Source organism: Nilaparvata lugens, chromosome 2, assembly GCF_014356525.2.
Source record: "Nilaparvata lugens isolate BPH chromosome 2, ASM1435652v1, whole genome shotgun sequence".
In the NCBI taxonomy this organism is placed as follows: domain Eukaryota; kingdom Metazoa; phylum Arthropoda; class Insecta; order Hemiptera; family Delphacidae; genus Nilaparvata; species Nilaparvata lugens.
In genome coordinates, this window is record NC_052505.1 from 75,183,368 (window position 1) to 75,255,456 (window position 72,089).

At 33.8% G+C, this 72,089-nt stretch overlaps 2 protein-coding genes across 2 annotated transcripts; both read left to right on the forward strand.

Moving 5' to 3' along the window:
* The first annotated feature begins 4,458 nt into the window (after nt 1-4,458).
* Nucleotides 4,459-6,332, forward strand: LOC120349981. The gene is made up of 2 exons (XM_039421735.1): nt 4,459-4,789; nt 5,826-6,332. The coding sequence occupies exons 1-2, from the start codon at nt 4,724-4,726 to the stop codon at nt 6,315-6,317; spliced, it is 558 nt and encodes a 185-aa protein (XP_039277669.1). The 5' UTR covers nt 4,459-4,723; the 3' UTR covers nt 6,318-6,332.
* A 12,458-nt stretch (nt 6,333-18,790) lies between these two features.
* Nucleotides 18,791-60,164, forward strand: LOC111052436 (serine protease svh-1-like). The gene is made up of 21 exons (XM_039421736.1): nt 18,791-20,402; nt 21,133-21,246; nt 22,009-22,471; nt 23,243-23,370; nt 24,506-24,723; nt 26,220-26,370; nt 29,860-30,078; nt 32,727-32,987; nt 35,152-35,261; nt 36,343-36,521; nt 37,701-37,863; nt 38,303-38,429; nt 40,685-40,926; nt 43,638-43,790; nt 48,320-48,493; nt 50,019-50,189; nt 51,652-51,831; nt 53,233-53,382; nt 54,447-54,678; nt 57,751-57,930; nt 59,693-60,164. Exons 1-21 carry the CDS (start codon nt 20,126-20,128, stop codon nt 59,824-59,826), a joined length of 4,026 nt encoding a protein of 1,341 aa, XP_039277670.1. The 5' UTR covers nt 18,791-20,125; the 3' UTR covers nt 59,827-60,164.
* The last annotated feature ends 11,925 nt before the right edge of the window (nt 60,165-72,089 follow it).

The window sequence follows — 72,089 nt, forward strand, 5'->3', positions numbered from 1 at the left end:
AGCATATTTTACTGTTTGCTTATCATAGTCATATAATAAAATGTTTCTTCGTTATTTGCTTCATTTCTGAAACTCCCACACTGATTTTAAATGTTATCAGAATACCTAAAGTGAGGTCCACGTTATAATGGCAGTGGATTAAGATAGAGGAACAGCGTTGCCTATTCTCTGTATCAATCAATTATATTTCTACATTGTCAAAAACAAATTTGGCATCGTTGCGGAGCTAGAATAGGATAGTACTACCTGCTTTGTCGAATGATAGACGAGGATAGCAACATCAAAGTTAATCAAATACTGTCATTATAACGTGGGTTTCACTATAGTATATTGCTAGCATTATATATTTAATAATCCTGTATTATTGAATCATCATGAGTCAACATAATTTATTTTATTTACCTACTTTTATTGTGAAAAATATGAGATTGTTTTCAGCTGAATTGTAATTAATTTTTGAAACCTTTCAATTTCAAATTGTTCATTTTACTCAGGTAATTATGTAGCATATTTTACTGTTTGCTTATCATAGTCATATAATAAAATGTTTCTTCATTATTTGCTTCATTTCTGAAACTCCCACTCTTACATGATTTGAAATTACACCAATGCACACCCACATAATTCTACATTCGCGTAGCCTGCTGCATGTAAGTAGGCCTATATTATTAAATTGAGATCTTTCCTTAAACAATAAATCATAAATCTTTCCTTTAACAATAACAATAAATCATATAATCCAAAAAACAATAGTATATCCTATCAAAATAAACATAAGACAGTGTTTAATAGTTTCAATTAAACACAACCCTCCTTTGGGCTGTATACGAACAAAATTCGGGATTGGAATAATAAGGACTATGAGCCTATTTTTTCATTCCCAATCATTTCATGACAGTTTATATTTGTCCTTGTTAGATAACTAAAAATAAATAAATAATACGCTTCTCTGAAATCTGGCCCACAAGTTATTCCCATGCTTGTGAAAAGTTTACAATACTAAAACTACTGCAGTCACAAATAAAAAATTCTTTTCTTTATTCATATTCAACCTATTTCATTATTTTTTCTCTCAAAAAATTAACAATGAACTGCTTAATAAAGGAAAAATAACGCTTTCATGGAATAAGACATACAATATAGAAATAAAATAGAAATTGAGACTGCAATGCATTTTCTCATAAGAGCCAATATGTTAACAAAATGACGAATCCCACAGCAATGCGGGTTGCCTATCTTTACCAGCTGCCTCACTTTCTTTGTGTTGCTAGTCCATTCCAATTAGTATAGAGTTCACTGATTGCACTAAATACGTACAGTAGGTACCATACGGTATTTGAATAAGGGATTTTTGTTTTAATTAGACCTACCAGTGTGAGTAAACTTTTGCCCACACCTCGTTTATCCAATAATCCCAATGTCGGTCTGGGATGACTAAAGCAACAGTAGCTTGAGGGACCGTCCGTTCCTTGTCTTTCTAAACGCGTTAGCTCCGGACCTATGTCAGACTCTATCTCTCTATTCGTCGTTTCTGCCGGACAGACGGAGACGAGTTCAAACCGAGTTCATGCTTAGCATGGAAAGGGACCGTGCTTTCACACTGACCCGGGGTGGAAGGAAATAGTCGAAAAGGATAGGTTCTCAAGAGAAAAAAGGGTGACTTCTAGACTGGGGGCCTCGTATTATTACCTCAACGGAGCTTTGTAAAACAATCAATTTTGTTTTCGTCACCATTCTTTGATTGATTGACAAGAAAAGTGGAAGTCAATCCTATACTTGGGACACAGTAACAGATCACGGTCCTGCACCTAATGCTCACAAAAATCGCAAAACATTTATAAACACTTTTAAGTAGAGCGTGCACTGGGTCGGTGGAGCGGCGCGGATCTCGAAAAGTCTATGGACTTGACGATGACCTGATGATGCTCAATGAAAACAAAACTCAAGAAACTATGTGCTGTTTTGAGCTGAGCCAGATCAATGCTCTCACAATAGGGTCACATTAACAATGTCTGTTTAGCTTTCCATGGCTATGATTATTTTTTAGGCTTCTGATACCTCTCCCCCTGCATTAAAAAGCATCTGCTGGATATATGCAATACTCTACTATATTCCATATGAATTATGGACTTCAGTTATGGGGAAATTCATCTGTAGCTGTAAAGATTTACTACGGTACTGTACTCTTACAATAAAAGCGCTTAAGATATTGGAATCGGCAGGCTACCTGGATCACTGTCGTCCTATCTCCATCAGGCTGAAAATCTTCACCGTGTTTTATCAATACAATATACTATTTGGTGCATGCAAAATATAATTATCACTCACTGGATAGACAAGTGGACATGTATTTCTATGACACAAAAAAAGTAAATATTAACATCCTATTTCCAGACTTACTCTCTTCTTGAGGAAGAGGAGATTGTTTCTACTTACTATTGCAATACTAGGCAAACCTGCCTGATATGGTGTACCTACGTACTTTCTTTCTACGTAAATTCTTTACCGAATAGAGTAAGGAATCTGGAAAACAGAAAGTTTAGGACTGCAGTCAAGGTCTGGTTAAAGGAAGCTTTATTCTACTCTTGCTGAATTAGATTCATGGTTTGTTCGGAAGAGCCTAAGTTTAAACTAAAAAAAAAACTAAAATAATTACTTTCAGTAGAGTGTATAAAAGTTTTGGAATAAACTTGAATAGGTACTCAGAGAAGAGTTGAAACGTCTAGTTCCACAGTATTCTTGGGATTGATGGTGGAGAGAGATTCGAAATGGAAGCTACATATTTATCATGCAACCAGTAATTTGAATAGAGGCTTGTTTGCATTGAGAGTATTGGCCTGAGTAGGGAGTCAAAAACTGTTCTTATGGTGTTTCATGCTTATTTTCTGTCAGTCATGAGATAGAAATTAAGCAAATTGCTTTGCTCTATTTTCCCTATGTAATCATATTTTAGGTGAAGACTATTGAGAATAATGGAATAGTTACACTGCAGAAGAAATTGGTAAGAATAATTTATAAAATTTATGCAAGGGGCTCTTGCAGGCCTTATTTTAAAATAGAGAAATTGCTGATGGCTCCAGCTATTTATATATTTGATGTAGCAAGCTTCGTCTTCAAGACTAGACGGGTATATGATGAGAACCAGGTGAATCATCCCAATAATACAAGGGGTTTTGTATGCCCACTTCATACGCTTTGTTTTCTGGAGAGTGGCCCGTAAAAGTAAATTCGTATGGCTTTTGTTGGTGGGGAGTCCCTTGCGGGAAGGTCCCACCGCCTGAATATATAATTTGAGCCGTCAATGAGCCTTACGACTGTCATACTTCAGCCGGGACCGACAATTTAACGTGCCCATCCGATAACACGGGAGTGATCTGGTTAAAAAAACTTTTGGTTGTGAGAGGGTTCGAACCCGAGACTCTATGCTGCTACGCAAACACTCTATCCACTATATAGACCACGGATCACTTCGTGGCCCGTTTTATATGGGATTGGAAATTTACAATACACTCAGATTCAATGCATTCCATCTCACATCAGAGAAATTGAGGGCTTGAGGGAGTTCAAAAGGGCACTTAGGGAATTCCTTATTTTATTGTGTCCATACAAATTAGCGAACTAATCCTTGATAGATGATTTTTTCTTTATGTATGTTTTGTGAAATTGGTTGTGTTTTCTTGTTTGTTGTGCTTGCTAAAAATGAAGTATATGATATTAGATTACACTTTGACGTGTTATTATACTGCAGGAGTAATGCTTCCTTGTTGCAGTTCTATATGACCAATAAGGAAAATAAAGTACAGTAGGCTACTCTATGAGGGAGAAATTTGAGGCTGATAAAAGCTATGAAATTGACCGATTCAGTCACACCCAGGGCCAACTTAATCAGAAATTTAAGATTTCATAAGAAATGAAATACAAATGTTTTTATTAGGCTAAGTCGAGACTTGAGAATTTTCCCCATCATTCAACTTGACATAATAAAATGTAGGCTACACTCCCTTGAAGATATTCAATGAATCCATACAATATCGTAGAGTAATCGGTCTCTACAGGCCTACTGATCAACTGATGATACTAGACGACAAAAACTAAAATCGGTCAGCCACTCCACTCATTGAACTGAGCATAGCATGTTCCTCTGATATAACATTCAAATAATTGAGTCAATCAATATTGCTGTTTATAGGCATTAATCAATCTAATCACATAATATTATAGAAAATGTGTTTATTAATGTAGCTCAAGGCAACTGCTGATTCTATCAAATCGGAATCTCTGGATTGAAAAAATATGAAAATGGTTTATGGTATTTGGTTTTTGTTTCGAATGAATTGACTAATTTATAGGGAATTACCAATTTTGTAGCTTATCAACGTCAAAGTTTGTTGATAAGAAATGTTTATTCCTGGTATTTGCGATTTGAGGCATCCATGGTGCATGCCTCACTTTACTCTATTAACTAATTTCATGACTGAATGTTGGAGCAGTACGTAGTGTGGAAACATATCAGTCAACTTGAACTATGATCTCTAATACTTGTTGATATTATTTCGATAGAATTCCATTATCTCGTAGTTGAGGTCATGCACTCATTACAGGAAAATTGTTATTAATTATTTGTTATTTTATTCATCAATCATTCCATTGTGACTTTATTAATATTATCCTCAATCGTGTTACAGTACAGTAAAACGAGTTATAAGTTTGTGAATAATATGAAATGAAGTGTCTAGAAGTTTATTATATAGTGTTAATTTTAATATCAATAACTCACGAGAACTATGCTGTAAGTGTAATTGCTATTAATATAAAATAACATTTTTTACCAATGTATTGCTAAACTGGTGCTAAACGTACCAGTTTCTCATGAATAATTTATTATGAACCATTATGGTAATTGGTTTTTAGACTCAGGCTCTCTCAACATATTCAATGTACTGTATAACATTCAATAATTAACACGATGTGAGACTTTGTTGATTATTTTTAATGATTCATTTATTTATTGGTTCATGATACACTGTATAATATTCAATAATTAACACGATGTGAGACTTTGTTGATTATTTTTAATGACTCATTTATTTATTGGTTCATGATACACAATTATTCATTATGATGAAATAATAATATAAATTTCTGAAAATTGTCTACATTTTGTTTGTAAATATTTAATGAAGAGACCTTATTTTTACTATTGTATAATGAAGTTTGCAGTCTACCTATATTTCGCGCATTAAATATGTTTGTAAAAGTATTTTATGAAGATTATTATTACAAGAATGAATTCGCTACAAAACTTGATGCATTCAGTATTCCTCTATATAAAGAATCAAGCTGCCTCAACTGACGGTGTGTTTTTAATTATATATTGAATTAATCAAAATATCCTCCTAAAAGTTAGAAAATGATGGAAGGAACATACGATTATATTCCTAATTGAAATTACTAACTTGTTGATTCCTAATAAAAATTCATAATAGTCATTCCATTCTACGTCTTTAGCTCGCATATACTTGTACTTTCTCTTCATCTCGATGATGTATTCAATTACCTTCAAACTCACACATGTTCATCTCCAGACACAAACCTAATTTATCTAAATTGCATTAATTGCTTTTTCAATAAATTAACCTATAAAAAGGAACATATTGTTTTATTGTCCAATGTTGAGTAAAACAATATTTTATTTCATTGTCTTCCGTAATTTATTGATGAGCAAGCTATCACTTAATTCCCATTCAAGTTGAAAGTGTATTTTTGTTCTATTTCCTCTGAGTAAATATAAATTCATGATTGTTTTACAATTCATTCTGTTTCAGGTATTCGACCCCAGCAAGATACCTAGGAAACCCTCAACAACAAAAGAGAATTTAAGCAGTAATCGATCATCAGATGCAACGGTTTCAAAAAACAAAAATGAAGGGAACGTTCGTGAACAACTTCCTTGGATTTCAAACGAGCAGCAGGTCGCAAGATCGGGAAATAACCGGCTGATATCAAATCCAGGCTATGGAGATGAAAACAGACAATACAATGGTAACAATTTCGATAGGAATCCCGCAGCGGGAAATACACAAACACCAAAGAGCAACACACCCTACATCAGCAACCCCTCACAGGTACTCTGCTTTTGCATAATTTATTTATTTATTGATTCATTGTCACATTACAACACGTTTTTGAGTTTCACTCATATGACTGGTGACATGTCAGTATTAATAAATCTAAATGTTAAAAGGGCATCAGTCATTTTTGTTTCATATTGTGACATAATCTGGTTCTTTGATATTCGACCTAATGTTTTGTGTTGAAACGGTATCATTCCATGCATTATTACAGTCACAGAAGGCATGGGAAATAACTGATTTTTGTTAAAAAGGCATCGCAGTCACTGACTGATGCCTCTATAACATTTATTGTGATATCTCACTTCACATGTAAAATCTTACTTCAAAAAAGTCAGACTCTTTTCTGAAAATTGCCCAGGCCAAAAGAGAAATTATGGCTGTAGATATCTTGGATTTCAAGAAGTGGAGGGGAAAATACTAAAAAAAACATTATCCATCGAAACAGTCAAAGAAGAAAGAAGCAAAAAAATAATTTTTGGCATAAGTGCACTGAATCATTTTTTATATGAATCTGATAAGAAAGGCTACATCTCAGCTCACCGTTTCATCAATGGACTTGATTCGAATACGGTAAATTCTTCATGAAATCTACACGAGAATGTGCTGAGCTACCACCTCCTAACCTAGCTTACCCATTAGGAAAAGTTCCGATCAAGGTGGCGAAGCTGACTGACATTGGGAAAGTGATAAAGTACTTACTTAACATATGATAATGTGCAATTTTATAACGATTTGATAACCTGGCCTTCCTCTGCTATTCAAGATGCTGATGATGATGAATGAACTGATGAACTTTGAACATAGAAAACTATGTTCTACCTAGTATAATATTGTCAATTTTCCATTTAATCTCATAAATATATAAAATAACAATAAATTGACGTAATATCAACTTGATAACTGCTGGAATTTATTCATTCCTGTCTCATGTCCATTGATAAATGCTAAATAAAAAGAGCATCATTTACAAACTTTCAAATAACCTTATAATGATAGTTATTTTATTCATAGTAGTATTCTCTATGTTAGATGATCCAGGTTTCCTGGGAGAATAACCTACAGTAGTAAAAAATGGTGACAAAAATTTACATTCCACTTTAAGTAGTTATTTGTTGTTTCCCACAAATTTACTTTGTGAGTAAGGGACTGAAGCCCTTTCAACATTTAGCGCTTATTATATAATTATTTAATCATTATATAATTACTATACACTATTGTATAGTATTACATTCAATTTTAATACCGTATTACCATAGAGAAAATATAGCATAAGTTATCCATTGTATAGGTCATTTATGTTCTAAATTTCTAGCTGATTTTCTATCGACTTGAGCCGATTACTGTCTATTTGTTGATTTGGCCGGATGAGAGTGTATGAATGGTACAGTATGTGAGATTACCAGCATCACATAGCTCCACCAAAAATAACTATCAGAACTATCGGCTTGAGTTACATTGAAAATTGGAACATAAATGCCCTATATCATAGGATATCTTCTTGTGCTATCCTTTCTCCATAGTATCACTCATATAATGTGTCACGTTATTATTTATATTTAAATAACGATTAGCCTCCTGCTTGGCATCAGTCGGTAAAGCATGAGATTTGATATAATTAGGTCGTGGTTTTCTAATAGTATTCAGTCTTAAAAAATCTTGATAGGCCTAGATATGGGCTTCTCCTATAACTCTTGTAATTCAATAAATAATAAATATATATAAAATATGATACTTATACTATAGTGTTGAGGAATAAAAAATAAATTGCACACCATGAAAGTTTCATACATATATTACATAAATAATGCAAAGATCAATCGAGGCAAAAAATATATATAGAGCGATAAAAAATATAATATAAAAATAGAACAATAATTGAAATCAATAAAAATATCACAGGCTAAACTTTATATTCTAGATTTATGGCACGAATCATTACCATGTGCCTTTATCTTAAAATCATATGCATTCTGTTGCATGTAGTTGCGATATGCGCTTGCTAATACTTGTCGACTTGGATAATTCAATCAAAAAATGTGTGCTCTAAGATCAGCTTGATAAATTAGCCACTAATAATCCAAATATATATATATATATTAAAATCTCTAGTATTTAGTAGATTTATTTGTATCGAATATATATTTTATCTCAGGGTGCAAGATTCGGCACCTGACGGAATAGGTAGAGCCATTCATCTAGTGAATTAGAACTATAATAAATTATCGCAAATTGTATTGCAAAAATTAAATATTATATGCATATGTTTTAATAGCCTAGATTTCGTACTTCTTTGATTTAATAGAATTTCTAAAATATTGATCTATATTTTTCTTTCAAATAAATACCTTTAATACTAATTTTACTTGCGCAAGTATTACTCTTATTAATTTCTCAATTTATAATAAAACCCTTTCGGCGAGCTAGCTTTGATCATCAGATTAATTCGAAGCACTAGGGCGCCCATCACTAATTCAAATTTAATCACTCACGTGTCGAAAATCTTCTTGTAAGCCGCCGATGTCGATCCAACTCCATGTGGTCCGGGAATATGGTAGCCGGAATCGTCTCCTCCAAGGGGTTATAAATTTAATTAAAAATGAAAATGACTTCTGCTTCACAATAGCATCACGAAGTCTTTTAAGAAATTTAATAATTTACTTTAACTTTAACTTTTACAAAATCATTAGTAAGGTACTTCGCTCTAAAATATTTGGGGTCCTCTTATGGTGGCATTTGGCTGGCGAGTGCTGGTTCTTCCTTCTCAAGTTTTACAGATCCTCTTTCCGACTTTCAAATTAGCATAAAATTTAAATATCTTAGTCCTCCGCCATTTAGGTTCAAATAGATCTTACAAAAAATACCAAAATATTGCTTAGATTATATGATTAATAATTTCTTTGCATTCGAGCCATATCGATAACATAGATTACACAAATTTTAACACAAAATCTAGTACATTTATATAAATATATAGAAATATTTTTGAACTGGCCTACAGTTGCCGCCTATTAACTGCCGTTTTACTATTGGTGCATGCAAATTTTATTCGGTATTCATGCGCCTGGTAACTCTTATTCCTGAATACATTAAATTATTTTTATTTGGTTTTTTATTTATGCTCTTTGCATGCTAGTTAATATTCTATACATTAATATTAATTCCATGCTACCTAATAATTAGCCACGTGGACGGGTGTTTTTTCATATTGCACACCATCTGATTGCAATAAAGCTCTGCCAAGGGGTTTTGGTCAGATTCTACGTTCCTCGGTTTGATCGATCTCTAGGTCACCGATCCGTGAATACATGTACATAACCTCAATCTTCAAATATTTTATATAATAATCTATTTATGAGCAATAAACTTCCTTCAAATCCTTTTTAGGTTCTTGTACCATTTAGCCAGAATAAGCTGATGCTATCTAATCTTAGTTATTATCTATTGGCGATATTAGCCAGTTACTTTATTTCAGACCTATTACTGTTTCTGTTAGGGCTTTTTGTCTACCCAGATTTAATATGTTACACGCGCCCCTGGGTTTGAATTCAAAATATTTGAGAATCACAATGTTTTTAATGAAAACCCACCCTTCAATACATCGATATACACTATACTTTATTTATAATTATACTCTCATACTTCTATCACAGTTCGCAGACATATTTGCTGCATCTCCTTTATACCTTTATCAAATACAATAACAAATTCTCCTCCTCAACACACATAAAATATCATAAATATAAACTTCTAAACGTACTCCTCCTGACAACACTTAACATATAGTAATTTTTAAATTCGCCGCTTGCAGGGCCGCCAACCTAACTACACACATTTCATAATTCTCACAATGATTCCTTTTAGACAATAATTTCGATTCACAAAACTTCTGGGCTTATATCTTATAGTATTTCTTAGGTCTTAATATAAATAATTTTCTATACATCAGGTACAATACTTTTCTTTTGCTAATGGCTCTTTGGTTTTGGTAGCTGGTATTCACTTTAAGTCTTTTTCAGGTAACAAACGTGGCATAATTAAAAGTAATAAATATAAAACATATAAATAAATATATCGACATTAATAAATATAATAAATAACAATAATAAATAACTTTTGGGTACAGTATTTCTTTTTATAAACATATGTTCAACAGACGTCACATATTTGATTTAGGTGGCTTTGCTCAGCTGGTCGCTGTTCTACATTTCATAGTGCTACATGTTACATCAGAATTTGCTGTCGACTTTCATAACTAACCTAACTGCTCAATTTTTTCTCTTAAAAAGGTAATTAACAAATTTTAATTTTATTATCCCCGCTTGTGTCCTTTTTTATCTGATGTATATAATTTAATTACATATTTAAAAATTGTTCTTTTCCTTATTGCAGGCTTCTAACGGCTGGAAGGAATTAAACATTGGATTGTTGCCACGAGGTCCTATACCAATATTAAATTTATTAAGGAAGGTTAGTAATCGGTTTGATAATAATGTTTTCATTGATTTCTTATCATATTTATTTCAAATTCTGTGATATGGCTTAATATTGGCTACATTTTCCCACCAAACAATGTGCGTGTTCTCACTCTCTTGTAACTGAACTGTGTTATGCTGCGATATGGCTACTATAGTGAATGGCCCTGAATAAATTAAAAAGAATTTGCGAGTTACTTTCTCCAAAGCATTTGATAACCTGTGGCTCTTTACTAAAACTTCATCTCCAATGTTATATGAAAATATTTTATATGCTCGGTCGTGGAATCTCTTTCTGCTATCTGCCTTCTGCTCTAGCTTTAACCTTACCAGATGATGGATATTAGGGTTTGTTAACTTATTCACTTCTGAGCTTGGAAAATCAATTAATTTTTCGATAAATGTATTATTCCTTTTACCGAATATGATTTCGTAAGGCGTACGACCGGTGCTTTCATTTAGGCTATTATTATAGCATTCTTCTAAAAATGGTATATACCTAACCCATTGTTGGTGTTTTTCATTACAGTACGTCCGCATAAAACGAGAGATCTCTGCCATACGTCGCTCTACCGGATTAGCGCTGGGGCTGTAAAGAGATGTCCTCGACCATTTAATATTAGCCAGGTGAAGTATTTCTTTCCACTGCTTGCTACAAAAATAGGTTGCGTTGTCTGATAGTACTCGTTTGGGCTTTCCTACTTCACTTGTCCATCTTTCCGTTATGCATCGGGCCAAAACTTCTCCGGTCAATTTGCCTATGGGAAATAGCATGGTATATTTTGAAAAAACACATGTAAGAACGAATATATATTTTTTTCCGTATTGCGCCATGGGCAATGGACCATATATATCCGCTGATATCAATTCCAATGGTGCGTTGGGGAGAATGGGATTCATTTCACCTCTGATATGGTATCGCGGGTATTTGGCTTTCTGGCATATATCGCAAGCTTTCACTATTTTGGCCACTTTTTTATGCATGCTTTTAAAATAACAGCTTTCTTTTAGTAGGTGGAGGGTCTTCGTAGTTCCAAAATGTCCAATGCGTTCGTGAGCTTCTTTTATCAAATCTGTTTCCATATTAGCGGGGATGATTAGGCGCCAGTCGTAAGTATTTTTAGCCGGTCGGTGGAACATAAATCCTTTGTAGCGGGTATACTGTCGCAGGTAGTCGGGCGGTTCGGCAGCTCCTTCTTCCATCAGTTCACGGATCCGGGACAGTCTTGGGTCTTCATATTGGGCGATACGGATTCTTTCAGGTGTTAACATGGCGGTATGAATTCGTGGTTGGATGTTGGGAGGATATGGTATGCTTTCTCCACTCTTTACGGCGAAACATCTCAGGTTGGTATCTTGACAATATGTAGCGTCTATTTCTCTGGATAGAAAGTCGGCGGTCTGATTTTTCTTTCCTGGCAGATGGGTCAATTCGATGTCGTATTCTTGAAGCGCAAGAAACCATCTAGATAAGCGGTTGTGATTCAATTTGGCTGTTTTGAAAAATGTTAAGGCTTTGTGGTCGGTATTGATAAATATCTTATTGCCGAGTAACAATGTCCGGTACTTAATACATACTTCCACAATACTCAACAACTCTTTTTCGGTCACAGAATAACGACGCTGGGCTGGATTGAGTGTCTTACTAAAAAATGCTAACACTCCTTTCTCTCCTTGCTCATCTTCTTGAAAAATCTCTGCGCCTATCGCGTAATCTGATGCATCGACATTCAAGAAAAAAGGTTTCTTTAGGTTAGGGTGTTTCAACACGACGGAATTTAGGAAGGCTTCTTTTAGTTGTTGGAATATGATCTCTTCTTTATCAGTCCAAATCCAAGGCTTGGTACTAGACAGTATATGACTGAGTTGAGCGGTGTAGTGTGACATTTGTTTATTAAAACGGCGGTAGAATTGTAAAAATCCAATAAACTTTTGCAATTGTTTACGGTTGGTTGGTGATGGAAATTGTCTGATGGCTAATAATTTGTCCGGGTCCTGTGATATGCCAGTAGGTGTAATTATGTGTCCTAGATATTTCACCTCTCTCGCAAAAAATTCACACTTAGATAATTTGAGTTTCAATCCGCAATTTATCAATCTATCAAATACTATATCTAAATGCTGGCAATGTTCACGTATATTCTGTGAGGCTATTAATCCATCGTCCACGTATAATGTACAGTAGTCACTGATATCGTCTCCTAGCGCCTGTCTCAAACATCGTATGAATATAGCCATAGCATTTCTTAATCCAAACGCTAAACGAGTGAACCTATAATTGCGTCCATTAAACAGGAAGGATAAATAATCGCGCGATTCCGGTGCTACTTGGACTTGCCAATATCCTGCGCTCAGATCTACCGTTGAATATATGGTCTTGCCATGGAAGGTTTGCATAACTTGTTCAATTTGGTCTGGTCCTTCTCGGTCATCATCCAATATGCGGTTCAAGGCGCGAGCGTCCAGACAGAGTCTCACTGTTCCATCCTTTTTGGCTACACACACAATCGGCAAACTATAGGGTGCTGTGGATTCTTCTATAATTCCTAGTTGTTCCATGCGAGATATTTCTGCTATGGCGGCGGATCGATAGGTGAACGGTATGGGGTATGATTTGCGGTAATACGTGTCGTGTGGTTTAACGTTGAGTGAACATTTGAAGTGAGTAGCTAGGCCAGGTTGTTCGGAAAAAACGTCTGCATTTTTGCGGAATACTTGAATTATTTCTTGTCTAGTGTCAGGGTGCCAATCGGTACGTTGATGAATTCTGTTTATCAGTATCTCTAACAATTCTTCGGTACTAGAGTCGGCTCTTGACGGTGCTCGGTCCTTCGTTGTTAGGCTTAATACCTCCATACACTCCATAGCATTTTCTATTCCGTGGATACCCCACTCCCTCGGCACGCCTTCCATGTAGTGAGCGAAATGTACCTCAGCGATTCCTTCAGTGCGTTTCTTCAGATCAAGGGGTACTATGACTTCGTATGCTTCGGTTTCGGTAAATGCATGAAATTTCGAGGTTTGGAAATTTAAACAGGCCTGGAAGTGTTGTAGAAAATCTGTACCTATTATTATGTGCGGACCGGAAACAGGTAATACAAGAAATGTATATGCGAATCGTTGTTGTTGAAGATTTATTTCCAGTAAACATTGAGTAGTTATATGTATTCGCCGTCCTGGACTGATACCTGATACATATACGTTGGTTAACGGTAGAGTAGCTAATTTTGTTTTTTCTTTCAGACGTTGGAATAAGTCTGTTTGTATGAGACTACATTGTGAACCACTATCTACTAATGCTTGAACCTTCATTCCATATATTTCTATATCGATATACGCTTGCATTTGTATATCCGGTAGCCTGCTTTCTTTTTCCGTTTCTTCTAACAAAGTCTCCGGTAAATCATTTCTGAATGTGGTGTATGATGTTGAGATGTCTTGTTTTTCTTGGTTTGTTTCACTTGAGCTTGTGCTTGCTGTATCGGGGGTATCATATAGTCATGGTTTATTAGCTGTAGTTTTCTGTATATCTGGTGGCGGGTCGTTGGGTGTTGGGTTCCGGGTTTTTTGTTGATTCAAACCTATTGCATGTGCTAGTGTATAATTTGTACTTACTTGTTGAGGTGGCGGTTTATAATTTCTGTTGTAACTGTTTTGTGTGTGATTATTATGTGAGTTTAATCGATCACGGCCATCATAGTGATTCCTACGATTGCTCTGCTGGGCATAGTGGTTGGTTGTACGATTTTGAAATTTTTCATTATTCCAATTACCATTTTGCCTGTGCTCATAGCGGCGTTCAAATTGAGGAGCAGATCGGTAGCGATCATATGATACCGGTTCATATTTTTGGCTGTTATGCGGATTAAATTTTGAATTATGTTGATTTGATGCGTATCTCTGGTCTGAGCGGTGGTTTGATATTGCCATTGCAGACTGTATGCCATATAAATGATTAATCAGCTGCTTGCAATCAGTAATGGGTTGTGTGGCGAGTGCCATTCTAACTTGATACGGTAGCTTCTTTAAAATAATACTTGCTAATGCCGATTCATTAATGGGCTCGCTCAATTGAGAATTTTTAAACTGTAGGGCAGTGACGAAAGTGGTACATGCACCGTCTAAGTTAGGGTTGAAATCGCATGATATGATGTCCGCTAGCACGTCCAACTGTTTACTTCTGCTCCAATACTGTTCCAGGAAGACAGCTACAAACTCATCCAATGATGTAAATTCATGGGCTCTACTCCGAAAGAACATCAGGGGTTCGCCAATCAATAAATTAGTCAAACGAAGACGCCAAAAATTCCAAGAGGTAGGTGCAAGAGTTTGTACTAATTTTATCTGATCAATGAATGGTTGAGGTTGCAAATGGCGATCAGTATTATCAAATTTTCCTAGTCCTTGTAATATACTATGTACGTTGAGGTTGTCTGTTTGAATCCCTTGAGGTCGTTGTTGAATATGATTTTCTAATGCTGTTATTTTTTCCTGTGTTATCTGCCATTGACTATTATGTGTAATTTTATTTGCGTTTACTTCTTGATTTAATTGAGTCAGAGTGGATTTTTGAATTAGTAGAGTTCCGTTTAAAGCTTTACAGGTTTCAGTATTTTGATTGATGCTACCTTGCAGTTGGTTCATTTTTGTGGACATATTAATCTGTTTATTTTGTATTTCTTTAATACTGTTAATATTTTTGTCAACTGTAGTTGTTAATGTTTGATTGGCAACGGTAATTTGTTTGTGGATTTCTTGGTGGCAATCGGCCTTAATGTTATTGGTTATATCCTGAATGGGTGTAGTGATTTGTATGGTTAGGTTATCTATCCTTTCGTTGAGCTCACATGTAACCGTATCCAACCTTTCCGATAATCCTGCCGTAACTTTATCCTGACTTTCTTTCTGTAGATTTATCATTGCTTTTAATTCTTCCCTATGATTCTCTACTTTAGCCTCAATAGTATCCAACCGTCGTTCTACTGATTTTATAGCGCCCGCTGTCTCTTTCATGCCCTGTTCCATTGTTTGCTTATTTGCCTCTTTCATTTCCACATTCTCTTTTTTAATCTCCTGCATCATTTTGTCCATTGTGTTTTGTAGCATAATATTGAACATACTGCTAGTTTGTTCCATCATTACCTTTTGAAAAGGATCTAGCTCTGTGACTGAAAATAGACTTTGTTTGCTCAGATGTGACTCGGCCTCTGGAGATGCGGGTTCGGCAGGCTGCTCCTCGCCCCCTTCAAAGTTGATCTCTACTATCCGTTGATTCAATGGTGTGTCAGCGGCGTCGATTCGAGTGGATGATAGAGGTTGCAGACCTGGTGGATCGAAGACTATCGACCCGACGCTTCCTGGTTCCCTTTCTCGTGGCGTATTGGCATCTACCGTGGTGGGGTTTGATGTGCTTGGAGTCGACAAAGTGGGATCTGTGCAACCGCCGTACATATATGAAACTTCAGAGTTTGCGGGAGTGTGATTCATTATGTCAAATATGATAAATGCTAATTAAACAGTGACAAAAATGATAAGCGAAGATGCTTAAAAAAGAGACACAAACCGGGACTTACAGTGAACAGTGATGTGTAAAGTGTTTGGATACTCTTACAACAAGGTATTTATACTTAAGTTTTTTACAATGCTCTAGCGCCCCCAATGTTTTGTTGATTTATTCTTGGCTAGTTTACAGGCTGCGACTTATTTTCCAACCGGCTTAAACACCTAATATATTTTTGACTAGAAAGTAATAGCAGTTTAGGCTTATAAAATATAATCTCTCTTATAAACATGTAATTTTTCACAGTACTAATAATATAAAATTTTCTTTAAAACATATAATTTCTCTCTATTTAAAGCTCTTGTTTCCCCAAAAAGTAATACAAATTTCCCTTCGCCAGTTTTCCTCACAACTCGTATAAGTTATCTATAATTTTCAATATGGTTATTGACTTAATTTCAAATAATTATTCAATGAGCTTGGCTCTCATCATCAGTCCCACGTTGGTACGACATGTCTTTATGTCACGTTATTCTTTATATTTAAATAACGATTAGCCTCCTGCTTGGCATCAGTCGGTAAAGCATGAGATTTGATATAATTAGGTCGTGGTTTTCTAATAGTATTCAGTCTTAAAAAATCTTGATAGGCCTAGATATGGGCTTCTCCTATAACTCTTGTAATTCAATAAATAATAAATATATATATAAATGATACTTATACTATAGTGTTGAGGAATAAAAAATAAATTGCACACCATGAAAGTTTCATACATATATTACATAAATAATGCAAAGATCAATCGAGGCAAAAAATATATATAGAGCGATAAAAAAATATAATATAAAAATAGAACAATAATTGAAATCAATAAAAATATCACAGGCTAACTTTATATTCTAGATTTATGGCACGAATCATTACCATGTGCCTTTATCTTAAAATCATATGCATTCTGTTGCATGTAGTTGCGATATGCGCTTGCTAATACTTGTCGACTTGGATAATTCAATCAAAAAATGTGTGCTCTAAGATCAGCTTGATAAATTAGCCACTAATAATCCAATATATATATATATTAAAATCTCTAGTATTTAGTAGATTTATTTGTATCGAATATATATTTTTATCTCAGGGTGCAAGATTCGGCACCTGACGGAATAGGTAGAGCCATTCATCTAGTGAATTAGAACTATAATAAATTATCGCAAATTGTATTGCAAAAATTAAATATTATATGCATATGTTTTAATAGCCTAGATTTTGTACTTCTTTGATTTAATAGAAATTTCTAAAATATTGATCTATATTTTTCTTTCAAATAAATACCTTTAATACTAATTTTACTTGCGCAAGTATTACTCTTATTAATTTCTCAATTTATAATAAAACCCTTTCGGCGAGCTAGCTTTGATCATCAGATTAATTCGAAGCACTAGGGCGCCCATCACTAATTCAAATTTAATCACTCACGTGTCGAAAATCTTCTTGTAAGCCGCCGATGTCGATCCAACTCCATGTGGTCCGGGAATATGGTAGCCGGAATCGTCTCCTCCAAGGGGTTATAATTTAATTAAAAATGAAAATGACTTCTGCTTCACAATAGCATCACGAAGTCTTTTAAGAAATTTAATAATTTACTTTAACTTTAACTTTTACAAAATCATTAGTAAGGTACTTCGCTCTAAAATATTTGGGGTCCTCTTATGGTGGCATTTGGCTGGCGAGTGCTGGTTCTTCCTTCTCAAGTTTTACAGATCCTCTTTCCGACTTTCAAATTAGCATAAAATTTAAATATCTTAGTCCTCCGCCATTTAGGTTCAAATAGATCTTACAAAAAATACCAAAATATTGCTTAGATTATATGATTAATAATTTCTTTGCATTCGAGCCATATCGATAACATAGATTACACAAATTTTAACACAAAATCTAGTACATTTATATAAATATATAGAAATATTTTTGAACTGGCCTACAGTTGCCGCCTATTAACTGCCGTTTTACTATTGGTGCATGCAAATTTTATTCGGTATTCATGCGCCTGGTAACTCTTATTTCCTGAATACATTAAATTATTTTTATTTGGTTTTTTATTTATGCTCTTTGCATGCTAGTTAATATTCTATACATTAATATTAATTCCATGCTACCTAATAATTAGCCACGTGGACGGGTGTTTTTTCATATTGCACACCATCTGATTGCAATAAAGCTCTGCCAAGGGGTTTTGGTCAGATTCTACGTTCCTCGGTTTGATCGATCTCTAGGTCACCGATCCGTGAATACATGTACATAACCTCAATCTTCAAATATTTTATATAATAATCTATTTATGAGCAATAAACTTCCTTCAAATCCTTTTTAGGTTCTTGTACCATTTAGCCAGAATAAGCTGATGCTATCTAATCTTAGTTATTATCTATTTGGCGACTACCAACTATATTATCAATGATAATGATATATATCATTATGTCAATGGTGATGTTATTAATGATGTGATAAATAATTTTCAATTTATTGGAAAAAAATAATGAAAGACGTCACTATGGGCATTTCTGTTCCTTGATATTTTATGAGATTCTTAAAACATTTGACACTAAATTTTAGATATTGTTGCATTATTCAATGTCATTTTACAAATAATGTCAATAATTATCTCATTTGAGTTTATCTATTGCAAGTTTTAGCAACTTTTTGATTTACTTGAAAATACTGTAGTTCTTTCATTCTCGAAATGTTTGTGATTCTTGTGAAACAGATTTCATGGAAATAATCAAATTGAATTTATTTTTATAGGTGCTGATAACTATGAACAAGATAAACAACCAAGACAGTTCTTCAATACTGACACTCAAAATACTCCAATCTCCAATCAGCAGCATTCAGGAGTTCAGCCACCACAACAACATCATCATCATCATCATCATCATAACAATCATAATCACCATCAGCATCGTCATCCGCATAACACAGAGCAACAAAATTATAACAATAATCATCCGTACCAACGACCTATTGGATCCAGTCAGAACCGTCCTAATCCAGTAAATCTTCAGCCTGGAATTCAGTATGGTCAGTCTCAAATCGTACAGTTTCCTTCAAGTGACAAACATCAACGCAATTCTAAAGATAATCAAAATTGGGATTGGCTGCTCAGTCAGTCACCAAGCAAATCTTCAAATAGTGAACCGTCCAGTAACCAACAAAATGGCAAGCAACAAAATTCAAACCCATATGCACCCACCAACAGCCAGTATCCTAGTCAGTATGGCTCCCAGTATCCGGGAAACTCCTATTCAACTAATCAACAATCACGTCCTGATTCTTATCAACCTACTGATAGTAGTCAATATCCAGTAAATTATTATCCACAGAGCAATTCGCAGTATCCTTCAAAAAACCCATATAGTACACACACTGGTCAGACTCCCCCGTCAAACAGTCAGAATCCTCCCTCTGCACCGGTCTACTCAAATCAGTACCCTTCATCCTCGCCCAACAACCCTTATTACCCGTCAAACACTGGATCACCAGATCTCAATCCGGCTCTGCCACTGAACAATCCCAATTCTGGCACTTCACCTTCGATCCTCTTCAAACCGAATCCAGTTTACCAGACGCCTGCAATAAATAGCTATGGAATATCTCAACAAAACGGATATCAACAGCCTAGTGGATCGTATCCCTATAATAACAATCCTCAAAACTCAAATACTGGTTCAAATCAGAGTCCGTCGTACAATCCGAACAGTGGTGGAGATGCAACCAATAATTTCAGTCCTGATCTGAAACCCGCTGGCTCGGCTCAATCATCAAACATACAACCAAACCCCTACATTCCGACTTCATTTGTGCCAGGAAGTAGGCCTGTCACCAATGATCCATACTCAAATTCAAAACCCGATCAGAACTTTCCAAATTTTGATCCCAGTGGTGCCAATAACCAGGTTTATGCCCAAACTACTCCCAGAACTGGGAAGAAGAACAGAGATCCAGAAACAAACAAAAAGCCTGTAATGTGTCCTGAAGGGTTCAGTGGGATAATTCCACATCCTCACGATTGTTCAAAGTTCTTGAATTGTGACAGGGGCAGGACTTTTGAGACTAAATGTGGATCGGGAGCATTCAATCCGATTCTAATGGTTTGTGACTTTCCACACGCTATAAATTGTGTGGCTGGCGAACAAGATGAAACTGAACAAGAGGGTGATAGGCCTAATGGCGGTCATCAAACGACTGAGGCGACCGACCTGGATGAAGAAAGTTCGTCTGTGTATCCGGTTTATGCAAAAGGTGAGCTATGAGATTGAGAATTATTTAGAAAAGTGACTGATAATAATTATATTGAGTGCAATTTAATAAGGACGTAAGAAATAAATGGGATAAGTCTATCAGAAAATTCATCAATGTTTTACAGCATGATTATGTTTTAGAATTGCGATTGTATTACTATTCAAATGTAAATAAAAAACTTTGAACTTTCCATTTACAGTTGAATAACGCTTTAATTCTTCTTTTTCACACTTCTCTGTTCATAAGCATCAGTGTTGACAGGATCTGGCGATTTCCACATATTATTCCATGAATACAAAGTTCTTTTTCAAGCATTATAAAGGTATAAACTTGAAATTAAAAATACGTTGTAGTGTCATACTTTTAATTTGCTCCTATAGAACTATTTGATGTTTTCTATTATTTCAACTGCAATCTGCGGTAGTCCACCTGCGTGTACCTACTGTAAATAGAACGTGATGTATATTTTATTATTACGGTACTTATCGTCGGGCACCTCCATTTTCCACAAACACAATTCCACAGGATACGATACTAACTTAATGAAAAAACAATCTGTCATATAGTTGAAAGTAAGCACAACAAATCTTAAAATGCTGATTGTTGAATTTGGGGTTTCTATTTAGTATAAGTATTAACAAATATTTACTATGATGCAAAACTCATTTTATTTAAAATTGATTTGACGTATTTATCTATATTTTTTCATATATTTGTAATTCTCTTACAGCTTGTGAAGACACTCAGTTCCGTTGTACCGATTCAAGCTGCATTGACAAATCATATGTTTGTGATGGCTATTCGGACTGTGCAGATAGGTCGGACGAGACAAACTGTACTAAAGGTAATCACTGTATTTTGATCTGATACCATAAATTAAAAATATCATCGAGAAGTTATATTTTGGATAGTTCCTTGCAATTGCATGTTTTTCAATTAATTTTCACTTGATATGGCTCCATTGACGTGTATCAGTTTATTTCAGAATGTAGCCTAATTATATTTAGTCACTTGCGATCTATTAATTAATGGATAACATCTTGTACAGGATTTGATGTTATTATGTCAATTATTTTTTCAATCCAATATATTATAAATTTGATCATATTAAATTATTTCAAACCTGTCAATGGTTAGTAGTTACAAGATGGCCCCTTCCACCTTCTTCAATACGAAGATATAGTTTTTCTTTTATAAAAATTTTGTATACAATGAAACAGAATATTTGATTAGACATTAGAAAATGATTTAGTCTTACTCTTTATATAAACTATACAGATGACACCTTACTTTATACATAATAATAGATACATAGTCTATAATATAATAAAGGAAAGAATTGGTTTATACACATACGGGATAGGAAATTCCCATCATGACACATCATAACGTCTGAACTACTGTACTGATTAACTTGAAATTTAGCTTAAAAATTCACCTAGGATAATAAAAAATATTCCTATTTAAAATTCTTTAAGATTTTAGTATTTATTACTTGCTAGTACACAATAAAATAAAATCAATTTATCTGTCACCTCAACAAAAACAATATAATTGAAATAAATCTCACCATAGAAAATAGAATGCATAAATTTTTGTTTTGCAGGTGATCTCATTGATGATCCAAACAGCTATGTTGAGAAGGTTGACGTGAGAACTAGCAATAGTTTCTCAAGTTCGTCCACACCTAAAACTACAACCACGAGTACAACTGATAAGGCTGGTGGCTCAGAAAAGAAGGCAGACAAACCTGTGTATCGGATTCCACCTCCAACTAGGAAACCGAAAATTGGCTCCGACAACACGAACTTCCGACATCCAAGTCAGGAGGGATTCTATATTGTTGAGAACAAAACTGACACTAAGTCTCGCCCGAAAGCGTTGTCTCGGTCCATAAGTGAGCCTCCTCTCAGCAGGCAATTGGTGAGGCTGCGTGGCGGCCCGAGACCATCTGAAGGCTTTCTTGAGCTACAAATCTCGAAGCCCGGCTGGGGAATTGTGTGTGACAAAGAGAACAGCTGGACCAGCAAGGAAGCTGACATTGTATGCAAACAGTTGGGGTATGCTAGGTAAGTTTTTCCGCATTTTGATTTTCATCATAAAATACACTTATGAATTCAGTGTATGATTACTGTATAATAATTATTTCAAATAAACAAGCAGTTGGTTGATTGCAATCTCTAATAAAATATTCCATCAGTGTATGTTAAAAACCAATAAGAATGTTCCTTACTCAATAAATATGAGGATCTAGTCATTGTAAGGCCCCAACTATAAAAAGCAACAAATTTGAAAGCAATCATAAAGATTTCAGTTTGCTTGTATAATCAAAATTTCCGATTTTTCCTAGTAATGCAACTGGTAATACTGACTAAATAGTGGAATTTAAGGATTAGGCCAACTTCATCAGTGAATTTATATGGTTGCTATTGCAAAAAACCGTTTATCACGCAGTTGGCCTGAATTTGCAATCTTCTTAAAGCATTGTGCCCCTCCAGAAAGTCATGATTGGTTCGAGTTGAATCATCTAATACTCAAAGCCCGTATCGAACAATACACATTTGCAGCAACAATAACAACTCATTGCTCATTTTATCAACTGCTCTTATGTTTCACAAAAGGCGACGCTGATAGTAGGTTTTTAAAATTGCCACAGAAAAGGAATAGAGTATAAATTAATCATAAAAATAGTGAATTTTGATAATCCATTAACTTACTTTTGATTGTTTATCATTATCAATTTAGCTATTGAAGAGATGCGTTTCCATACTCGGAAAAATAGGCAGAAAATGACAAACTTTAACTTCAAATTCAAACTTTACTTTTTTCTGTTTTTGCAGAGGAGCTGACTCAACCTGGCAAGGCCGTCCTTCAGAAGGTGAACTTGATTCGCTCAAAAATATCGTGGTGGACAACATTGAATGCACAGGAAAAGAATCCTCAATTATTGATTGTCATCTTGAAAAAGGTTTAACGAAAAGTTTATCTTATTTTTGATTTACAAAATCAATGTTTTTCCAACTATTGAACTCAGTCGATTTGACTTTTCAAATTCAAATTGACTATTCAGTTGTTTGACCGTTCAAATTGTCAATTTCCTTGTAAAAAGCTTCATATATTGAAATCCATCCATTATCAATCACTTTTTTGATTGATTTCATCCATATTATTCGATACTTAATTCATATTATTCCATACTTATTAATCGGTGATGATGAATTGTGTATTGAAGAGGTTGAAATCCTGGGACCATATGCACCACCTCGGTTTAAACTTAGATATACCAGCAGTTGGTTTGAATCCGGAATAAAACGCATTTTAATAAACGCGAAAAATCATTCATGCTATCCTAGTTTAGCGGTAAATGTGGATGGTGCATATGAACCTTAGCCTCATATGTCTTTCCAATCCAATGTTTAATATTCTCGTGTACCATATTTTCATTGTTTCATGTTCCCAACCCAATCTTTCAAATGTCTTTTGGTTGATTTCTAACTATTTCACCTAATTGCAGTTTTCTTTTTAATATCATGTTTGTGTACTTAATATTACAATTGATTATTATTTTACAATGATTTTTTGCTTTGGATTAATAAAATCTTGCTTGTTAGGGCTAGCGTGTAAAGAACATGAAAAATGCAACTCATTCAAATAGGTTCCATGATTATCGGAGAAAGAAAAAACGAATTATTAAAACGTATTAATCATGAATATAATAAACGAATTCCCCAAATAAAATATTCTTAAAATTTCGGAGATTGAAAATAAAGCTCAAATGGTTGTAATGAATGATGAAGCAAAGACAAATTTTAACCTGTAATAGTTTTTAATAACTTAATTGATTACTATTCATTCCTTTATCAATACAATTAAAAATCTTATGGCTATGACTGGGAACCAAGATAGAACAGATAGCCCAAAACTGCTCTTCTCCCAAATTTTATAAACAGTAACATTTCCAAAAAATAGGCTACATTTCATTTTCAAAAATTTAAATCCAATTTTCTGTTAAAAAGTGAAGAAACTAGACATTTTTAATTCAAATCATACCAAATTTTTCAAATAGTTTTCAATTATTGTTAACATTCCTTGAAATGTTGCAGAAAATACTTGTGATCCAGAAAGAGACAGTGTTTGGATACGCTGCAAGCAGAACTGGTTGTCAGCATGCCAGCCGGGGGAAGTCCACTTTGACGACAGCTGCTACAAACTGGTTGTGCCCAAAGAGGAGCGAAAGGACGAGACTGTCGGGTTCAGTCAGGGTGAAGCTCTTGCGCATTGTAAGCTCAGTGGCGGACATCTGCTCGACATCAATTCTAAGGTCAGTAGCAACAATAGATAATGATAGCCTGTTTACTCTACTGCTTACTATTTAAATATTTATACATGGCTGCACTAAAGCCAGTTAAATGTTAATCATGATCAAATTTCACAATAACCAATCTGAGAAGGTTTTTTTCGAAAAAAGGCTTCTCTGATTGGTTCAGGTAGGATTCAATCACGATTAAAATTTAACAGTCCTTTGTGCAACCGGGCCTTTTACCCTCTCATTCATCAATCAAGGATATACAAAGGCAAAAATTAAACTTTCTTCTGGTGATATTTTTCAAAATTTTTCGATTTGTATTATCATCAAGCTATCAAAATGAAGAGTTTTCAGGAAATCATTTTTTCCCAGATCATTTCTTTTTGAGATATGAGCGCCTAAAGTTTAAATTTTTGGGAGAGAGCATTTCAAATTCGGTAAGAGATAAATCCATGAGATTAAGAGAATAAATTCTTCGTGGTATTGTTGATCTAGTGAAACAAAAATTTTCTAAAAATATCAATTTTTGATAAAGTTATTCAATTTACCAAAAATAACTTTTGTTGAATTATTTTTGGCCATTTTTAGTAAATTTAATAACTTTCTCAGAAATTGATATTTTAAGAAATTTTTTTACTAGATGAACAATTCCATGAAGAATCAATCCTCTTAATCTCATGGATTTATCTCTTACCGTATTTGAAATGCTTTGTCCCAAAAATTTAAACTTTATGCGCTTATATCTCAAAAAGTGATGATCGGAAAAAATGTTTTCCTGAGAAAACTTTTTCATTTGGTTTCAAGTGGTTTAGTGAAAAATTCAATTCAAAAAAATTCAATTCAATTTTGATAACTTGATGATATATATACAAATCGAAAACTTTGAAAAATACCAGTAGAAAGTTTATTTTTAGCCTTTGCACAGCCTTACACACTTAGAACCGTTTGTACAGTGAAAGCTTGAACTGAAATTAATCTGCTGATTGTTTGATCTTAAAATGAACCACATGGTAACAAACGTGACTCAATATGAATTTAATTTAGTTTAAAACTGAGATTCCGTTTAAACTGACACTGTGCAAACGGCACATAATCATCGAATGATTGGGAATGGAAAAACAGGTCAATAGCCCTTACTATCATTCCCGAATTTTGATAAAAAAGTAGACCAAAAAAGGTTATGTTTTGTTAGCACTTTCGAATAACACAGATATTTTCGATTCCAAAATAATGACAAGAAATTTTGAATTTTAATACAGTAAATTAAGGATTCAAACAATCCACATAATAGTAAGTTAAAACTTAGAAAAATATTATCTTTAAATATAAGTTATTCAAATATTCACCGATTCACTATTTATAGACTAGATTATTACATATGAAATATTATAGCTTTCTGTTGATTTTGTCCACTCTAATTGGGTTGAGTTGAGTCTGTTGGGGTGGCAGTCAACTCAATCCTCAATGTTTCAATTGTCACTCGTGCTTTCAAATTGGATGTTGTACTGCAGAAAGAGAACGATTTCATATCGGAGTGGCTGTTGAGTGAGAAAGGCGTTTCGAATGTGATGACAGCAGGCGTCGGCGTCTCCTTCATGGGCCGACCGCTGTGGCTTTGGGAGGGCTCAGCCGATCCGTTGGAGTATTTCAATTGGTGGCCAGGTGAGCTTCCATCCACCACTATTAATTATTATTATATACAGGGTGTTTCAGAAGTAGTGTCGAGAATTTTAGGGTATTGTACCTGGATGCTAGGAGACTACAAATGTCATATTTGAAGTGTCCAAAACTCAGCGGTTATCCTTATAGCTGCCATTTTGTTTTTTTCACTTAAAAATTTTTATCTCAAGAACAAAATGTTGTATTGATCTGAAATTTGGCATGAATATTTATGCTATAAAGACTCAACTATAAAAAATAAAAAAAAATTTTTTCGTTGAAATTTTTCAAAATGGCGGCCATTTTAAATTTTTGATGGCGAATATCTCGAAAACCGTCCATTTTACAGAAAATTTACAAGAGACAAAAAAGTTAGCAAATTTTTTCACAATTCGAATGATACCTAATTTATCAAGATTGGTCGAATAATAACAGAGAAATTAATTTTTTTCGTACTGCATGCATGACCACTTTTCACCATTTAAAGATCAATATTAATTTTTTTTATAATTTCATGAAAACCGTTCTTATTACAGAAATATACAAGAATAACTTTCCTCCAAATTTTATTTTACATTGAAAAATATTAATTTCACTCAAATCGGTTCACTGATACTAATGCAGCAATTGCTCAAAATGCCGTCCTTCAACTTGATTACACAGTCTGCACCTTTCAATCATGGACCGTCGAACTGCAGAAAGAGAACGATTTCATATCGGAGTGGCTGTTGAGTGAGAAAGGCGTTTCGAATGTGATGACAGCAGGCGTCGGCGTCTCCTTCATGGGCCGACCGCTGTGGCTTTGGGAGGGCTCAGCCGATCCGTTGGAGTATTTCAATTGGTGGCCAGGTGAGCTTACACCCGCCACTATTAATTATTATTATATATATATATATCATATTTCTGTTTGTATTGAAACTGGTAGACATCCAAACACAATAAACGACGAAATTGTCACCACCACTTGAATAGAAGGATAAACTAGTTCCAGTTGCTACTGTCTATATCTAGGAAAGTAAGTGCTCAAATATTGTTTAATAAAAACGACTTGATATTATCAAAAACATTAATTTTTCACTAAAGATTATTAAATAATCTGCTCAAAATGTCCACTCATTAAATTTATATAAGTGCTTCGATTTTTCTCCCCTCACAGTAATATGCATGTTCTATGCTAGAAGACTTCTTTTTATAAGACAACTGGAATTCACAGAGAATGTCACTCCTCTCAAGGGTGATCAACTCGCACTGCTGTGTGTATTCTGATTGAGAAGGTCTACAAACTCCGTTCGATGAAACAATATTTTCCTTTATTAGATTCTTTCTTCATGAATTCTCCTTAATTACCACATACTTAAAATAGGGTAACAAAACTGAAAAATCACTATAGTAGTAGGCTTAAAGTGGCCTAAAAGAGAAATATTATCACACATTATTGAAAACGGTCGCAACAAGTTAGGTATCAAATCCTCCCCTCACCCCCACCAAAAAAATACCAATTTCCGCTTGAGGTCTCGAATACATTAAGAAAACACCAAACTTGATCGCTGCTAATCACGATGACTGTGTCAGTGAAGTGTTTAGCTGAAAACTGTAGTATGGGACACTCAAACTGTCTTACAAATGATTGTGATTGAACCCTCTGATTATTGCAGCAAAGTTGCGAAGCTCCAGACCACCGGGTCACCTATTATTTTTCCAATATAAAAATTCAAATTTTTCCCAAGGAATTTAAGGAACTTTGTTCCTTTTACAAATTCATTTTATATAAAGTCACATAATATTTACAAGATTAAAACTGTTATCAATTGTACAAAAGAACTTGAAGCTTGTACAGTATTAAGACAAAAAAAGAAAAACAAAAGAGAATAATAATAAATTTTAACTCAAAGAAAAAAATATGCGAGAATGGAACTAAATTGTGAAACAGCCGTATGAAAAAATCTGGTGTGGTACAGTCACACAACTTTCCTTGCTCATTGATCTATAAGCCTCATTAACGAGGATAATAAATTTAGGGAATAATATTATGCCGATTGGAGGCTAAATAATTAAAGCTACGATTATACTATTGTGATTGTGTTCAGAGTACATTTTCCTTTGTTTGAATTATGAAATTTCATGATTTTTTAGAAGTTGTCAAAACAGCTGTTCTACAAATAAAATATCGACATGCGTGTTCTTTTGAATAAACTGCTCTACCTACCTCACGCACGAAACGAGGTTACAAAGTAGATTTCTCAAGGATGGGGTGGACCCCCTGTTAATTTCTCAGGGAGGAGACTCATGCCAGTTAATAGAGCTGATATATAACTATACAGGGTATGAATTTGAAAAAAAATCGGTCAAGTAATTTTTGAGAAAATCGTGATAGAAATTTAACAAAATTTATTCTTCTCAGGAATATTACGGAGCTCCTGCAATTTCCCAGAAATGAGACTCAGGTCAGTTGATAGGGCTTATAAATAGCTATCTAGGGTATAAATTTGAAGAAAATCGTTAGAGCCGTTTTCGAGAAAACCGTGAAAAACATGGTTTTTTAGCCATTATCCGCCATTTTTCCGCCATTTTGAATTGAATTTTATTGAATTTCTTATTGTCGGATCCTCATGGTATAAGGACCTTAAGTTTAAAATTTCAAGTCAATCGGTTAATCAGGAATGGAACTATCGTGTTCACAGACGCACATACACTCAAACACACACACACACACACCACACACACACACACACCACACACACACACACACACACACACACACACACACACACACACACACACACACACATACAGACCAATACCCAAAAACCACTTTTTTGGACTCAGGGGACCTTGAAACGTATAGAAAACATGAAATTGGGGTACCTTAAATTTTTTTTGGAAAGCAATACTTTCCTTACCTATGGTAATAGGGCTAGGAAAGTAATGAAACGTATAGAAAACATGAAATTAGGGTACCTAAAATTTTTTTGGAAAGCAATAGGCTACTTTCCTTTCCTATGGTAATAGGGCAAGGAAAGTAAAAAGAACAAAGACTCACAAAATAATGAGTTGAAAAAAATAACAGAAAACATTGCACTAGCACGAGCACAATGAAAATCAAAACAATGAAATAATAACAATCATGTAAACATAAATTATGTTATTAAATCATAACAATGTGAAAAAATTATATTACATAAAGTGGAGAATATGAGATTAATGGTAAGGTGATATTAGAAAAATGCTATTATCTTACGTTGCCAAAAACGTCCGTTGATGATTTAATCCAATTGAAGATTGATTTTTTTCAGTTTCTAAATAGGAAAATTATTATAATTATAATTACTCGTATTATCAATATTTATTGAAATAAAATGAAATTGAATAGGTAAATTACATTAATAAAATAATATTCTCATCAAATAATAATTAATATCCTAATGATGATTATCATTTTCCATTCATTATTGATTCTATAATTTTAAATGTAATTTGTGTTGATTTGTGAAGGCTGGGGAGGCGGCAAACCAGTGTTTCCCAAGACAGAGACAGGTCGCGGCTTGTGTGTGGTGGCCAAACACATGTTTCCGTGTCCGGGTGCAGCGAGCACCGCCGACCGGGCTGAGACGCGGCTCTGCGACGCGGAACATTACTTCTGGCACGTGGAGGATTGCAGCATCATGAGCGGGTCGCATCCCTATGTTTGCGAGCGCAAGGCTGATGACATTGGTCAGTGCTATAGTATATTACGCTACAAGCACAGAAAGTTAGTGTTTACGGTATGAGGATAGTTTCCCGGGCGAGGCTTGCCGAGCCCGGAAATATGTTATCCGAATACTGTAAACACCTTTCTGAGAGAGTCGCGTACGATATTTTTCGCCACACTACAGGTATAGCTGACGCCAAAAAGTTAGGCGGTTTCGTGGGTCTCTTGTGCGTTCCAACAGCTGATGTTGTCAAGTAGAGTTGTCATCTAGCTTGGCAATAGATAGATGCATTGCATCAGCTGTGAGTAGGTAACACCATGTGACCCACGAAGCCGCCTAACTTTCTGGCATCAGCTATATAAGAATAATAATTTGAATAAGAATTTATGAGGGGGGGGGAACTTTGATGTCTCATATCTCAAGAACCAGACGTCGTAGTGTACTCAAAGTGGGGTGGAAATTTCCGATCTAACCCTCCTGAACACAATGCACCATATGACACAGTTGTCCAAACAAATTTTCAAAAATTTTCAAAAAGCGGCCGGAAAGGGTACTCTTTCCGGCCTCAGCCGGAAAGAAACTTGTTCTGACGTCAGACGAGTCGTCTGCAAACAATGTCTTTCAGATCTAAATAGGGACTGGAAAACAGCTGCTTTCTGTGCACTGTGGCGAAAACACTGTTTTGTTGAGACGTATTGGCAACATTATTATCAGCCTAGATAGATTATTAATAGGAAAGTCTAGTAACACTAGTCTGGCTCTGTAGTGAAATTCCCGTTATAAAGTGATTAACAAGCAGTTTTCAGCATGTGATTAACACTGGTGTTGCTATCCTTGTCTGTCCTTTGACCAAGTAGATAGCTTCATCGTTTCCTAGCCCCGCACCATTGTTTGTGAAATCATAGTAAGATACCAAAATATTTAATCTCAATTATAAAAGTTTAAATCAGCTAAAATATATTTTGTTGATGAATATTTGAGATTATTAACAAGAATCATTATTCAACATAATAATTATAGCCATAATTATGTTCCATAAACTATAACCATAATAATGCTTTATAATAATTATGATCATTATTAACAAGAAACAATTTATATTATATCGGGATGACTTGATTGGCTGCTAACTACTATGGAAGGCGCGATGGAAAAGTAAAATATTGGCAACTAATTGCGTCAAATCTGCAAAACCGTAGAAACCAATCCGAAAAAACTATGCCGTTTTATTATTTTCACTGACTTAATAACGTTAATATCCCTATAGTAACGTTGACAAATGAAATGCTAGAAACAATAATAATCAATAATAATAATGATACTGGGTGAGTCAAAGAGGACGGATATCTTTAATTGAACGAGCGTCAGCGAGTTCTCACTTTTGACTTACTGAAGTCAGCTGAAGAATTCAATGCAATTAATACAACAGTATTCCCATTCATCCATTCATAACAACAGCTGAGGCTATTTGGAAGCTATCACACAGACAAACCTTCATGCACTGACACATGATTTCAACTGGCTAGGTTAATGTACAACATAATTTACAAGTTTTACATCAACAAACTGATGAGAGTTGAGATACCAATGTGCGGTTTTCACCATTCGTTTCCTCCAGGAACTCTGCATCGAAATCATGTATCATGAATTCGGATTCATATGAGGGACAAAGATGTTGATGCGACATAGTAATTTTTCATCTCAAATAGGAACCCCAATGAAACTTACTGTCTATATTATTCTTGTTAAAGAAATATTTTGCTGTTTCCGTAATTTTCACCAACTCTGTATAATTACAATTTTCGGGTTTCAAAGATTACAATACAACAGTTTTCGAGCGAGTTCTTCAACCCAAAGGGTCACTGGTATAACAATGTATCAATAGCCGACGTGTGAATTTCTTACAGAATATTAAGCATAAATATTATGATGCTATTTTACAAATCATTGCTTAATCTTTCAGTAATTGGTCTTTTTCGCTTCACTCTGGTTTCCATTGTCTAAAACACTGCCCAGCCAATTTAAATAGCTTCCATGAGATTTGCTTTCTTTCAATTCATGAACTGTTTGTGTTTTATGCTCGTATTTATGTGTCTTGTGCCAACCCCACTAAAAGTGGTTGCACATGGACAGGTCTGGGCAACGAGGAGGCGACCAAACTGGGAAATTACGGATGAATAATGAATTTATTGCCAAATACAAGAAATATTTTTACAAATAAAAATAATCATTAGAATACAATAGTTTTTGGCGTGACTGGAAAAAGAAGCCTTGAGCTCCAGTCACGAGTACTAAAATTAAGAAATACATATTTTTTAAATCTAATAACAGCAGTACCGTACAAATGAAACAATTTCGTTGATAAATTATAATCTATGGATGTTGAATTTCATCAATAATCCAAGTACTTGATAAACAAAATATAAATGCCCAGAAAAATAATGTAATAATTGGCGAGTTTTAATCATTTTTACACAATAATAAATAATTAGTATTACCAAAATTGGTGATTCAGCCAACTCAGTTCTCAATTTTCAAATAATAGTTTTGTTTTATCCACGATTTTATTAATCTAAATAAAATCAGTATTGTGCAGGAAATCATTGGATGAAGAATTATGAAAAACTGCTGTAGATTACAATATTAGAATATTGTATTGATATTTTGCAGGCTGCATAGTTGGAGATGGCAGAAGCTACAGAGGGACAGCCAATGTGACAGAGAGCGGATCGCAATGCTTGGCCTGGGACAATCAGCTGGTTCTGCCCGCTCTCCAGTTCAGAATATCCGAGTCGGTGCGTCTGGCCACTCTTTCCAAGCACAACAGATGTCGCAACGTGGAAGGGTCAGACAGCATGCCTTGGTGTTACGTGCGCACGGCAACCGGCATCAAGAAAGAGTTCTGCCATATTCCCTCGTGTGCCGATCAAGGTAAATCCATCCACATCTACAATCCATTCATTCATATAAATGAATGAATTGGTTCATATGAGGATAGTAAACCTAATTTCATAAGCCAATCACTCAGTCTACAATCTTAAAAGGTGATTTTTTAGGACAAAAAATGAATGAATACATTCAATAACTTTGTTGTAGTATAGAGTATGTGTATCTTCGTAAATATTTACTTTACTTTGTAAAAAACTGGTACTTTTTATGAAATGAGGTAATAATGATTAAAGTCATATCAATTCAAAGCAAGTCTGTATGATATCGCATGTCGTTTTGTAGAGCTTGAAGAGTTAGCACTGAAAATAATTGTTTCCTTCATGGAACAAATTCACGGAACCTGTTATAAGGGTGACCACTTTAAGAGCCGAACTACTCATAGATTAAAATTCTCATTCATGAGTTTAAAATCGCTTCCCTGTGGTTCGGAACCCAATTAAAGCTGTAGGTACAATAATCTTTCATCATTTTCCGTCTCATCACCCACGTACAAGCCTAGACCTCATGTGGGCTTAATCTTTAGTGAAAAGAAAACCTTCAGAGTTTTGTTTCATATTCAAAATCCACATAGAAAATTGTTCCATCACCTCAATATTAAATATACCTGAGGTTTATAATCACTTCAACAATACAACGATCATAATAATCACCTCAAGGTTCAACCAAAAATGATACGAAGATAATAAGTGGTTTAATACACATTATCTTGTGTATTCTGTTCTAATTGACCGAGCGAAGTGAGGTCTAAGATTCAAGTCGACGGTTTGGCATTTCTCTTAATGTTTAAATGTTTATATGTTTTTATGTTGCGCATTTACGGCGAAACGCGGTAATAGATTTTCATGAAATTTGACAGTTATGTTCCTTTTTAAATTGCGCGTCGACGTATATACAAGGTTTTTGGAAATTTTGCATTTCAAGGATAATATAAAAATAAAAAGGAGCCTCCTTCATACGCCAATATTACCGTAAAAATCAGACTAGAATTATTCATCATAAATCAGCCGTCTAGTGGACTATAATACTACCCGTTCAAAAACATCGAACATCTTGAAAATGTATCTTTACATTAACGTTAGTAGACAGTTGACTATAATACTACCCGTTCAAAAACATCGAACATCTTGAAAATTGTATCTTTCCATCAACGTTGTAGACAGTTGCAGCCAGACCTGATAACAGCGCTCACACTCATATTCCGGGACGACACGTCACCGTACGATATAGGACAGAAAGCTCTATGTTTATTTAGGATTTTTTCTAGACATTTTGAATTGATAAATTACTTATTAATTTTTGAGAAAACATAACAACAGGTCAATGTAACTCACTGAGCGCGAGGTATACTGTTCACAGAACTACTAGTAATTTTTTTTTACTCAAATTTCTCTCACATTACATGAATAATAGGTTTTACAAATTGAATTAAGCATTATACATATATCGTCTTATATCTATCATACATGAAGTGAGAATCTATTAAAATTTCCTAATATAATTCTGTGGCTAGGTACCCCATGAAGCTAATTTTAGCTTATATTGGGGCATTGTACATACTCAGAGATATTTTTGCAAGATTTGAATTTATAGATGGAAATGTTTTAGGAAATACAAATTTGTAGATGCGTTTATTTCGTGGTAATAATGTAAGAATGATATTTTTATCTATTGAATTGTTGAGTAGTAATTTTTTATTTCTATTTTTACTTGTCTGTAAGTGTCTAGATGTTGTACGAATATAACAAAGTTATTATTGTTGTAATAATAATAATAATGATAATAATAATAATATATAATAATAATAATAATAATAATAATAATATAATAATAATAATAATAATATAATAATAATAATAATAATAATAATAATAATAATATATAATAATAATAATAATAATAATAATAATAATAATAATAATAATAATAATAATATAATAATAATAATAATAATAATAATAATAATATTGGTATGGCTTTTATTGGTGGGGAGTTCCGGACGGAAGTTCCACCTTGCCTGAATATTATTTGTCGGGACCGACAATATTATAATTTTACGTATGTTCCATTTTTGTTAAGTAAGATCATAATCTAACAATTTATCAATCTCAATGCATAATGAAAATAACATTATTTTTATTTGCTCCAGGTCCACAGGCGAAATCTATTGATATGTCAACAGTGAAATGTAAACCAGATTACTTTTCGTGTGGCTCAAAGGAATGCATTCCCAAGAAATTCGTTTGTGATGGCCAGCCGGTGAGTAATTTGTAGTAATGTCATTTTTTATTCAGTTATTTATTCAAAGAGTATGCTTGTACGTGAGGTAGGAATAACTACCGGTTTGGCATTGAAACTATTGTATCTCCAGTTTCCGATTTGTTTTTGTTTTTGATTCTTGTGTTACCGTCTAACTTTGCTAAGACTTGCCACTAACGGCAGAACATGAATGATAAACATGCATGTCATGCATTTTATCATGCACATTCTCATGTCATCAGCGAGAGGCTTTTAACATAAAATAAACAACCAATAACAATAAGGGCCGTTTTCCGAGCTCGGGATTTAGCTAAGTTCTAGACTATACGTCCACGTTTAAATTAAGTTTCGAAAAACTAGAAATTGAACCCAAAATAAATAGTGTAAAGTTTCAGCTTTTTTAATTATTTAGGAATGTTTAATTTTGTCAAGGAAAAACGTTTCCCATTATAGAAATGAGAAAATAAAGATTATCATAAAAACTGCGACTACTCCCCGTTTCGGAAAGCCAATTTTCTGACTCCAGCTGTTTAAAGTCTAGAACTTGGCTAAATTCTGAGATCGGAAAACGGCCATAAATAAACCACTGGAAAATAAAAATTATAATGATAAAGAAATAATTCAACCTCAAATAGAGCAGCGAAGAAAAACTAAACAAAAAAAACGGAGATACAAAACCCTAACCTCAAAAAAATGTTGCTCGAAGTTTTTCGCTGTGATGACACAACAAATGTCTATCATGCATGTTCTACTGTTAGTAACCAGCCTAAGACGTTTTTGAGATTGTCTCAATTATTCATTCATTCAAAAATTACATTAGGATCAACAGGCAAAGCCCACATAGCACTCATGACATATTGATGAAACAATACTGAGAGTACAAGTATAAAGTCTAGATATTTAAAAATAAAACAAAGAAATATAGTAAATTTGTACTTCGTATTTTTGTGAAGCTAGTAATAGTGTTCTCAAAAATCTCCATAATTTATGTCTATCTTACCATTTGAACCAATAGCTTTATTAATTTGAAACCATAAATATCTGAGAAAATAATTTTCTGGTAAATTTCAATTAATTATAGGATTGTAAAAATGGGTTCGATGAAATGAACTGCCCAGGTGATTTGCGCAGTTTCAAGCATTATCCGAAGTCGAGGCTGGTGGACAGTGACCGAGAGAAGTGGCTGCACACGAGTGACGTCAACTGCGCCAAGCAGTGTCTGCAGGCCAAAAGCTTCATTTGCCGATCTTTTTCTCACAAGTAAGTATCGTTTCTAAGTTGTGTCTTCACACAAAATACCAGGTAATGAGTTCTAATCGTTTTTACACATTCACTGTTCTTTATCACTTGATAGTGAATGATTATTTTTTAAAGATTCATGGTATATAATAACGTATTTCAATAGGGCTACTTGATTTGTTTATTAATAAAACTAATTCTATAGTACCCTTTTGTTTTCAAGAACATTTTTATGAAACAAAAAGTGTTGAAAAAAGTTGTGTTGTCCATTGTCAGATTTATAAAGTTGATCAGTTTTCTTGGTATTCTGACTTCTTGAATATTCTTATCATTCTGTTTCTCTTAACACTATCAAAAGCTTGGCGGGAATCCACATCATGTGCAGATCTTTGTTATATTCATAACATTTCTCCATGATCTGCTTCATTGTGAAAATCTGGTATGTTCTGCTCTCTCCCTTGCCTGGATCCACATTGGTGATCACCTATTATTTCTTCTGCATAAACTTCTAGTCTTTTCAACAAAAGAGAAGAGAAAAGCTTGTACGATGTACATAGTAAAGTTATGCCTCTGTAGTTTTTGCAGGTATTTTTATCTCCTTTTTTAGTATCGGACATATCACACCTTTCCTCCACTCTTCAGGCATCTTTTCTTGCTCTCATATCCACAATATCGTTGTATGTAGAGCTTTCACCATCTTATTGCCTCCGTTCTTGATAAGTGCAGCGTATAAGTTCAGTGTGTATGTTCTTCATTGTTCAATAAAAAACAACGTTTGATCAATGACCAATCATCACCTATTATAAATATGTTAAATGTGCGCCCTACACGATTCTTAATGAGGTTACCCAACCACTTTTCCCAATTGTGACTTACTTGCATTGCATCTGTAGACCTATGCTATAATTGTAACATTGTGTTGAAAAACGTCAAGTAGATAAATGAATTCAGGGAACAATAATTGGGTTTCAGGTTACATTATATAAAAAAGTAAATTCGTATGGCTTTTTTATATGCTATACATATATACATTATATGCTATACAGGCTAACTGAGATTTGTTTTGTGTACTTTGTAGTTTGTCTCATAAGACAGTTTGACTTAAAGATCGCTATTCATTAGTAAGTAGAACCACAGACAAGAATTTTAATCTGTGATAGAACTTTCACAATGATTTATTTTGAAATATTACTGTTGCAGTGCCAAAGACCAAACTTGTTATCTGAGTGACAGCAATGTTGGACTTTCCGGCCAACTCACATCCAACGACGACAACTGGAACTTCTATGAGCTGAAATCGTTGACGGTCGACTGCAGTTCGATGTTTGTTTGTGGCAACAAGAAATGTGTCAATACTTCTCAGGTTAGTGAAATTCCTTTGTTGATGATGAAACACTAGGAAACTACAAAAACATCTAGTATGATTTTTGCTTTTGATGTTATAAAAATATACAAATTTGTTGAACAATTCATATGAATTCACTCACCAGTTTTTATTGAAATCTTCAATGAAGCAAGATCATATTTGGTACAATTTGAAAGCATATTACATGCAGTATATTTGTTATTTTTGCTTCTGTTTTCTTATTTATCACTGTATTTTTCGCTAAAATTTTCATCTTATTGCTATGTTTGCTTCTGTTTTCTTATTTATCACTGTATTTTATTCTGTTGCTAACGACGTGGCTATGTGGTAGAGTGAATATTACTATCCAAACTTCACCACTTCATCAAATAAAAAAGGCCATTCTAACATAAATTCTATTGATTTAAAAAGTCTAGTAATTTGACATTATTTCCAGGTTTGTGACGGACATAATGATTGTGGAGATCGATCTGATGAAAACTATTGCCCAATGATTGATGAAGGATTTGAAATAAGACTAGTTGGCGGAAAGAAACCAAGTGAAGGATTGATTGAAGTGAAAGGTATTCATTTAATTACCAATAATTAAACACCAATATTAACAGTCTGATTCCTCAAACCAGTTTCTTTCAGATTCATATTGCTTGTCTTTCGCTGACAGTAACATAAAAATCAATCCTGTCAAGTGTCACGACCAAACCTATTGCATGTTATTATTTTTTTTAGCACTACAGCCCATGAGCTTTGGCCGCCTCCACTACAGCTCTCCACTCTTCTCGATCCTCTGTCATTCGTTTTCATCCTCTACATCCCACTTTTGGGAGATCGTCTTTAACTTCATCCTCCCACCTTATTCTAGGCCTTCCTCTCTTTCTTCTTGAATGTAGCCTCTCATTGAGTATTATTTTAGGCATTCTGTTCTCATTCATTCTACAGATATGTCCAAACCACCAAAAGCTGGGGTTTCGTTTGTGCGTAAATGCCGTCGTCGACCACGAAAGGGTGACGAGGATCTCAGTTTGGGTGGATTTCAATTCATCTAAACAACCTAGAAGATTATGTTCAATAATTTTTTGATGGGGGAGGTTGAGTTTATACTTTTAAATGGTAATATGTTGATATTACTAGAAATTTATTTATCTATAAATGTTTTGATTCTTCAATAATAAACTCAAATAATGAAAATTTATTTGATCAGCTGTTTTAGCACACTTAAAATTTGGACAATATGAATGTCAACAATGCTTGTCGTCTTCAACTGCGGAAGCTTACGCACAAACCAAAATGCTCCTTAAGCCGTTGTGCCTTTATAAATTTTACAATATTTCGGCCTTTTATCAATGCCTCAAGCTCTGAATTGGTTCATCTCCTCCATTCCTCTCCTTCTTTAACTGGACCATAAATATTTCTCAGAATTTTCCTTTCAAAAACGCCTAGATGGTTCTTGTCTTCTTTTGTTAACGTTCAAGATTCACAGCCGTAGGTTACAACATGTCGAATCAGGCTTTCATATTATATTTTGAGTTTTGTATTTCTAAATATTGTATTTGCTCTTCAAAAGTTTCATGTTACTGAAGTATGCTCTATTTCCAGCCACTACTCTTTGCTTTTTGCTGTAACTCATCTTGTCCTAGTTATTCAATTCAGCCCCCAAGTAGCTGAAGCTCCTTACACCTTGAAAGATTGTCTGGCCAATTCTGAGATTTTGTGGAACTATTCTTGCGTGACTGCTTGATATCTTCATATACTTCGTTTTCCTTTCATTTACTATCAGCCCAATTTTTTCCGCCTCTCTCTCTAGCAACAAATTGCATGTGATATTAATATTTACAATGATATATTGTAATCTAATCAATGATATTGAACATTACCATTCCTATGTGTTCATTATCGAGAACGGAATAAATAATAATTTGTTTATCTATCGTATTTATGTACATTATCATTTATATGAAACGGAACAATTTATTCCCAAAACATTCTCTTTTAAAATGTTCATTTCTTGTCTTCCACTGGCAATAACATGAAAATCAATTCGCTCAATTATTGTCTGTACAATTATGGCTTTCTTGTTGGAAAACTACATATTCATGAATCGTCATTCGTCAGTACAATTGGCTTCACCTACTCACTACAATATGGCTTTCTTGTCGAAAAACTCTACATACTCATGTATGCATTGGAATATGAATTCACCAGAATACATATCCTGATTATTTAAAATTTGTAGAAATCGGCCTATAACCTAGAACCTATCTATAGTAAGGTCCACGTTATAATGACAATATTGGTATTGCAATCATTCGACAAAGCTGATAGCGCTATCCTTTTCTAGCTACATATAGTTACCAAATCCGTTTTTAACGAAGGAAAAAAATTAATTAAGGCAGACAATGGGCGACGCTGTTCTCCTATCTTCATTCACTGCCATAATAACGTGGACCTCACTTTAGGCATATTTATTTCTTGCCTCTTCATTGAAACCGTTGATGTTTACGATATTATTGTTATGCCTAAAAAATCTTATTACCATTCTTATTCTAGGTTTATATACATCCACCCAAGGAAATATTATTAGTTATGTAGTGTGCAGAAAATGCCAAGATTGTGATAGTAATTCAATCAATCAATAATTTTATTCAATTCAACACATATACATAAAATAAATTTCTAATAAACTAGCCTAAAAATAGGCTTCATGGTGGGGTGTGCTGAAAAGAAAGAAAGGAGGAAAAATACCTAGCCAACTATGATTTCTCATGTAATAGGCAGGTAGAGGGTATCAATGAAGGGTGAACAGGATTGTTTTGTTTTGCAGTGCTGGGTCACTGGGGCCTTGTGTGCGCGGACGAGTTTGGCCTGCGTGACGCGAACGTGGTGTGCCGAGAGGTGGGCTACCCAATGGGGGCGCAGCACGTGAAGCCCCGCTCGACCTTCGACAGCGCCAAGGCAGCCGCCTCCCTCTTCCTCATCGACGACCTCGCCTGTCAGGGCAACGAGACCTCTGTCCGCCAGTGCGACCACAACGGCTGGGGAGTGCACAACTGCAAATTGCACGAGGTTAATCAAATTAATGAACTAAGGGCGATAATGCACCATCTACGTTGTTCAACGCTAACCCACGTTTACTCGTAGATAATGCTGTTTTTATCACAATTTGTTTCAAACATGGTTTAAAAGAGCATAGAGCAGCTGACATTACTCCGTTTCACCGATGATCTGTTTTAAGCCTTAGGCCCGTATACTCGGTTTAAACGGAGAAATGTCAAATGTTCGTTTAACCCCGAATGAAAAACATTATAATAAAGGCAACCATATCTACAATTAAACGTGGTTTAGCGTTAAATGTAGTTGGTGTATATGATCCTAATACTATAGTTGAACATGAACATTATACTAGATATAAAATACATTTCTATAACAGCCAACTCACGGACTTAATTTATTAGCGCAATCTCCATATTACAAGTAAATAATGTATTCAATGGCAATGACATTATTCAATAAATTCAATATTGACTTCACATAAATTTACAAATAATAGAACCTTCAAAATGTAGAACCTACATTTCATGTAGATAAATGTTATTATAGTATCAAAGATCTCGTGATCTTTTGTGTATATAATGTTAGTTAGGTAATAGTTTTTAGTGATAATTTGGTCAAATCAAATTCTTAGTTTACACATTGCTGTACAAGTTAATTTTATTACTTGTTTGTATAACATTAATGTATGTCATTACTTCAAATCAAATCAAATAATTTATTTGCCATACAATAAATACATATTCAAAACATAATAAAAAAATACATAATTTTATAATCAAAAGTATAAAATAATTAAAATTTTAAATGACCCTCTACAGGAGGTTCTTGGAGATTTCTTCAAAATCATCCTGACAACTCTCTTCTGCATCCTGAATACCCTTATTGAGTCCTGTGAAATCCCCCAAAACATTAAGCCATAGGTCAGGAGAGGCTGGAAGTATCCATAGTAGGCAGTCAAGCTCACTTTCTGACTCATTATTTTTGCTAGCCTTGATATTGCAAAGACAGCTTTACTCAGCTTTTTGATGAGGCATTCGATGTGAATCTTCCATTCAAGCCCAGAATCCACTTTTATGCCCAGAAACCCACACACCGCCGTAGACAAGACCTCTTCAGCCTCAATCCGAAAATTCATACATGGAGGAGTGCTTTGGCGTTGCAAGGAGAAATCGATGTAACAGGTCTTTCTCACATTAACTGACAAACGATTTGCCGTGCACCAATCCTGGATATTACCAATAACTATCTCTCCTTGAGTCTGCAGTTCTCTTATGTCCCCTCCCACGAGTAAAAAGTTTGCATCATCTGCAAAAAGGACAGTGCTTGCCTGTGTTATATTCTTTGGCAAATCATTGATGTACAAGGAGAATAGTATTGGCCCTAAAACTGTACCTTGAGGTACTCCTCTGGTCAGTTGCCTGTCTTGGGATCTGTATTTATAGTTCTTCACGTGACCATTTTCTGCTACAATTTCAAAAACCTGTGATCTGTTACTGATGAACGACTTTAGCCATTTCAGAACTGGTCCCCTGAATCCATAGTATACCAATTTCTCAAAGAGCACATCATGATCCAAACTCTCAAATGCTTTTCTCAGATCCACAAACAACCCCAAAGCCTTCTTGCCTTCATCCAATGCATCATATACTTTGGATATGAGACTAATCATGGCATCTGTTGTTGACCTCTCAGACCGAAATCCAAACTGGCAGGGTGAGAGTAGCTTATTCTCACTCAGGTATTCTGTAATCGCCTTCTGGGTTAGCAGCTCATGTATCTTTGAGAATGAGTTCTGAACCGATATTGGTCTGAAATTGGCCAGCTCATTACATTTACCCTTTTTATACACAGGAATGACTCTACCCTGCTTCAATTTGTTTGGGTAAATGCCGGTGCTGAATGAAAGATTCACAATTTCGGTCATTATCCTCCTGATTGGTTCAAAACACTCCTTCAGGATGCAGGTAGGAATATCGTCCAATCCACTTGTCATTTTGCTTTTGATCTTTCCTACAACAACTGACACCTGGTTTTCGGTGAAGACAGGGAACTTTTCTAAGGTAGTAGTAGTCACTCCATTTTTCATAATCATATCTCTGAAAGAGTTTGACTTATCAAAATTTCCATCACAGCAACTCACTTGAATGAAAAACATTATAATAAATGCAACCATATGTACAAGTAAACGTGGTTTAGCGTTAAATGTAGTTGGTGTATGATCCTAATACTATAGTTGAACATGAACATGATACTAGAAATAAAATACATTTTTATAACAGCCAACTCATGGACTTAATTTATTAGCGCAATCTCCATATTACAAGTAAATAATGTATTCAATGGCAATGACATTATTCAATAAATTCAATATTGACTTCACATAAATTTACAAATAATAGAACCTTCAAAATGTAAAACCTACATTTCATGTAGATAAATGTTATTATAGTTTCAAAAATCTCGTAGTTGATGAAGATCTTTTGTGTGTATAATGTTAGTTGGGTAATACTTTTTAGTGATAATTTGGTCAAATAAAATTCATAATTTACATACGGTATTGTTGTACAAGTTAATTTTATTACTTGTTTATATAACATTAATGTATTCATTACTTGGCTCAATTAATCAGTTGATACTCCAGTAATAAGTTTTTAATTATCAGTAACTCAGTTATTAAGAACTTTTCATATCCAGTGATGTAATTAGTATGTTTGCTGGTGTAGGCTGTCGGAGTGGTTTGCCAAGACCCAGGCCAGAGTTGTCCGACCAACCATTGGCGCTGCCCCGGCTCCGACTCGTGCATTCCGGTCATGTTTGTCTGCAACAATGTGCGCGATTGTCGTGACGGCTCTGACGAAGCTCCTGAATTGTGCAAGGTAATTATCTTCCAATCTAATACAATTTCATTCACAGTCTTCATGAGTATAATGGTGTGTTAATGAATTAAATAATTTCTTATTCTCAAAAACTTATTTACAAACAATTTGAATATATAGGTACTGGCATAAGTAAAACTTAATATCGGGGAGCCGAGCTTCCCTCTGGAGTACAAAAGTAAATTTATAACAAAAGAGGAAATTATAATATATTTATAGTTTATATTAACCCTTTATTGAATGATTTTTAAATTCCATCTGAAATATTTTTTCCAACACTAGCATATCACTAATAAGATGGGAAAAATATTTAAAAAATCCCACTTACCATTAACACATATTCCAGACTAAATTATAGTATGATGCATATCTGCATCATCATGGAGAATGAATTCAAAAATTCATGTTCACGTTTATGGAACCAAGTTTGGCGAAATGGTGAATATGAGTGACTGGATAATTCATACAGTTAATCAAATAGGCGTTTATATTCTCTCATAATGACTTATTAACCATTAGATGGTGGAATTAAATCAAAAGAACAAATATTATATACAAATGACAAGATGGAAAAATTTGAAAATGTCTCTCCATGATCTTGAAAATTTTTAGGCAAGGTGGTAAGTCACAAAACAGTTCCTGTCCTTGTTGATTCACAAGCTGGCATCTTTCTGCACTCTATATTTTATAGTCTCCAATACAATTTCATCAAAAAATTCATCTGTCACAAAATATGAAAAAAATTGAAAAGGTGTTTGTAGCTCTAAAATGCTAGGAGGCAAATACTTATTTCCCAAAAAGTCTATGTTTTTAGGGGCTATGAATTGCTTACATTTCCATGTTGCTTTTGGTGGTCCACATTTTTTTCCTACAGTTACCCGAAAAAGTGCTCATTCCCGCATCATTTATAGTACTTTGCCGCACTCCAAATTTGCAACATAACAACACAAAATAGTTAACACGCTTTATGACGGTAGAGTGTGGCAAAGTAAAAGAAATGTTGGTAAACCTGAATATGTAGCTGGCTGAAAATTTTTATAAAACAGCTGATTATTACCGAGAGATATTGGATAATGAACAGTAAATAAACAAGAAGTTTTGATAGTATTCAATATCAGTATTTTATTTTTATTCAAGTTATCATGAACGATTTTTTATGTGTGAGATGCCTATATTTTTAACTGAATACATTGGAACATTTATCGACCATTTTTATGATCAAGGAATCAAGTATGTTTATATCTTTATTTACTTTTGTGGTTAGGTTATTCGTGTCATGTTAGTGATACTAAAGCTGTGATTGTTATATTTTCAAAACAATAATGTATCCATTAGGTTTGAAACATAAATATTTACACTTCAAAAAAGTTATTCAGTTCTTCAACTCCCAGAAAAATCTCTACTCACATTTTTTTGTAGAACAACTATAATGAATGCCGTTGATGAATTAGAAACAGAATAGGCTACAGAATAGATGTTATTGAATACCGTAAACAAAAACACTGGATTTACAATATACTGTTTACTCAACAGTGACTTGAATGATTGAATTTCAGCATTTCAGGTAAATGTAATGTCTATATAATATACTTTAATCACGTTTGAAATAATGCAGTTTAACCTTAATTATACATTTCATGCGGCTACTTGTTGCTTGGCCAGAAAAGCACAAAGGCCAAATTGACACGTTTACTAATGTATTTACAAGAAAAAACAAACTGAAACTATATTTTTACACTAATTGTGTATAATATATCATTCAGACTCAAACTTGAGGATATTTGGAACTGGAATAAATAGTACACATAAAAATTTCATAGAATGGTAAGGTTAGACTTAAGTCTGTCCTGAGGGCTGATCACTAGCCTAATCCTTAATCAGTCCTGGGCATATTAGCTTATTTATTTATTCACATTAATAGAAAAATTAAAACATAAGCTTACAGCTTTGATCGCATAGACAAATTAATCAATAAAACAAATTAATGGGCACCGTATAAGTATAATCAAAGTTTTGCTGCAAAACTATTGTGTTTTCGAATAGGAGAATATTAATATTAGTCACGGGTGAAGTATAACGTTTGTGAGGCTCATTGATGGCTCAAAAACATATCCAGACAAGTGATATGGCCATTTCCACACTTGCTGATGACTTCTTGTAGATGAAGTATTATTATAATTGAATCTCATATAACTTTATAATATTCATTCTATTGTCATTTAGACTGAATTTGGAACAATTCTGTTGTGGAATGGTTGCAATATTTATTATGAGCATTAAAAATACTAAAGATTTACACAAACAAACATTTTATTTGGTATAGGACATGTTCACCATCTATTACTGACTTTTCACATTCTATGGTAACTGTAGGAAAAATTTAATGTGCAATACGTGCGCAAAGTTTCTTTGCTTCACTCAAGAAACCATCATTCCGCACTCGCCTACGGCTCGTACGTAAACGTGTCTTTCGGTGCAGCAAAGTGGCACTTTGCGCACTAGTTGCACAAATAACTATTGTTTGCACCTGAAGTTTTTCTTGGCACTGTTGTGGGCGCAGGTTGTGGTTCCTCAGGATCGGAAGCAGCACTTGAAGTTGAGGGTTCATTACTAATTGAACTTTCATTGTCTATAGTTAATGTCTCGCTACACTTTGTAAGAGAAATAACATTCCTCTCACCTGATCCATTAAACCCCATAACATTATCATCTTCTTCGTCAGTATCTAATTCACTATCAGCAGATATTTCAAAGTTTGTACCTAAATCAATTCTAAAAACGGTGTAAGTGCACGTCCAGTGCCAACATACCTATTATCAAATTTTTGGTTGGGATCGATTTAGTATGTTATTTTGAGCACAAGATCTCAAAAATTAAACGGCGCTCACTATTGTTTTTTAAATAAACTAAGTTCAAAGTAGCACAATTTTACATGCATTTAACCTATGAGTAGCAGCCATTTTGATTATTTAAATCATCAAAAATTATGATATTCATAATCTGAGTTTTCCTAACCCAAAGCTTTTCCCAACCTAAGCTTGCCTAACATAAAGCTTTTCCTAACCTAAAGCTTTTCCTAACCTACAGCTTTTCCTAACCTACAGCTTTTCCTAACCTTAGCTACTTATAGGATAAATGCAAGTAAAGTTCTGCTACTTTGAACTTAGTTTATTTTAAAAACAATAGTGAGCGCCGTTTAATTTTTGTGATATTGTGCTTAAAATAACATACTAAATCGATCCCAACCAAAAATTTGATGACAGGTATGTTGGCACTGGACGTGCACTTTAGCCCTAAAAACCTATCATCATCAGTGTCTATCCTAAATATTTTATCCATATTCATATTCATAAACAGCACAATAAAATTTACTCACTATTTATTATTTTTTTATTATTATTATAATTGTTACAATAAAGCACTGAACAATAACAACATGGGATATAATAAAAAATTAAAACTAAACAAAATAAACAGATAGAAACATCAAACTATTCAACATTCAAGACGTCAACTAGAATCAGAACATTGTTTATTCGTTTTCCAACCAAACTTTTTCTAACTGCAACCTAGCTCTCAAGCACATGGTGATGCAGATGTGCTACACACATGATTTTCACTGAAACAGCTGCTATATTGAATATAAATTGAAAATTCGAAGTAGAAATAATATTTTATGTTATCTGTAACTAGAAAAAAAAATTAACAGTGGAAAATATTGGTTCTGTGTATTTTTAATTACTTTTTGAAATTGAAAGTTTTCCAGGCAGCCCTGAATGATACAGATGCCATTTGTATCATTTGATTTTGAATATTGTGTGCTATCTAGTGACTAGAAAAGGAACTAAAATAATAGCTTCTATATACTGTTTAGACTCATACTAGAGTGAATCTATAGTTGTTATACATGGCTATTCATAGTGAATATATATTAATATATATTCATAGTGAATATAGTTATGCATGATTATACTATGTTTGCTACAATATTTGTTGCTATACTATGCACCATTCTACACTAATAGCATCAACATCAACCTAGTGCCTCCGTAAACAAAGCCATAGTGCAAGACAGGAGGTTGATGGTAACGTCAGCACAGGTAGGGCTCCTACACCAATAAAAACACTAGCTGATATAGATCAGCTGAAATCAACACATTTTTATTGGCGTAGGTGCCCTACCTGTGCTGACGTCACCAGAATGCACTATGGTTTTGTTTACGAAGGTAGTGATTGAATCCAGTTTAAACTGAGAATCCGTTTAAACTGGCACTGAAAAATGAAATTCAACTGCTTTGTAAAGCAAGCTCTCACCTTCTGCCTTGTAGAGCACGAGTGAACTTACAAGGCAAGCGGTTCTTTGCGCTGCACAGGATCAGTCTAATTTTTGATTAATATATAATTTTTCTAGTATTTCCTAATTTTAAAATATTTCTGATAAATGTCTAGAGTTGAAAAGTAAAATGTTTTGTTATTTTTTAATCTAATAAAACTAGCATTTTCAAATCTAATTTTTACTTTCTCCACAGACTAAAACTGAAGTGCGATTAGTTGGCAATGAGAGAAACAATAATCCGAATGTGATGGCTGGCAGAGTGGAAATAAAGAAATTTGGCATGTGGGGCACAATTTGCGATGACGACTTTGGAGTCACAGAAGCCGAAGTCATCTGCAAATCTCTTGGATTCCAGGGTAATGCTGAGGTAAGAATTTGCCAAGTCATAATAATAATAATAATAATAATAATAATAATAATAATAATAATAATAATAATAATATTTTATTCTCAACAAAAGTATAACAAAAACAATGCAATACAGTTGAAAAACGTCACAGATAAATAACATAATAACATAAAATATCAATCTTTAAATAAAACTCTAAAACTCAAACTAAATAAAACTCATGGAATAGAAAACAATACAATTAGTGAGTCTGATAAAAACGTTGAATACAAATAAAATCAGTCTACTATATTACTTTAACACTAAGCTGTCTCATTTTGGAATTTATGGTCTCAGAAGTATAGTACAACAAAGTCAAATACAGTAATATGATGGAGAGCAGTCCGGTATCATGACATGGTAATGATGAATAAACCTCTTTAGAGTTATTATTTAATGCAAACGAACAATATTTTTTGTTCAGTTGTATTTGATAATGACTGATGAAATTGAAACATGTCATGCAATAATCTATACTATAATAAAGGCTTATACACGAACTGGCTTATACACGTACGGGATAGGAAATTTATGTTTGACGCTTGACGCATCATCACGTCCGAACTACTGGACTGATTACTTGAAATTTTGCATATAGATTCTTAATTAACCGAGGATGGTTATAGGCATGTTTTCAATTCTTCAATATTCCACTCGGTCTAGTTTTAAAATAGACCCTTGCGAAGCAAGGCTATAGTGAGGTCCACTTTATAATGGCAGTGCGTGATTGGCAATGATGTTGTCTATCATTTAACAAATCAGATGGCGCTATCTCTTTCACGCATTGCGATGTTGCCACATCGTTTATCAACAATGTAGAAATACAACTAATTGACAAAATATTTAATCTCAATCATGAAAATTTATTTTTACATCTTTAAAAAATATATTTTCTTGACAAATAAAATATGATTAACTATTTTTCAACAATAATAAACAGTTAAATTCATTAGATATACCAGTATCAGATGTTTGGGTGGCAAGGCTGAGATCTGGCAACCCTTTTCTCCTATCTTCTTACACTGCCATTATAACGTGGACCTCACTATAGTAACATACGTGTTCCTGCTAGTAACATATAAAAAGGTTCCTGGATTTCATTTTTATTCATTTCAATATCAGTGGTAGCCCGATATAACACATTGTAACTTAAATAATTCTCTTGTATATGTACAAGCACGTCTACTTTTACATTCGTCTATTTCTGCAATATGAAACAATTATCCGAGCACAATGAATACGAATTGAAATGAGATTTTATTATATGAAGTATATTTTTTTATATTGTGAGTGGTAACGCTAGTTGCCTGTAGGATTTGAATAATCTGGAAACTTATTGATGTGAATGGAATGACGTTGTTGTGAATCTATGACGTGTCACTGATATTTACGTCATTCACTGATTCAACTATCATGATATTTAATGACAAGGCTAATGTTTTTCACAAAATATATAATATAACAATTACTTTTATGATGACTTGAATGTTTGTTTTGCCAATAGTTCCGAAAGGAGGCTTACTTTGGCGCTGGTGAAGGAATGATCTGGTTGGACCAGGTGCACTGCAACGGCTCAGAGAACAGCGTCGACTCTTGCTTCCATCACAAGTGGGGAGAGACCAACTGCAAACATAATGAAGATGTCTCAGTTATTTGTTCAAAACAACAGAAACATGTAATTCAGTAGTTTGATTATTAATAACAATTATTGAATTCATTCTATAGAGTATCAGTGTATGCAGTCTTATCAAATAAATTAATATATGTTAATATTATATTATTGTTTCATATTTCCGATTCATTTTAATTTACTTGTTAAACTTTTAATCTTATTAGGAATCAGAACTCTGCATTTTGCTTCCTTATAATTAATTTTGACACTTCAGAATGGCATAAATAGGCAAAACTAAACGTGACTTTAAAAAACCCAGAAAGGATCAGTATATAATATTCGCTTATTTATTTGAAAATATACGTTGAATATGAATATTTAATGCCTTTCTTCAACAGTTAATGATACACAAAGAAATAAACATAAATACAATTCGTGCAATAATTTGTTTTAGTTTAGTTTGTTTAGTTAGTTACAAAAAATGTTTTTTATAACCGTCACAGGTTAACCGTCCGTTCTATTCCAATATCACATTTTAAGAGTGTCTTCTATATTGGTGATTCCTATAATATTATCATTTTAATATTGAATGGTATCTAAATTATTAACTGAATACTTTATGAATGTGTGGAATACTTGTACAACTTCTAGTTATTATCAATCTTGTGGATAGAAGATTTCATTGAATTGAGTAATATTTATTTATTTATTCATTCATTGTCACACTAAATCAATTTTTTGTTTCACTCATATGACTGGTGACATATATTCAAAGATATTAGAAAAAACAATTTTGCACTTGGTAGTACCTAATATTTATTTTTATTTGTTGTGTTTGTTGAAATTCATAAATAGGCTACTATTAAATTCAATGTTCAACCGGACCAAATGGCTCATCCACTGAGTTCTTTAACTAATCGACGTAATAGAGGTATGTGTCAAATAAGTAAAACTGACCCACTAATATTCTAATTTCTCATCATAATCGCAATTCTTAAACTTGATATATCTAACTCTATGTTTATTGTAATCAATTCAGGAAAAAATAAATTATCTTTTAGCCGTAATATTACATATTAATATTACTATTATGCCAGTAACATAATAATCGTTGCATTGGGAAGTTTGATGTTGTAATTGAAAAATTCTCAATAAGTCATCATAATTTCTGAAGGAATAAAAAGTTTGCTACAGCTCAAACTCCTACCTTATTTTCTAGCCTCTGATACGGTTTATAAGTTTACAAAAAAACATGAATATTATAAAATCATCTATTTATTAATTATTATTTATAATCATTACATCTATTATTATTTAATAATATAACAGCAATTTATTGTAATAAGTGACATCAAGTCAATTAAGACTAGAAAACGGCATGGAATATGTCATTATGATGAACTCACTTTTCTCGAATTCTCTTTATTGTAAGAATAATACGGCTGAAATGCAGGTTGAAATTTATGCGGACATGTTTGTGCTGTCAGACAAGGTATATGATCACAATTTAGATTTTGCTCCATAGGACGTCCACATGAGTAAAGCGCCGAATGTGAAAGGTACGGATGACAATAATTTGGTGGCGAGTGAAATCCTGCCACTAGAATGCGGCACTCTCGACGACAACTTGGATGTGCTCAGCACTGATTTCACTGCCAAAGTAGTAGCCGGATTCGAAACACAGAAAGGAACTCATCCTTGGCAGGTAATTGGCAACACTCTATTTCATTGTTATTCTCTGAATAAAACAAGTATCTGACTTAAAATATCAAAGATTTGGCCAACTTGTGTGTAATTGCTATATCTTTTTTTGCAAGTCGATAATTCAATTTCACAATAATTTTAGGTTCAAGATAGATAGATAGGTAGACCTGATAGATACCTGATGCTAGACTTACATAGATACATCTAAATAACTTGTGCAAGGTTGTCTCATTGAATATATTCAGTCAATGAGAAAACGTTTGTTAAAAATGGTTGAAAAAGGCCTTGAATAGAAAAGTTCCAATTTCGCATACGGTACTTTGGAAACAAGTAGGCCTATATATTTTGCACAAGTCTCAACTTCTTTCATCTCTTAATTAGAGTAGATTATACTTGACAAATTTAATCATTGTTAGAAATTTCGCCTCCTAGATGTTTTTATTAATTGATAAATCAATAATCAAACTATTAGTAGACCTCAATTTATATAAGTGGTATCTTGTCAAGCAACCTCTTCAAGGTAGTTCGTTTTGGACCAATAATGTTATCTTTTCTATTCTAAAATATAAATGTGGCTTTGATCAGAATACTATAACAATCTTGAAATTAACCACTAACTGAGCTGTTATCAATTCCTACAGTGTTCTCAGTTTTAAAACGATCTCATTATTGTTTGTCAAGTAAAACGTTTATTGTAGGATTTCTTATATTATTGAACGTTTTCAATTAAATGCTTGAGATCTAGCTTGATGAAACAGATGAATACGAAAGCCTTGTTCTACATTGATCAAACTACATGCTTTAGTTTTTATTATAACTATAATTTATTCATCGAAAGAAGAGACAATAATAATATAAATTTTGTGCTTGTGTGCATATAAAAGAGTTATTAAATCATATCCGCTGCTGTTAATTGCTGGATTCGTAAATACCAGTTCTCAATGCCATTCTATTTACACTCAATTTCAACGTAATTCAATTCACACTGAATTACGAAATGTGATTATTGAGTTAATTTTATGACAAAGGTGTTGGATGGCTACTGTGGATCGATTTTGCTGCTCCAAGATTCACTCTCATACGCGCACTCTCATGATTTTTTTAAATCGTATTTGGGCTCCCTGAACCGATCATAGATCTTGTTGACAATACTTCTTATACTCTATAGTGAGGTCCACGTTATAATGGCAGTGGATAAAGATAGAAGAATAGCTATACCGATTCTCTACGCTGTCAAAAACATAATTGGCATCATTGTGGACCTAGAAAAGGATAGTACCACCGGCTTTGTCGAATGATAGCAAAACCAAAGTAGATCAAATACTGTCATTATAACGTGGACCTCACTATAGATAACAGTAATGATATTAACAATATATGCAATTGATCTATTTTGTTGCAGGCTAGTATTAGAGCTAGGATATCGTTCAAACCAGTGCATTGGTGTGGAGCAGTGATAATATCTTCGGTTCATATTCTGACAGCTGGTCACTGTGTGCGAAGCTATCCCAAAGATAACTACTATGTCAGAGTTGGCGATCATGATACTGAGGTGAATCATCTAAACTATTTCAACAATCTTAATTTTCTGTACATTTTCCAATTAGGATATATTTGTCTGATTATAAAATGAGATAGAATGTGATTTTTAATAAATATAACAGCTAAACTGTACAATATTTAACTAGAATGGAGTCATATTATCACAAAAGTGAATCTTTTCGCCCAATTCTTTGTCGTACTCTAATTTCGATCTTTTAAAGAAAATCGTATTCAATGAGTATTCGTATATAAATTAATCGTATATTCAAAGCAGTCAGCCAATGAAGCCATGTAAGAGGCCTTGAAATGATCAGGTGTCATCTAAAAACTGACACTAGACCTAAACCAGCCAGGTCTCTTGGCTTTATTTATTCAACAATTATTTGAAAAAAATCGAAATTCATTAGCATTTGAATAAATGCCATCTCTCATTTATTTCCATCTGTAGAATCCTATTCCTTGAAATTTTTTACCGTGATTCAAATAATATTATACGTACTCCTTGTTATATTTTACGATTTTACGATTTTTGATATGATTTTATCAATTTAGTATATGATTTATTAAATCATAAACTTACCTATTTCTCTCTATAACGTATCCTTTTGGTATGCATTTACATTTGTATTTCTATTTATCTATATTTTTTAATGAATAAACTAATAAGTTACTTTAATTTTTTCATTTAAATAACATATTTCAATAACCAAAACTGCAATGAAAAATAGCACAGTTTTAAAAAAATAAACTATTGAGTATCCCTGAAAAAGCAGCCTACGTCAGTTCTATAATATGATTACTTTGTTGTGGTCTAGACACTATGTTTATGCGTAAATATTTGAAAAAAATTACTTTTTGATGAGGAATGAGAAATACATTCCACTCCTGAGGAGTATCTTCATCTCCATGAAGCTCTTCCTTCCTCAGGAGTGAAATGCATTCCTCATTTCTCATCAAAAATCAAATGTTTTTTCTTTTAATATTGACGTAGAAATAGTTGTCTAGACTACAACAAAGCTATTATATAATTGTTTCGTCTTGGAAAACAACATAAATTTCTATATGATGCTATAGGCTGACGAAGGAACTGAACAGGAAGCCGAAATCGAAGAGATCTATATACATGAGGAGTTCAACCAGGGTCCCAACCTGAACAACGACATCGCGCTGATCAAGCTGAAGGGGCGTGGCCTCCAGCTCAACACGTGGGTGAGACCCATCTGCCTCCCTCCACCCTCCGTCTCCTACCATCCTGGCCTCAACTGCACCATATCAGGCTGGGGCTCCAATGGAGCATATGGCTCAGGCAAGTGCATCTCCTTTCTTATCCATCTAAATTCAGTATTTATGGTTTGTATGTTTTTGGACTCAGAATCGAACTCGAATTGATGAATGAAAACATAAGCCTTGCGCACATCGGTATATAAAGGTGTGTACAGACTTGAGCACCACGAACACGCGCATTAAATTTTTTATCAGCTGATGCTATGCTTACTATATCTGCATCTAAGGCTCAACTCACATTCTCACGACTCGCGTCGAGAAGAGACTGCGACTCTAGTCTCTTCTCGACGCAGACAATGTTCTCAAATGGTGACACTCAGACCAGTCGATTCTAGTCTCCGCGACTTCGCGACTGTGAGACTGGGTCGAGCGTCGACTCGACATGTTGGTCGAGCCTCGACTTGAGTTTCGTAGTACCGTGCATTTTCAATGAAAGTGAGGTTATGTTTGATGAAAGTGATGTTTTATAATTTTAGATAAGACAATAATAAGAATTAGATAAGACAATATATTCATTCATTTATACAAATAAGTACATTATCAAAATGATAGGGAGAGGAAAAATAAGGTAACCTTGTGCTATTCCTCTCCCAAATTTCTAAATAAATTATCAATAATTTTATATTCTTGATATTTATTATAAAGTTTGTTACATGCTAAGTAGTGACGATTTAGATCTTATATTTTTAATAAAGTAAAGTTAGAAAACTGAAAATGGAACTGAAGTAGTGACAATGAGCAAGAAAGTCGTAAGGTCGAGAGACTGGAGTATCCTCGACTGGAGTCCTACGATTTGAGTCAAGGTAGTGTGAGTTCAGCCTTACTGTTGCTGTACAAATAAAGGTATAATCAGCTGATGATAAGTGAAATGCGCGTGTTCGTGGCGCTCAAGTCTGTACGCAACTCAAGCGTGACAGTGACAATTTTAACCATTAATCATGGTTTAAAATCACACTTTCTCCCGTCGATGTTTTCATTCTCAACAACTAACTAGACATACAGAAATATGCTGCTCGGTAAAGCTCTGAAATTAACTTTACTGAAATTCTTGCTCTGTACTAGAGTATCATGTACTGACGATCATTGTCCCTTTTGATCTTTGAATATTAACCACAATGAATCTAGATTTTCTGAATCTTGGATTGTTTTAAACAATATAGAACACTCTGAATCAATATTGATTTGAATAAATTTTGTTTTTTTATAATAGAATAGAATTTTGAACTACGCTCGTATTATCTAGTACTGTACTAGGGTACTAGGGCCCGGGTTTTTCTAGAACACTTATTAATTATAATGAACCATCAAACCTATATATTTAATATAGTCCAGTCACTATGTTTACCTCTTTATTTATTTATTTATTTATTTATTTATTTATTTATTTATTTATTTATTTATTTATTTATTTATTTATTTATTTATTTATTTATTTATTTATTTATTATTTATTTATTTATTTATTTATTTATTTATTTATTATTTATTTATTATTATTTATTTATTATTTATTTATTATTTATTATTTATTTATTTATTTATTATTTATTTATTTATTATTATTTATTTATTTATTTATTTATTTATTTATTATTTATTTATTTATTTATTTATTTATTCTTACAAAAAATCTAGGAGTGCAACAGGCATAACAGCCCAAACGCACTCATGAATACAGGAAATACATTATTAAAAATTATTACAAAAAAATTATATATAAATACTAGAAAAGTAATAAAAGAGAATATATACATTGGTGCATGCAATTTATATTGTAGTTATTTGGGTACATATGAGAAGTCCAGAACCAATTTCTTCATGCAAAATTTCATTGTACTAGATACAGGAGGCCCAAAAACCTCGTATTTTCGGCTCATTTCCCAGTTTTCAGCTATTTCTGCCAAATATCGTAATCGGACAGAAAAAATTGCTCTCGTCTTCTTATCAGATCATAAAATTCTGAATAAGGCGGTCCAAAATCATGCATCATAAGTCAAATTCGGTCGAAAAATGCATAATTTATTGTTGAGTGTACTTAGGCCCATATTCAAATACCCAAAAAATGGCCAATTTCTATATTCAAAGCTGCATGTCTTGTGAAATACTTCTGATAAAATTTCCAAAGCTAGTGAGGATGTGAAAATTGTCCCCCTCTACCCACTCCAATAAATAATACTTTCGATTCCAATACAATTCGAAAGTTACAGAAGATTTTAAAAATGGCGATTTCATTTTTAACATTTTTTTCGTGATTTTACTGTTGATCAAGAGTTTCTAAAACGAGTCTGATCCATCATAGAAACTCACGATTGATTCCAAATTGTAGATAAATTCATCCTCTACGAGCTCAGTTGCCTAAAATCCATCTTGAATCACTTTTCTTTATCATAGAACTGCCAAAACCTTTAATATTACAAAAATATCTACAATTTCCGGATTTTTTTCAACAATAAAATCTTGCTTTACGAACATATTTTTTCATGAATCGTTCACAGCATATGAAAGAGAAACTTCTATTGTACATTTCAAGATCAAGTAATGATTCTTATAATGAGTGGTTACCGAGATACATAGCTTAGAATATAGAAATTGGGTATTTGAATATGGGCTTAAGTACACTCAACAATAAATTTTCCATTTTTCGACCGAATTTGACTTATGATGCATGATTTTGGATCGCCTTGACGAGACGATAAGAATGAAGTGTGGTACGATGAAATCTGAGCATTGTGTCAAAAGTTATAAGTGTTTGAAATTTTGATCCTTGAGGTGTCCTTAAGCGCGCCTCTCCACTAGGAAATACTGAAATGAAGTGCATCTAACGGGTGATTCTCATAGAACATAATGTCATGAAATTATGTCATTGTGCGAAATATCAATGTGAGGACAATGTGGTTGGTGATGGTTTGCACAGTGGAAACTTAAACCTAATTGAATCACCAGGTGGCTTTTACTCAAAATGAGCCTAATTTCTCGAACTAGACTTGATATTGATTTAATCTAGTTTAAAATGAAATATCGTTTGAACTAGCACTGTGCAAACGGCCTGTGCAAGTGTTCTAGAAATCAGGCCTAAGTGTGTTTATTTTATCAGGATACTCGTACCAATTGCGTTCTACATGGGTGCCAATATTGAAGCAGGATGAATGCACAGCTCCTTACGTGTATGGATCAGATGCTATCAGTGCTGGCATGTTCTGCGCTGGCAGTCTGGAGGGGGGACCCGACTCTTGTCAGGGAGACTCTGGCGGTCCTTTTGCATGTGAACATAAAGGTAAATTAATATTATATTATTGTGTAATATAAGTTTCGAAATAACTTATTTTATTCAAATTCGAATGGAAACCTAGGTTGATTGACCTAACTGTAATTTTATTATTTTATGGTTTATTATACGTTTAAAAAAACAATTGAGATGAATAGATGGCAATAAAACTTTATTGAATGCAGTGGTTTTGATAGTTTTGTTTAACCTACATGTTAGAAATAGGTAGAATTTGTTTGCGAACTACCATTCAGCACTTGTTTAACTTCAATTAATTATTGTCACTGCTGCACTAATTTTATGAATTAAATGTACAGTAGTCAAGAACAAGGTATGATGTACTCATACCAAGTTATATTAGTTTGTACTAATATACTGATTAGATACTGTAATCTGTGTTAAAAACATTGCGTTTAAAAAATTCTGTGATTGTGACGTAATATGGTATTTTATATATACAGAGTGAGTCATAAGTAAGGGAACCCTTCAATAAATTGGAGACTGTTGTAGATATAATTCTGTAACTTTCAGGATAAATTATTGGTCAAATACTCTACCTTTTGACGTACAACTGAATTTCAACCCCCCATTTCTTTAAAAACTAAAACTTCCATCAGCCACCATTTTGGATACAAGTATCATAGAACATTTTTGTCAATGCAATCTTTATTGTTTCAAAAAGGCCTTTAAAATTTTGTACCACATAATGGGTGTTCACATTTAAAATATTCGAGTTACAACCCATAAGTGACCCCCTTATGAGGAGTTGAAATTCAATTGTACGTCAAAAGGTAGAGTATTTGACCAATAACTTATCCTGGAAGTTACAGAATTATATATACAACATTCTCCAATTTATTGAAGGGTTCTCATACATATGACTGACTCACTTTGTATACATGGTGTTTACGAACTACCTACCAATGCTCTAGGGCATTGTTCCTGGGTAAAAAACATATCTAAATATCATATTTGAATAAATTATCCGGAAGTCTTCAGTTACTCACACAGCGGCCATCTTGCTTTTTTCATTTACTTTTTTCTAAATAATGATTGAACATACGAAATTGAAACTCTGCTCAATCATTTATAACAACTAGACAAAGCTACAAAAAAGTATGGTAATTTTCCAAATTCATAAAACAAAATAGCGGCCATTCAAAATTTTGTTTCTCAAATAACTCAGAAAGGGATGGTTTTACAAAAACTTTACAAATAACTTTTTTCAGTAAATTCAATTACCTATCGATTGGTACCTGACATCTTAAAAAAATCAGGTACCAATCGATAGGTAATTGAATTCACTAAAAAAAGTTACTCTTGTAATTTTCTGTAGAACCAATGGCTTTTGAGTTATTTGAGAAACAAAATTTTAAATGACCGCCATTTTGTTTTATGAATTTGAAAAATTACCATACTTCTTTGTAGCTTTGTCTAGTTGTTTTAAATGATTGTGCAAAGTTCGATTTCGTATGTTCAACCATTATTTAGAAAAAATGTTAAAAAAGCAAAATGGCCGCTGTGTGAGTATCTGAAGACTCCCGGACAATTTAAATATGATATTTAGATATGTTTTTTACCCAGAAACAATGCCTTAGAGTATTCGTAGGGAGTTCGTAAACACTCTGTATATTGGTATTAGAGTTACTTGATTTACTATTCTATATTTGCATATTATGACTGTGATTAGAATATAATGCTTTTATTAGATAATCGATTAAAATAGTTTTATTTCGGATGTAACGACAATTCATTGTTTGTTGATGTGTAGGTCGCTACACATTGTTTGGAGTGATCAGTTGGGGACACAACTGTGGGAGGCCGAACAAGCCTGGAGTTTACACGAAGGTAGTGCATTACATGGACTGGTTGCACAAAAAGTTGCACGAATCTTTATCGTTATAATCAGTTCATTAATTGCAACACTCTACTTGATCACATTTGGACAACTATTCAAATCGACAAGGCTAGAGCAGGTGTCAAGTGAAATTGAATGAAAATGAAAACACCCTTCCATGAACAGAAAATTCCAGCAAATCAGTGACTGCCGATTAAAATCGTCTAGATGGTAATTATGAATAAATTTCTAGGTAATTCGTAGCGGTGATATTCCTGTGTAGATAGTTGTAGATTATTGAATTGTATTGTCCTGTTGAATATTCCTGTGGTAGTCATGGCATCCATGGTGGATAAAAACAAGGCTTTGATAAATTTAAATAAATACGTTGTTTGTAGATATTGTATCTGCTTTTGCTTGTATTTTGTAGCTCGATCTGTGTCTTTCTTATTCATTACTCACCTTCCAATCTCTGTCCAATTCCATCCCTCAACCTCAGACAGATCAAAAATTTAGTGTATTCGATTAACTCTTATATTGTAAGCTATTGTCTGTACTTTTACGTACCTATTATGATTATTCGAGTAATATTTTCAATGCCACAGTTTCTTTTTGTTAGTGTTTGTCACTGGTGTAATTGATAGAATGAATGAATGAATAATTTTATTTGCCAAGAAACAAAATACAAAAAAGCTTTACAAAAAATAAATAAGTATATTCTACTGCACTTAACTAAAATACATACTTACATAAAAATTAAGGAAATGTTAATTTATTCAATTAGAAATAATATCCTTATTCATGATATTTAAAAAAATCACGAAAAACCTTGAAAATGTGTTCTAAAAATGATATAGATTGTGACGTAATTTTCTATTTTCAAAAGAAAGTATAAATAAAATTGAAAAAAAACACACACTGATTGGAAGTTGTGATGAATTGAATTGGAAGTGACAACTGAATTAAGGGGAGAATTGGTTGCACGGATACCCATCCCTCAACATCAATGATGCACTCCCCCCAAAAATATGACTCGCTCTAAACATGAAAATTTCTCTATCCCCACAACTCATCCGCGACCTGACGTATAAAATTTAATTTTTCTCTAACTACTAAACATTAAGGTGACGTTCCAATCTTGGTAGTCTCTTTCCATTTATAATTACTGAAATTAAAATCCTCTGAAATTATGAAACGATATTTTCCTCAGAAGAGGTCTGTGAATTATATACGCTATTCATACAGGCATTCCCCATAAGGGTTCTCGACCAGCCCATACAAAATCCAAATTGGCATTGAGACAAAATACCATGAGTTGCGTATTATTCAAATAAATAAATATTTCCCATACATCAAGAGTCCATGCAACTTCATGCACTTTTTACTTTATTTACACATCATCAGACCTATAAGAAGCAAAAAATAGATAGCTTGAAAAGCCGGATAGTGGCAGAAAATGTTCGATTTCTAGCGGTTTATTTCGAAACTGTTAAAATTCCGAGAAAGTTGTGAGGGATAAAAGTGGTAGCAGATTTATTACACTTCAGTTTTCACAAAATAAAATCCCCTTATGAAATCATTTTACAATAGTCCAGTAACCTTCCGAGAATAATATATGTCTACATCTACCTCTAGATATTGTTGTACTCATAAATATAAAAAATATTGCAGACTCTCTAAAAAAATAATAGAAGCTCTCATGTTAACTATGAAGATAGTTCAAAATTGACCATTTCTATACAAATTTACAATTTTTAGGAGGCTTGATTTGCCTATGATATTTGATACAGACTCTCTCGTGGATAACTCTCAAATGAATTCAATGAATGCAGCTCGACAACTTTCACCCTGATAATTATTTAGATTTTAGATGAATCAAATTATTCATATAAATTAATAAATTATAGAAATTACTAATATAAATAGGGTACTAAACAACTATGGTAATTAAACAACTCAAGTAGCCCTAATGAAATACTTTATTCGAAATTAATAAATACATTTTATGTTGATGAAATTTTCATATCGATATATATTATTTACAAAAGCCAGCTTTCTAGATAAATCTATGCCAAAGACGTAACTTTCCAAATTGATGATTCCTTCCATCTAAATCCTTCATTTAGTTCCAGGTAATTCTATTGATTCAAATTATTGCAACTTGTCAGTATATTATTTCAATTTTAAACTAAGTTATTGTAAGGTCTAGTCACCCAATAATTTGAAATGTACAGAAATCTGGCCTGCAATGGATAAAAACATTTCCTTGAATTTGACAGTTTTGTCTATTCAACTTTTGACTCCTTTCAATCTTAATTTAATCCTTAGGTATTGGTACATTTCATCTGAGATTTTCAGGAGATGAAAGGTACTGCGTGCTATCGTTATATGCATTACAGAGCTTTAAATCTTGGTTCATTTAATAGCTTTTGTGAGGAGTTTCAAGTAGCTTTTGTAGATTGCAAGTTGCAACCAACTCGAAAGCAACTTCAAGAAGCCGAAAATGAACCGGAAAGCTCTCGTAAGTTGGCGTCTGAGTCTGGTGACACTTGAGTGATTGGAATAAATTGTTGGAAGATCTCTGAACTTCAAGTCGCCTGAATTACGTGTCGGATTTCAACTCGCCTAGTTACTCAACTCCACTTCCAACTTCCCCAGATAGTTCAACGTCTACTAGGACAGTTCAAATTCAATTCAACTTTTGCCTTGAAAATATTCAGAATTTTGAATTTGCTTTAAAATTGAATTACTCGTGAAGCGTCATGAGATGCTGAACCTTCCTCATCCTCACTTCCATGGCGCTGCTACGTTTCTTCTCAAAATTACCTGAGTTACTTCGGAACGGAATGAGAAAGTTTTGAAAGTTGTTTGCAATTTGAGATGTCGTCGTCTCATCGCAGCATAGTGTCTCCTTTTCTTTAACTTTTTGGATAATTAGGGAATCGGGAACCTTCTATTATTACTACTTATCTTTCATCCTTTCTGTCGATAAAGAATGCTCAAAAGGATGTAAACTTCCGAAGCTTATGTTGCATAAAGCCTCTCTTATGTCGTTACCTTTTTATTATTTTTAAAATTATTTAATATTATTTGGAAATTTGCTCAGAATTTTCTAAATTTCTCCACTTTTTGATGGTTTCTACGCATCCGCAACGTATCTTAGTATGTCAACCATCCTTCTGAGTACCAGAATCCATTAATTTTTTTCACTCCCTTCTTATAGGCTGTGAGGTTTAAACTATGATTATCTGGTCACAGTGCTAGACATGTAAACTAATTGTACTCTAGCCTAATGACTGCTTCCATATATCATCATTGATCACCATCTCTCCACCAGCTCCAGCCAAATTGTTACAGCAATAGGCTACACACTTTCAACTAATTCATTTACTTTCATTCAGTTATCCCCCAGCCTTGTTAGTCAATCTGGTGAGAGCTTTACCGAGTTAGTTCCTACTACTGGTAGTAGAATATCTCCCTCCAATTCGTCGTCAGACGTGACACAGAACAAAAGAGACTGCTGAGAATTTTGCTTTTGGAGTAGTAGTAGTGGAGAAGTTCTCATCAAGTAACGCGGTCAACCCTCTTAACTGTGTTTAGGACTCGTAGAACAAAGGGTTTCTAGGAATAAAGAGGCGAATAGGGGTGATGGGGTTCTTGCGGCGTTTCATTCACTTAACTGGTTGGTGGAAGGGGTTGTACCCCCCCGTACACCCATCCTCAGTAGCCATGTAACCCTCTGGGGATGCAAGAATGCTCAGTGCCGCACTAGACACTGGAGCACAGTTTTTATTTGCATAATCCACATCACCACTAGTGAAAGCAACTTGGCCGGTAATGGAGTTTTGCCCGATTGGTTCGTTTTATATCGAGAGTGTATTATTAGAACTATCACCGAGGAATATAGAGGCAATAAAATGAGGAATCATAAAATATTTAGAGGCATTTTATGTAGAGGCATAGATCACTTATAATATTTTGAATAGAATAACATTCATTATACTTTATTTTATGTGATTTAATCCAAGTATAGTAATTGATGCCAAACCTGGGAATTTGAGGTCAATAATACTTTTCTTCTTATTTAAATTTTGCAGTTTTCTCTGGATATTGATCCATCCATTAGGCTTAGATTTGATACGAAAAGATATAGCTTATTGATTATCTAGTGTAAATTGAACAAAATAATATAAATCATTTTTCAAAAGTAAGATTTTTAGATTTATAAGTTGTTATACTATATTTTCAAGTAACTATTATGTTAGTTCGTTTTCATTTCAAATTAAATGCAGACTTCGAAGGCAGTACCTATTTATGAAGTCTAACAAAATAATATAAATAATTTTTCAAAAGTAGGATTTTTAATATTTATAAGTTGTTCGTTGTACTATATTCTCAAGTACTGGTAACTCTTATGTTAGTTCGTTTTCATTTCAAGCTAAATACAGACTTCGAAGTATTTATGAAGTTTTTCCATTAAAAAGGACGACTCAGTTCTTTTTCCGGATGATGCCCACATTGAGATTTTTCTCATGCATGTGTCATTATATGAGATAATCAATTAAAAATGGTGTTGGCTTGATTCGAAACCACGACCAGACGCAGCGATAACAGACTAAACTTGCAACGCCTCAGTCCACTCGGCCAGGTCGTCCAGTTCCACACTCAGCAGCAAACACTCATTGTTTTGGCACAAACAGCATGACAATTTGCTCAATATAAATTCTACACTAGCTGTCATTAGCTTTGTATTAATGCTCAATATAAGTTCAATTACATTTCGAGTTTAAACCATCAGCTGATCCAATCGCAACACATTACAATAAATGCACCATGGCTTGATTTGATCCTGCATCAAGTTAGCGTAGATTGAATTTCTATTGAAGAGTGAAGGCGTAAGGTTGAATTGAAAAAGAATCTGCTGAATTCTCAACTACGTACCTTGTAAGCTGGCATATATCGTAATAATTAGGCATATCAATCACCTCCCTATTCAAAGTCATTTTTGTAATCGAATCAAAATCAAACAAATTTTGTTGTAATTAAACCACACACCGAGAATATTCAGTAGCCATGAGACTTATTCTTGAAATTAATAAGTTTACTTTCCAAAGTCATGGATTCGGTAGCCTGGTGGGATGATTTATTGAGCTACCGTAATGCTGATTGTTTATAACAATATACCAAAATCCAATACGATTCAAATTGTATTGATGCTCTGAAGCACATGGTGTTTGAAGCGCCCATTAACCGATATTCTATGAAATTAACAAACATATTTTGGCAACTCAAGTAAGAAGGAATATGATGAAAACACGAAATATTTCAACCCCTGAATTAGGCCTCAAAACTTGGCTGCTTCCAAGAGGAGTTGGGTAATTGTATTATTAGCACTTTAGTGGTAAAGTTGGTTAAAATAACAGTAGAGCACTAGCATGACTGTGTTTATTCCCATGTACAAAACACGACTTAGCATTCAGAGGTGCAAATAAATTCATTACTCAGCCGTGTGCGACTCTAAAACAGAGATTTGAGGAGCTAGGCCTCTGCTACAGACTGAACTAAACAGAAGAGCAAAACTGTGTATTGTTTGAGTAGGCGAGTTAATAAATAAAATAAGGGGCATCCTTATTTTATTATGAGGTCAGAATTATTATGAATCAAATCACTGGTTGATATCTTGACTATGAACAAAATGAAAGATCTTGTGTAATTCTCGCTAACTATTTGAGAAATCGTACTTTATTACTGGAGAGTAAATAATGACGCCTATCAAGTCAAATAAGGTACCTACTCTTTCTAGAATTGGAAGCGTGTGTTGAAAGGCTTTTGGCAATTTTTCCGTATGAGATTTCAAATGATTATTTTTCCATTGTTTTCCAGCGATTTCATTGTGTTTCCGTCTACGACAACAGCGTAGAACACAATTTATAATATATTAGGTATCATAAAAATGTTATCTTGGAATAAGTGTGCTATGAAAAAGCCTTGGATCCTTGGAGTTTTGATTGATCCTCCCCCATTTAGTACCTACGTTTTGTAGAGAAAAAATGTTTTCCACTTGCGCAGAACATTTTCTTAATAAAGACATGATAGGGATGATGAGTGGTGATCCACTTTCCGCCCACATTACGCCCAAAATCAGCATTTTTCAAAAACTATGATAACTAGCGTTTTTCAAGAACTAAGGATCATGAAGTTTTGTTTTACTTCTACATGAAATATTAACCCGTATTGAAAATTTGAATACACAGGAGAGCTAGGCGTTATAGCTGATTTCTGTTGGGTGATCTCACAGGTGCAACGAACTTTGGGACCAGTACTTTTTGGGACCAGTACTTTTCGGGACCAATACTTTTCGGGACCAATACTTATTGGGACTAAGGGTTCCGACATAAGAGAAGATGGGTCTTTGCAGGTAGTAGGATCAGGTATTTCCAACAGGTGGCTGAACATTGTTCTTCAACACAAAGACGTTGAACACATTAGCAAGTCAGTTTCAAGATTTCAAAGTTGAACAATTATTTCCGCTACTTAATCAGGAAAATATTAATTTCCACTCTAATGAATCTACTCAGTACACAGAGCTATTTCTAAAAATTAAAAATGAATCTATTTAAAATCTAAATGAAATGATTTTCATTTAGTGACAGAAGCGTGTGAACCTTTTGAAAGGGCCGACTATTGTTTGCTAATCACCTCGCAGGTAGAGACCCCAGACTTGGTCCCAAGATTCTTCTTTTTCCTAGTTAGTCCCAAAGTTCCGGTCATCGATCCTACATAGGCCCTATAACTGGTTTGGCGATTAGGACAAACGAAGCGAGCCTATCGGCTACCTCGTTCTACAATATTGAATGTACTAATAAATAACTATACTATTTTACTTCGAATGTAGATAAACTTGAAAAAGCAATGTAGAACATAAATAATACGATCATAAAAAACGCACCACAAAATCAGAATGGAAAACAGAGGTAATGAAAAAATATCGACTGTTGCCTTTTTGTATGTTCTACTTATAATGAGAAATGAACTCAGTTCACAAATTAAAAATGGATAAACATGAGAATAATAAAAAGCTAACAGTTCTCGAATTACCAATATTACTAGTAATAAAGAATGATGATAGCCTACTCATTAAAAATTCGCCGTAACCAGTGCAATGTAACTCATTGACCCACAGTATGTCAGGCTCAGATAAGCTGAATAATCGAGCTTTAACTAAGGTGGAATATGTATGTGCAGAGAAAAAGCGAGCGGTTAACAAGGGCTGTGTTGGGTGATAGCTGGCGGATGTTGATTTCATACTGAATTCACTAATCATGTCGACTGAGCTTGCCTCCGGCTATTGCACTCGCACTTGCCAACACAAACACGCTGTTACTGTAACTGACTCTACCTTACTTCTCTGTGCACTCGTATAATGCCATCTGCCATGTAGTGGTAGTGCCGTGCTTGCATTCACTGCATTTCAAAATCACTGATGTAAAGGATTCAATGATGTTCCCTACTAACATAGATGGTATCACAGTCTATTACATGTGATTGATATCGCTTGTACCTTGATATTCTAAACAAGAGATAATAACATTACAAGTATTGTGCTAATCAAATCTGATCTGATAGACTTACTTCACGATCTTATTCAAGTGTTAGTTACAGTATCTATAGAGATATCATTTTCAGTCATAGTTTATAGTAGATCATGTACAGTAAATTCAGGTTGTGAAAAGGTAGATCAGATTTGAAACTATAGGTTTTCTGATGTTGTTGAAAAAGAAATGCTTTTCAAATACACCATTCCTTTTTAATGTTCCACCCATCCCCGCTATAGTTTTCCAATATCAAGCAGATATAGTAAAAATTATCAAAATGATCAGAATACCATTATTCATCTTCCATATTACAGGGGTGACCAACCTCCCTCCTAAGCCACTGACGCACTCCCTCTGAATATCCCAAATTTTAGTACCAACTCAACCCCCCACCCACCAAAAAGGTCGTCAGTCGTTTGATGAACCCCCCACCTCAAGAATTCCAAGGACGCAAGGCTGCATCCTCACCCCCTCCCTGTGGGCACCAATTACTTCCCTTAGTTTTCAGAATTTTTATTTTATTTAAATATATTGTGTTCTTGTTTCATGATGGAAAATTTCTACATCAGATTTCACATCAAATTTCTACATCATCATTCCTAATACAGAATTTAATTGATTATCATTTCAACTAAAGCTCATTTTTGGACAACCCCTGGATTCAAATTAATGCATCTATCACGCCCGTATTGGAACTCTTTTCTTATCAATTCAACCTTTGCAAATTGGAAACAAATATTTATTTTCGAACTCAGCCGTACCAACGAATCTGCACAATCTGCACGCTATTTTTAGCTGGAGTCGATTAAGTATCTTCTTTGCATAATTTTCTTGCTTTTCACTCTCTTCTTGTGAAAGCAATTTATTATTTCTTCGTCACTTCAATAAATCTAATTTCCACGGATTGTTGAAATTCATTAAGAATCATTCTCCATTATTTTCAATTTTTCAATTCATTAAAACACACAAAACAAGACAAAACAAAATAACAAAGAATTACAAAACAAATGAAATACAATAAAATGTTACAAAAACATTCTCCTAATTATTCTCCAAACAATTATTTTCCTAATTTGTTGAGATTTTTCATCCAATTTTATAATATTTTCATTTGAATCATCTGTTCTTTCTTATCTCTCATTTCCACACTGCTCCTCCTCTCATCCTTTCTTTTCCTCTCTCTATTACTTGCCATTCGTAAGCTTCCTCCCTTCATCATTATTATGAGCACATTTTTCATTGTAGATCACGCGTTTGTTTGAAGCACGGTACACCAGTAAGCTGCTAAACTTGAGGAAGTATGTGCGAGTTGACTATGGATTTTAATTATGACCTAAGGCAGTGAAGCGGCACCTCTTCCCCATTTTAAAGCTGTAACAGGAGTCACTCTCGCTCCCTTCTCTAATCTAATGAAGAAAATCGTGCTTCTCTACAGGAAAATTAAATAACGCCCGCGTATCTCTAGAGTGCTGTATTCTCTGCCCGGGGCTATCAAGCCTCCCTCCTATCTTTCCTATGCTGACCAACATATTAACAGTATCTGCGCACATTACGGTTGACTCTAAAATAGCCTAACACTAATATTGAATCACTGTTTATACAGATATATAGACCTACGTAACCTAAAACGTATTTTACCAGCGAACATAGCAATTTTTATGACTGGTTCTTTTTATTTTCGAGGGAATTAATTCTTTCTCTAATCTTCAATTGAGTGTCCAATGTACATAATAAGAGATATTGAGATGATATCTCTTCCCCGTAATATTGAGATGAGATTCGGAGATTTCAAGTGTTAAATTTCTATGAAAAAACTGAATCGAAGTAATATGTGCTAGACATCCTTAATTTATTAAGTGACTTCATGCTGCTCTACTACTTACAATACAGCTTAACATTTGCCTCGTTGTATCAAATCGATTAGAAACGATTCCATCTTTCAAATAGTTGATGAGTAGATTATGATATGATGGATAGCCAAACTCTAAAGAAATTGATTAGTAGACGAGAAATACAAATAAGTATGAATAAATACTATACATAATAATATGGAACTCAACATAATGTTCAACTGAAATAAATTCACATAAATGATAGTTAAATTCTGAAGGACAGAAAAGTATAGAATTTAAATCAATATAAAAAAGTCTTACCAACTTCAACTGCTGTTCATATTAAAGTTGAAATGAACTGTTTCAACCAAAGAATAAAAATCTCCTGTCAACTGATACAGATAAAAACCATACAACATATTAAGTTTTATTGAATTGAGTACCATACAATACATTGTTAATTACAATGTATCAATTAGTGATTTCTACTACGGTATTATGGTCGCTTGAACTTTCAAAATATTCTCATGACTGATATGTCCCTTCTCGAACTGCACTCTCGTATACTAATTTCAATTTCAAAATCATGGACAACATAGACTATGTTTGATTACAAGCTCCACCAGCTCACATATTCCTTGTCAATAACTCTAATCTCAACATTATACTATAAGATAAAGGGTGCCCCGCAAAAGCAATAGGGATGAAGTGTAATCTGGTCGACAGTTTAATCACATGTGATAAAAGAGAGAGATGAGTATTTATGAGTAAGGTACTCGTGTTTCCAACCAGCGCTGCTATAACTCGTTGTGATGTGACATTATATGGCATCGGGGTTGTAGTCTAAATACAGCTGTTATATGGCCGTTTCAGGTACCTAGGATGGCACTAAAACAGGTCATAAGGCATTGGCTTGTAAGTCCTTAACAGCGGATTAGCTTTATTTCTAGTTCTGAGAGTGCTCCAGATTCATAATAATGAAATGCTTTTCCTTTACCAATGATTAACGACGTATCCAGCAAAACACTAAACAAATTCGTCTTTTACCGAGATGGGCCTTCTGTTTTCCTAAGCATCTCAATACCATCTCATGTCGATGAATTTTGTGCTAAAAATATTGGTTTTAGAACGATAATTATTTTTCCTACAGTTACCTTGAAAAGTGACCATTCCAGCACTGATTACAGAACGCAAAGAATCACTTTTCCGCTCTAGTGCGCAAAGTATTACTTTATTTTGCGTACTCCAGATTTGCAACATGGCAACACAAAATAGCTGGTGGGTTATATGGAGGATTAATGCACGAAACAAAAATTAAGTTGGTAACAATGACTGTGGTTAGATTTAGATAAGAATCATTTCAATGGCTACCCTACATTTATGATAAAATCCCAATCTTGAAATCCAAAACAAGAATAATGTTAATCTAAATCATAATTAAATAATCATAATTTACGAATTCTCATCATTTAATAATAAATAATAGTTCTTTTCTATTGATAATTATTATTTCAACTGCAAGCAGTGAGAAAAGTAGCAAATATACATTATAAAATTCGAATTTTGAGGTTAAATTATTACCGTTCGATATCCATATAAATAAAAATAATAAAAAAACATAAGAATACTACAATAAATATTCTCTGTTGTCTATGTTATTTTTCAGTTTACTTTGAGCATTTTTCTCGGTAATTTGAGAAAAAGTCTAAATTTCTGAATCCTGTTTCAGTACTTTTTAGCTGGATGAAACAAACTTAGGTACGATTCTTCCCACTAGGTCGCGCGCTTGTCGGTTCAGCCATCTTGCAGCCATCCCAATCAGCTGTTGGCGTGTATTTTGAATGCGAATTTTTTGTTTTATCTGTATTTTTTCTGATTCTTGAATGAACAAAATGATAACCATGGCTGAGAATTTTCAATTGGATTATTAATTTTTAAATGAATTAAGGTTGCTATTAATAACAGCATCACACACACACACACACACAAACATTTGATGGATTTCAGCCATCATTTTACCCATAATCAACCACTTATTCAATAGTAACAACTGTAGGAAAAGTTAAATGTGAAATACGTGAGCAAAGTTCCTCTGCTGCACTCAAGAAGCCATTCCATCCTCGCCTACGGCTCGGGTGTAAACGTTTCTTTCGGTGCAGCAAACTGTCACTTTGCGCACTAGTTGCACAAATAACTATTAAAATAATATTTGCAGTACATACAACATAATTAGGAGTAAATCTGATTGTAGAGTTTAGAGTGTAAAGTGTTTGGTTTAGTTGAGAGTGAACTCAACTCATTCAACTTATACTCTTGGTTTAGATTCAAGGATTTTGGCGATAGTATGTTCGACGATAACTACCGTCCGCTTTGAACAATCATTAGGACTAAACGTAGCAATAATCGATAGTGTGAGACTATTAAAGCAATAATCTGTTATCTACAAATATTAATGCTCTTGGAAGCTAGGCCCAAGATTTTCCCTATTCGAGCCTGAGATAGAGTTGAAGCTATTTCACTAAGGTTTTGATCAAATCTTTGCCTATTAGTTAATTAATAGTATAGTAGAGTGATTCATGAGAGTACAGTGATGGTTGAATTTATAGTGGGAGTAAGATAAATATTGTAGAATAGTTGGACAATACAAAACCACTTCCATAGCGAGATTTAGGTTTTAAGATTATATCTTGGTCGCTTTAGTCTATCTATAGTCGTATCTACTATAGAAGGCAGTGGAAAGGGAAACTTACTCCTATAAAATGCACAGATTTCAAAACGTCAATCTCACTATTTTAGTGAAAGGCCAATTTGGAGTAGCAAGGGATATTTTGTTATTCAGAGTAAGGCTATGAAAATACCAATGTTTTAGAGAGGTTGGATCTTCGAAATCCCTACACAAGATTT

What these genes read in the sequence shown, in the direction of transcription:
- LOC120349981 (XM_039421735.1), top strand. Translation starts at nt 4,724, where the DNA reads ATGAAGTGTCTAGAAGTTTATTATATAGTGTTAATTTTAATATCAATA. An exon ending in TAACTCACGAGAACTATGCT is followed by an intron (nt 4,790 to 5,825) that starts GTAAGTGTAATT and finishes ATTCTGTTTCAG; the next exon opens with GTATTCGACCCCAGCAAGAT.
- LOC111052436 (XM_039421736.1), top strand. Translation starts at nt 20,126, where the DNA reads ATGTGTCCTGAAGGGTTCAGTGGGATAATTCCACATCCTCACGATTGT. An exon ending in TGCTCGACATCAATTCTAAG is followed by an intron (nt 24,724 to 26,219) that starts GTCAGTAGCAAC and finishes GTTGTACTGCAG; the next exon opens with AAAGAGAACGATTTCATATC. An exon ending in TCGTTTGTGATGGCCAGCCG is followed by an intron (nt 35,262 to 36,342) that starts GTGAGTAATTTG and finishes AATTAATTATAG; the next exon opens with GATTGTAAAAATGGGTTCGA.